The 69,473-nt window shown below is 39.4% G+C and overlaps 11 protein-coding genes and 1 long non-coding RNA gene across 15 annotated transcripts; 8 read left to right on the forward strand and 4 right to left on the reverse strand.

Annotated features, from left to right (window-relative positions):
* On the forward strand, window positions 1,614–4,534 carry LOC109728404 (transcription factor AS1). The gene is made up of 2 exons (XM_020258797.1): window positions 1,614–1,830; window positions 3,070–4,534. Exon 2 carries the CDS (start codon window positions 3,120–3,122, stop codon window positions 4,170–4,172), a length of 1,053 nt encoding a protein of 350 aa, XP_020114386.1. The 5' UTR covers window positions 1,614–1,830; window positions 3,070–3,119; the 3' UTR covers window positions 4,173–4,534.
* On the forward strand, window positions 5,650–8,888 carry LOC109727891 (kinesin-like protein KIN-10C). The gene is made up of 10 exons (XM_020258096.1): window positions 5,650–5,894; window positions 5,970–6,135; window positions 6,214–6,414; window positions 6,898–7,069; window positions 7,161–7,366; window positions 7,645–7,952; window positions 8,039–8,153; window positions 8,236–8,365; window positions 8,506–8,753; window positions 8,838–8,888. Exons 1-10 carry the CDS (start codon window positions 5,731–5,733, stop codon window positions 8,886–8,888), a joined length of 1,761 nt encoding a protein of 586 aa, XP_020113685.1. The 5' UTR covers window positions 5,650–5,730.
* Window positions 10,278–11,581, reverse strand: LOC109727871 (metallothionein-like protein 2A). The gene is made up of 3 exons (XM_020258066.1): window positions 11,456–11,581; window positions 10,797–10,874; window positions 10,278–10,609 (listed from the first exon to the last, which is right to left on the reverse strand). The coding sequence occupies exons 1-3, from the start codon at window positions 11,518–11,520 to the stop codon at window positions 10,519–10,521; spliced, it is 234 nt and encodes a 77-aa protein (XP_020113655.1). The 5' UTR covers window positions 11,521–11,581; the 3' UTR covers window positions 10,278–10,518.
* LOC109728220 lies at window positions 15,140–18,033 on the forward strand. Of its 3 annotated transcripts, XR_002220937.1 has the most exons (4): window positions 15,140–15,444; window positions 15,547–15,665; window positions 15,737–15,815; window positions 16,783–18,033. It is a non-coding gene; the product is annotated as an uncharacterized LOC109728220 (long non-coding RNA). The 3 variants fall into 3 exon arrangements; XR_002220936.1 differs by having other exon boundaries at window positions 15,547–15,815; XR_002220938.1 differs by lacking the exon at window positions 15,547–15,665 and having other exon boundaries at window positions 15,144–15,444.
* Window positions 19,037–19,969, forward strand: LOC109728325 (vegetative cell wall protein gp1-like). Its single transcript, XM_020258711.1, has one exon. It carries the CDS (start codon window positions 19,037–19,039, stop codon window positions 19,967–19,969), a length of 933 nt encoding a protein of 310 aa, XP_020114300.1.
* LOC109728326 (WAS/WASL-interacting protein family member 2-like) lies at window positions 20,217–21,137 on the reverse strand. The gene has a single exon (XM_020258712.1). The coding sequence runs from the start codon at window positions 21,135–21,137 to the stop codon at window positions 20,217–20,219; it is 921 nt and encodes a 306-aa protein (XP_020114301.1).
* LOC109728047 (uncharacterized protein At1g04910) lies at window positions 23,618–28,949 on the forward strand (the record flags this gene model as incomplete). 2 transcript variants are annotated; one of them, XM_020258325.1, is given in 10 exon segments in its annotated part: window positions 23,618–23,843; window positions 24,902–24,971; window positions 25,112–25,179; window positions 25,301–25,389; window positions 26,153–26,350; window positions 26,548–26,752; window positions 27,167–27,334; window positions 27,428–27,595; window positions 27,694–27,884; window positions 28,577–28,949. In XM_020258325.1, coding segments are annotated over 10 exon segments (1,546 nt in total), but the record flags the coding sequence as incomplete, so codon positions are not given.
* On the forward strand, window positions 30,243–31,784 carry LOC109728327 (fasciclin-like arabinogalactan protein 4). The gene has a single exon (XM_020258713.1). The coding sequence runs from the start codon at window positions 30,417–30,419 to the stop codon at window positions 31,782–31,784; it is 1,368 nt and encodes a 455-aa protein (XP_020114302.1). The 5' UTR covers window positions 30,243–30,416.
* LOC109727769 (selenoprotein H) lies at window positions 45,144–48,804 on the reverse strand. The gene is made up of 4 exons (XM_020257946.1): window positions 48,440–48,804; window positions 47,337–47,433; window positions 46,242–46,301; window positions 45,144–45,578 (listed from the first exon to the last, which is right to left on the reverse strand). Exons 1-4 carry the CDS (start codon window positions 48,682–48,684, stop codon window positions 45,498–45,500), a joined length of 483 nt encoding a protein of 160 aa, XP_020113535.1. The 5' UTR covers window positions 48,685–48,804; the 3' UTR covers window positions 45,144–45,497.
* On the forward strand, window positions 49,707–52,244 carry LOC109728456 (60S ribosomal protein L36-3-like). The gene is made up of 4 exons (XM_020258874.1): window positions 49,707–49,845; window positions 50,061–50,177; window positions 51,150–51,349; window positions 51,974–52,244. Exons 2-4 carry the CDS (start codon window positions 50,076–50,078, stop codon window positions 52,002–52,004), a joined length of 333 nt encoding a protein of 110 aa, XP_020114463.1. The 5' UTR covers window positions 49,707–49,845; window positions 50,061–50,075; the 3' UTR covers window positions 52,005–52,244.
* On the reverse strand, window positions 53,592–57,033 carry LOC109727949 (heat shock cognate 70 kDa protein 2-like). The gene is made up of 2 exons (XM_020258182.1): window positions 56,725–57,033; window positions 53,592–55,760 (listed from the first exon to the last, which is right to left on the reverse strand). Exons 1-2 carry the CDS (start codon window positions 56,936–56,938, stop codon window positions 54,028–54,030), a joined length of 1,947 nt encoding a protein of 648 aa, XP_020113771.1. The 5' UTR covers window positions 56,939–57,033; the 3' UTR covers window positions 53,592–54,027.
* Window positions 61,978–64,056, forward strand: LOC109728328 (WUSCHEL-related homeobox 2-like). Its single transcript, XM_020258714.1, has 2 exons — window positions 61,978–62,446; window positions 63,584–64,056. Exons 1-2 carry the CDS (start codon window positions 61,978–61,980, stop codon window positions 64,054–64,056), a joined length of 942 nt encoding a protein of 313 aa, XP_020114303.1.

Consider the following 69,473-nt stretch of genomic DNA (forward strand, 5'->3'; position numbering starts at 1 on the left):
AAAATTACGGGATATTAAATTGATACACAGAGTCCACTACGCTACAAAGCCAGTGGGTTTGAGCTCCCAATTAAGCAAGTGGTCTATGGAGCGCGGTCCACGCAACAATTTTTCGTTTCTCTCTCCAACTCCTCCCACCTCTTTTTCTCTCTCTAATGATGCTCTGGCTCTGCTCCACGAAGATCCCGTCCGTACCGGGGCGGAGATCATCCCCACCGCCTCTCCGCTCGCTGGTACGACGACGACGACGACTACTAAAAAGTAAAAACCCTACCTATAACCCTCCCATCTACGTCGACACAACAAGGTGCTTCTTCCTAACTCGGTAACCCTAATTGAACTTTTCCCCAAATCGGTCTCCGTACCCCATGAAACTTACGTAGTATTAGTATCTACTTTCTTATAGACCCAGGTGGTGCGGTGATCCGACCACTCTGAACCCCTTTAACGCCTCCTTTTTTTTTCTTTTTTTTTTTAAAAAAAAATACTGAGCTCATCGAACTCGCCGTCCAATTGGATCGATTCGAGAGGTGCGGTCACCGCCCCGTCCTGTTGTGGGTGCGGGGGTGATGTAGCCATTTGCAAAGGATTTCGAACCCGTAAACCGGTCGGGTCCCAAACCCGGTGAGATTACCACTCATATTACCAGCCACATTTTCTTTCTTTTTTTTTGGTTACCGTTATCCTCTCTCGCGTCTCCTTCGTTCTCACACGCGGCTCATGTAGTAAAACCGGAGCTTCCCCAAATTGACGTGTCGCCTTGTCATTCGATAAGCACGAGGGACCCAATTTGTATCTCACCGGTAGAGAATACGCCACGTGTCGGGTAAGGGTGCGTGGTGTTCGATACGAGACTACGAACGGTCCGTTCTCTCTCTGTCTCTCTCTCTCTCTCTCTCTCATCTCTGCGCTACCACTGTGCTCTCCCTCCTGCCGCGTACCCGGGACGATAAGACTCAACAACGGGTATTTAAAATTTTTTTTTTATTTCTTTTTATTTTTTACTTTTTTATTTTTATTATTTCGGAGAAGTTCGAAAATGCGACCATACAAATCAAATTTATCCTTTTATAATAATAATAATAATAATAATAATAATAATAATAATTTATTATTTTCTTTTACCTTGGTTGAGAAAAGTCGTCGGGGTGTGCGTGAGTGCGATTGCTCCAAAACGCTGCAAATCTCGTGGCGCCACCACATTCCAGTGTGACGTCATCAATCGAGCGACCTCGCCATCCGCTTTTGTCCCCTCCCTAGTCCCAACCCCAAAGTTTATTATTGTATTTACATTACACATCATCCGTTGTAAATTATTATAATTTTTTTAAAAAAATAATAGAAATATTTATTAATTTATAATAAGGTTAATAAATTTTAAAAATATAATTTTATTAATTAAAAATATTATATTAAATATTCGGGTATTTAGATTTTTTTTTTTTTTCCTCCGGGGACACCACTGGGCAGCAGAGGCTCGGGCCCCACCACCCCCCAACCCTGCAGCCTCCATCCCCCCGTCCTCTCTCCCCCTTCGTCTTTTCCCTTCGCGTGCCCTTCTTTTACGCTGGTGTGATCAGGTCCACTTTCTCTCGTCCCCTTTTAACACACACACACACATATATACATACACACACACCACACATTCTCTCTCTCTCTCTCTCTCTCTCTATAGGCACAGAGCATCTTTTCTCCCCCCTCACTCACTCACTCACTCACTCACTCTCTCTCTCTCTCTTACTTGTTGTTATATTGTCTTCAGTTCTCTCTCTCTTTCACATTTGCTTCAAGTGTGAGACGGAAACGGCTCTCAAGCAACCGAGAGGCGCCGTAAGAGAGCTCTCCATTTCCTTCTTGTTATGGCAATGCCGTTGTAGTATTTACTCACTACGCGTTCCCCCTCTCCATGCATTCTAAACTATAGATAAGGTGGTTGTGTTAAATGTAGTGCTTGATTCATGGGTAGTTCATGGCATCTTGTAGTTTCTGAATTTAGAAACATGTCCTCTGCATGCGTTTCTATTGGAAAAAGCTGAACTAGACCACGTTTTTATTTTTTTATTTTTACTTTTTACCCCTTAAACTATGCATCGAGTTATCTGTTTTATTGCATCGAACCCAGCGGAGAGTTGCTCTGTTACCTACTCTGCACTAGCCAGTGTGATCATGGTCTCCAAGCAGTTGAAACAAGTATTAAATTTCATCAAGTCAAACTTCGTATATTAATGCAGAGTTAATACGTTTCTGTGAACTGGAAATTAAAATTCTCATGTCATTTATTGATGTAATGAATGCTCCTTATATGATACCTTTTTTTTGACTAATAATATTCAAAATCATTTCGTTTGCCATCTTCTTCAGTGCTATGTAATCTCCTCCTATGTAGGTCGATAAAAATCTAAATGCTACTACTGCTGTTACCTTAATCTTACTGAAAATTTGCTCAATAGTTTCCTCCTCGGCATTAGGATTTTTCTTCCGGACCTAAAAAATTGCTTCTTTGTGAAAGAATTTTCTTTCTACACCTACGTGGTCTCTGTAAAAATTGCTCCTTTCCCCCGCCCCCTCTACTTCAGTTTTTTTGGCTCAGCAAGGGAGACTAGCAGTAGAGTACTATTCTTGGTTTCTTTGGAACCAACGGTTGTAATTCTTCAGAAGAGTGTTCCCTATCACCATGCTTTAACAGCTATTTCTTTGGTTGCTGTTGTTGCTGCTGCACACATACGCTTTTCATTATGTCTCAACGTAACATAAAAGTTTCTTTTTTGTGCTCTCTAGATATTGTTTCAACCTAGTAAATGAAGAGGAGTGGTTGCTCCTCGGCTTCCCACCCCCCCCTCTTGTTTTAATTTATCAGCGCACGCAGTAATGAGGGCGAGTCGAGCTCCTCCCTGTCGCCATGCGCTTTAACTACTACTATTCCTATGGTTTCTGTTACTGTTGCGCGCATGCACAGCTATCGTCGCGTCTTGTTCAACAGTTAAAAGTTGCTCCTTTCTTTCTTTTTTCTTTTTTTTTAAGTACAAATTTGTGTGTGTGTGTGTGTGTTTTTTTTTTTTTTTCCCCCAGGGTGAGGCTCGTAATGAAGAGGAGTTTTGGGGCGGCACGGTCGATGGCAGATGAAGGAGCGGCAGCGCTGGCGCGCTGAGGAGGACGCGATCCTGCGGGCGTACGTGCGGCAGTACGGGCCGCGCGAGTGGCACCTGGTGGCCCAGCGCATGAACGCGCCGCACCTCCGCCGCGACGCCAAGTCCTGCCTGGAGCGCTGGAAGAACTACCTCCGGCCGGGCATCAAGAAGGGCTCGCTGACCGAGGAGGAGCAGCGCCTCGTCATCCGCCTGCAGGCCAAGCACGGCAACAAGTGGAAGCGCATCGCCGCCGAGCTCCCCGGCCGCACCGCCAAGCGCCTCGGCAAGTGGTGGGAGGTCTTCAAGGAGAAGCAGCAGCGCCAGGAGCTCCGCGACACCTCCCGCCACCACAATTCCTCCGCCGCCGCCTCCGCCGCCGACGCCTCCGCCGAGCAGGGCAAGTACGACCGCATCCTCGAGAGCTTCGCCGAGAAGCTCGTCAGGGAGCGCGCCATCCCCCCCGCCCCGCTGCTCATGGCGGCGCCGCTGCTCCCCCCCTGGCTCTCCAATTCCAACAACGCCAGGGCCTCTTCGCCCTCCGTCACGCTCACGCTCTCGCCCTCCACCGTGCCGCCGCCCCCGCCCCCGATACCGTGGCTGCAGGCGGACCGGTCTAATTCGCCGCACCCGCCCGCGGCGCTGATGGTCGAGGGCCGCGTGCTCTCCGAGCTCGTTTCGTGCTGCCGGGAGGTGGACGAAGGGTACCAGGCGCTGATGGCGCACAAGAAGGAGGCGGCGTGGAGGCTGAAGAGGGTGGAGCTGCAGCTCGAGTCGGAGAAGGCGAGCAAGAGGAGGGAGAAGATGGAGGAGATCGAGGCGAAGGTGCGCGCGCTGAGGGAGGAGCAGAGGCTGGCGATGGAGAGGATCGACGCCGAGTACCGGGAGCAGATCGCGGGGCTGAGGAGGGACGCCGATGCCAAGGAGCAGAAGCTGGTGGAGCAGTGGGCCGCCAAGCACGTCCGCCTCAGCAAATTCCTGGAGCAGGTCGGCAGCAGTGGCGGCGGCTGCGGCCGCCCGTGGCCGCCGACCGGCCGGGAGGAATAGAGTTTGGAGCACACCAAACCTGCGCCGCAGCAGTGATTCCACATTGAATTTGTGAGAGAGCAATCTCAAATCGTATCAACCTCATCGGAGGCCAAATCAAGAGCAATACTATAATTCCGGCCCACCAAAGACGATAAAAGAAAACTAGTGTTGTCGATGAACTTTTTATTCATATATAGAATCACTGTTGCAGGGGAAAATTTCTGATCAGAGCTGAGGGGTCGGGTGTTTTAAAAATGTAGCTTTCGTGATTTATCACCTGGATGTTGAGTGATCCATGCATGGTTCTCTGTTTCTCGCGATAGAACTCAAAAAATGTTTTTTTGGCTATATATATATGTGCCGTAATTTTAGTTTAATTATTCTGAGGACCTCATTTATTTTACCCCTCCACATTTGTTGATTGGCATGTTTGACAGGGCTTTTTAAATAGCTTAGATTCGGGGTGATAAGAGGTGTTGGCTTTGGTTTGAATATTCAGAAATTTGGTTGTCTCCTTCATTTTATGCTGTACTTATCTTTCAAACAGATCTTAAACTGAGAGGCAGCAGTAAGGGTCTTTGATAAATAAAATCATACATAGATCTTGTTGACTTGTTGTTCTGAAAAGCTCAGCTCAGCTTTTAATGAAAACAGTTTTCAAATTTTCGTTTTAATTCTGTTAAATTATGAAATTTGAACTGCACTTAATTGGAAGAAATTTTGTTAGGGCTTTTTTCGATACAAAAGTTCGAAGCCCTCTTAATCAGAGCTATTTAATCATGCTAAGCAATAAAGCCATTAACGATGCTCATACACAAGGTCACTGCACTGTTTTGTAATCTGCAACTTTGTTGGTGCATCCTGCTGTGTTTCTGATAAGCTGTTCAATCCACTTCCCTAAGTTATGACGGTTAACACCCAACGGTCTCGATCCATCAGAAAATGGGCCTTAGTCGTCCTCTCAATTCGAAATCATTTATCTAATGGCATAATGAGACTCTCATTAACCTCTGTTGTTAATGATAGGACATGTTTGGACGGTTTGATTATGAGAATACGATGCTCGCGAGCGCGAGCCTTACATAGATGCCTACAGTGCGGTGCGTAGGGCAAAGCAAAGTTGCAAGTTCTGATCATCAGATCTCAGTGTTTCATTGCAAAAGCTGTATAGGACGCAAAAGGTCAAGATCAAGTTCGATCCACTGAGATTCATCCAACCAAATAGCTGCTTATAGAAAACAATGCAACTTTACTTTGCCTTTATATAGTTGTCATTACCCGGGTGAACAGTTTGGAAGACGATAAGAATAGTACCAAACAATCAGAGACTCTAATGCAATGTCCAGGGACTTAAAGGGATTAATATGCAAAATGCACATAACGTTTCATTTCACCATTTTGCCCTTGTCTTATATCGTATTCTACGAAACTGCTTTTAAATTCAAATTCGAACCACTCCACCCCGCCTTTGTTCCAACGGTCAACACGTCTCCTGGTTCAATTCATCATCTCTCTCTCTCTCTCTCTCTCTCTCTCTCTCTCTCAAACACACACACACACACACACACACACACAAATGGCGAATTTGTCTTCCTCGCGAGTCAGGGTTGTGTTAAGGGTGCGCCCTTTCCTTACCTCAGAGATCGATTCGGAGGAGACAAAGCAAATCCCCTGCATCACGGTTCTAGATCCCCAATCCAGTGGGGAAGTCACAGTTCACCTCAAGGATCAATGGACTAGGTACGATCTTCATACTCTCGACGCTAATTTCCCGTTCAAGGACTCTGATCCGTCATAAAATTCTCAACTTTACAGCCGAAACGAGTGTTACAAGTTGGATTCTTTCTTCGGGCAAGAGGATCGTGTTGCTCAGATCTTTGATAAAGAGGCTAGCGCCGTTATACCGGGGATTTTTCAAGGATTAAATGCTACGGTGTTTGCTTATGGGGCTACGGGTAGTGGGAAAACCTACACGATGCAGGTGAGTGCCTTGATGGTGTTTGATTTAATTCCTTGCTCCTAATCTGCGGCAACTACTTAATTCGATCTCATGAATTAGGGCACGGAGAATGAACCTGGACTTATTCCATTAACAATGTCGACCATTTTTAACTTGAGGGAGACCACGCAATATTCGGTGGATATTGCGTACTATGAAGTTTATATGGATCGTTGTTACGATCTACTGGAGCCCAAGGCAAAGGAGGTCATAGCTATGGATGATAAAGAGGGAAGGGTTCAACTTAAAGGACTATCTTGGGTAAGGCTTGTAGAATAGTATCATTGTTCTCGCATACTGTTTTCTGAGCTGTAGTTTGATGTATGATACTAATATACTACAACATTCTCCGGCTGTTCAAACTTTTCTCAAAATCAGTTTCTTAACATAGTATCCGAACAGGAGATGCTGGGTTGGAATATTTTCAAGGAACTTGTCTTATTTAATTTCTACCGTCTTGTTTCAAAATCATGTTTTTGGCAAATGTTGAAATCTGGTTAATTTCACTATTATGAGCAGCTATGAAGCTGTCGGCGAAAAATTTTCATTTCCTTACATTCAATTTTATAACATAAAGAAAAGTTTAAAAAATAGCTTCAACACTACGTTTTGGAGGGTCTGCTATGCAAATTATCAGTGCTATTCTGTGCTAAAAATGAAACTAATGTGCCATTCTATCGAAGCTTCACCATTTAGGTTACTCGGTTAGTTCTTAATGTATTACTAATTTATGAATGATCAAAGGCCTCCGTGAACTCGATGGATGAGTTCACTGAAGTCTATTCAGCTGGCGTACAGAGGAGGAAGGTGGCGCACACAGGCCTTAACGATGTCTCGAGTAGAAGCCATGCCGTGCTTTCTGTCGCTGTCACAAGTGGGAATGTCAAAGGGAAACTGAACCTCATAGACTTGGCAGGTTATTTTCTAATAAGAGACTATTTTGGTTATTGATATATGCATTAAGTCAAATTTCTTATAACCTGTTCTCCTTCTGTGATCTTTGGCAGGTAATGAGGATAATAGGAAAACTGGCAATGACGGAATCCGTCTTCAAGAGAGCGCCAAGATTAACCAATCTTTGTTTGCTTTATCCAATGTCATATATGCTCTGAACAACAACGAGCTGCGGATTCCTTACCGCGAAAGCAAACTGACTCGGATATTACAGGATTCTCTAGGAGGAACAAGTCAAGCTCTGATGATCGCTTGTCTGGTAGGATGTTACGGAGTAATACTATGCGTATATACCTCAAAATGGACCCATAAAGTCGTTGACAGACCAGCCTTGTAATGTGGTAGCTAGTGATTTGATTAGCTTTAAGAGTAGATGTCCTATCAAAGTATCAAGTGTCATTTTTTTAATTCAAATACCAAACCAATTACTAGCTGCTAACAATATTTTCAGGCATGTTATGAAGTAGTTGTAGATTTCTTATTTTCATGACTTCATGTTCTATACTTCGCCGAAATTCACCTGATCTTTTGTTGCAGAATCCCGTATCCTACCAGGAAGCAGTCCACACAGTCAGCCTAGCTGCAAGATCTCGCCATATTGTGAACTATGTGGGTTCTGCTAGAAAACCAGAGACTCCCAAATTGAAAGTTGATATGGAGGCGAAGCTTCGAGCCTGGTTAGAATCTAAGGGGAAGACCAAGAGTATTCAGAGGATGAATGGGTTATTTTCCCCTTCTCAGGGCAAAACTCCAAAGTCGATAAATTATCCTAAGCAACATTGCTCTGTTCGGTCTTCTTCTAAAGCAACGGCCAACGATCAGGAAGTTTCTAGGACTAAGAAAAAGTTAGTTTTCTGGCCTGTACTTCATGCTTCCTTTCTCTTTTTCCTCCATAAATATCTCATTTCATAATTTTTTTTTTTGTTTGCAGAATACTATTTGACACAGGGATTTCCTCCGCAACCACTGGTGTGTCACATATGCACCAGGAAAATACAAACCCAAGTGAATTACCTGCTGAAAATATACATATGTCGGGCAAAAAAGTAACTTTTGTTCTTGGCGCATTCCTATATGAAATTTAAACTTGTAGTAAGATTACTACTGACATGAATGTTGTGTAATCAGGAAACTACCCTTTGCAAAGAAGATACTATAAATGAACAGCATGATATCGAGCATGAGAATTCACTGTTATCATTCTCCCATAGTTCTGAAGTTGAAATGAGGGAGACAAACGCTTACACCACTAGTTTTGGTCAGTCGTATATACATCTAACATGCTACTTAAATGATTACATGGATGGGAAATATCTAGATTTGAAAGCAAACGGTAAAATCTAAGCATTTAAGTGTAAGGATCATACTAATTTTTTTCCCCTTTTCTTTTATGTGCAGGAACACCGTGTAACAAGGAAAACTTGAAATTCCCTTCGTCTGATTCTGTGGGATCAATGGGTGCTCAAATCAGAGGATTGCAGAACTCTGATAGAAAGGTTCTTTTCCCAATTTCCACCGAAGCAGATAATGGTTCTTCTCTTATTTGCTTAGAGCCAAAAACCCCCAGGGCAACATGCGGTGTAGATGAAATACAAATCGGTGCCACACCGCTTGACAAATTTAATGCACAAAGTTCTCACTTGAAGGTCCGTGACTATTTTAAATCTTCTCAATTTGGTGCTGTTCTTCAACATAGCGGGTCACTAACGGAGGTCCTCTTAATTTTACAGGAGTCTCTTGTTCAGGAGTATCTTGCATTCCTGAACGTTGCTAGCAGGTAAGCTAACAGTTAATCAGCATTCGTTGACTTATCCGGATATGCTGTCGTTTTCTATGCTAATTAGTTAGGCATTGAAAGTTGAAACTAACACGATATCTAACTCTGTATTGTTTTCCTGCAAATCTAGGGAAGAGCTGATGCAGCTAAAGGTGAGAACAGCTATTTATTGCTAGTAAGCAAGAAGAGGAATTTAGTAATAGAGTACTAAGTTCTCATGCATCTTCTATAGGGCATTGGTCAGAAAAGAGCAGAGTACATACTTGAGCTACGGGAGAATTCACCAAGACCTTTGAAATCTGTAAGATTATCTTTTACGTGGAGTTGCTTGATCCAAATTCTTTAGCTGATTTTGTTCTAAGAATATAACTTTTTGGTGGTGGCAGCTATCTGATTTGGAGAAGATAGGCCTTTCTTCCAAACAGGTAAATCTAACGGCCCCCTTTATCAGTCTTTTCATTTGGGCCAAATTACAAGAACCACCGTAACAGTTTTTGTGGGTTGGCCTTATAATTATCTGAAAACACCCTCATATGCCTGAATATATATGCATGCTCTGAGGCATCTGCCTGTTGTTTGGAATATTTAGAGTCAGACTTTGTGTGTAGTTTTAATTGGATGAATTGGACGAGCAGATTAAGATAGCCAACAGAGTAGTGATGCCAAAATTCAAGTTGTAGCAATTTCCTACGAGAAGGGTGATTGAAAATTCACCACCAGATAAGATAAAAAACATATAACTTCAATTATCAGTGCTCTTCAATTGTTTTATTCTGCTACAGGTGCATGATTTGTTCAGAAGAGCGGCGAGAGGGGTCTTCACATGATGATGAAACCAAGTCTACCTTTATTAATCTGAATGAAATGCAGTGCTCATAGTGTTTACAATAGCCACTGCTCCTTGACTTTACACGAAGCAGTGGTAACTTGGCCAAGTAGCCATGCTCAACCTTACATTAGCTGTCTCTGTAGACTATAGATGTAACTTTAGCAACATTTGAGTTACTATTCAACACCGAAGTCGATCCTTTGTGCCAGGAGACTTGGGTTGTTGAAGATTTACTTTCTAGCTTTTAGTTTCACCTTCTTTTGTCCTGTTGTATATTTATCCAATGGTTTGTCCTGTTGTAGCTTTTAGTTTCACCTTCTTTTGTCCTGTTGTACTAGATAATGTTACTGGAATCTAATTGCTATGAGGATTGAGTTGTTCTAGCTGCTCGTACTCTCTACCTTGCCCATAGTAGTGGGATTTTCTGTGCACTGAATATCTGTTTTTCTTTTTTTTTTCTTTTTAATTCATTTGTCAATTTTAAAGTTAAGAAAGAATACTAAAAACTCAGGAGGTGTGTGATAAACAGATAATCTTTTACATGCCAAAGTTAACAAAGAATACTGAAATAGAAATAGAAACACACTAAGTTGGAGAAGCAAGAGCTTTTATTGAACATAATAGCAACAGCGCAACACACAAACAGCAACAAACCTTCTTTCACCAGCCATGAGAGCATGTATGCATAGGCATGGCTCTCTTTATTCATAGCACAGTGATGTTTCACTATGCATATATGTATATATCACACCCACATATTAATAACCATACTTGGGAGGGAGAAACATGAAGGAGCTTCTCCTCATTAGCAGTTGCAAGGATCACAGGTGCAGTTAGATCCACACTTGCACCCTCCATCTTCAACTTCAGCAACCATCTCAAATCCTTCAAGGTGCCTAAAAATAACCCAATTTAATCTTTATCATTATTATATAATCAACTAATAAAGGAACACATAATCTGACAGAAGCGAACTTCAGACGCCAAAAGCATAAATGTATCTCCTTTGATTGCCTTTTCACTTCATAGTTATTCGTATTGTTTTCATGTTAAAATGAACCTCAATGAATAAGAGAAACAAACCCCTTCATAGATGCAACTCCAATGACCGTGGTTGCCGAGGCGGTGCTCCTCTCAGATAAGTCAGGATACATCTTGCATCTGCACCCACAGATTTTGAACCTCCTTTTAAATATATAGAGTATGAGAAAATTGACAAGAACTAGTACCGTACACATCCCTCTCTAATCTCATGCATGCTGATGCAATAAAAGTTCCTATATTATCTAGACATTTACTCTCCGAAATTTATCTTGTATTGCAATTAAATCAGTGTAAACAAAACTCTCCTGATTACTCCAAACATGATTAAAAAGATCATTGTTTTGCAAAAGTCCATGGATGTTAAATTTGTTCTTTCAACTAAGACATAAGAAACTGATCCTTTTGTTTCTCCGTAGAAATAGTAGAAATTTATATATCCACAATAACGATCGAAAGAAGCGGAAACAAGAACTAGAGATATTGACAAAACGGAAATTGATATACATATATTTAGCGCATATTTTACTGTTGTCAGAAAAAAGAGGTTCAAATAATGACTATTGATATATGTTTCCGATCACAACATAAAAAATTGTTGTGGATATATACATCAATTCCCAAATAGAACACATAATAATGAAAAACATGAAAACAGTTCAAATTATGAAATTAAATAATGTATTTAGAGATTTTAATACCCTCCACATCCACTGCCACAGTTGCACCCAGAGCCACACCCACAATTTCCTCCACAGCAAGACATTTTATTCTCTCTCTTGTTTTTCTCTCCTCACTTGTGTTGTGATGATGGTATGCTTAATGCAACCAACTATTTATAGCAAGGAAGGAGAGAGATTGTGGACTATCCACCGTCCACGTGTCAGCATCCTAGACAAGGAAATCCTTGAGTGTATCACTGTTTAAATTATTATTATCCCCGCGTATCCATTAGCCAGATAACTTCTTTTATTACCTTAATAAAAGGGATAATTGCATATATGCACCTTAAAATTTCAGAAAATCTAATTTATTTTTATTTCTTTTATTTTCAATATACTACTCATTTATTCCACACTTATTCAAAAATACTCCTGCAGTTACAATCCATTAAGTTATTCCGGATTAAACGTGAATTAAATATCTACTAGAATTATAAAAAAATCAAAATATTTCTTTTGCCCTTTACTTAAAGCCAAATAAAAAAAAGTTGGTGATCATAGAAGAACATATTTGAAAAAGTCAAAAATCAAAATACTTTTTTTGCTCCTAACTTAAGGGCAAATCAGAAAAAATGGCGATCATAAAAGAGTATATTTGAAAAAATCAAAAATCAAAATACTTCCTTTTGCCCTTAACTTAAGGGCGAATGAGAAAGATTCATGATGTTAGAAGAATATATTAGAAATGACAAAATAGTAATTTCATATTGATAACGACTATTACTAATAGTTTACTAACAGAATTTAATTTTAGAGGTATATTTAAAGTAACTTAAAACATAAAATGGATATATTTAATATTAGCCTTATAAGAAGGATAAATTAGAAAGTTGAAAATTTTTCATAGTATATAAGCAATTGCCCCTAACTAAAAACTATTGTGATACTATATTATGCTTCTATTCTATTGGATATATACCAATCTTTTTATGTTAAAATTATTTTTGGACCGTTTTTTATTAAATCGGTTTAGTAAACTTTTCATTTCAAAAGACTTTGAACTCAATTTCCATATTCCTTTCATCATGTATCATGCATGCACATTAATAGAGGTGCTGAAGAGAGTAACATTTGAAAAAGATTCTTAATTTGTTTTTTTTTTTAAAAAAAGGTGTTATTTTTTCAAATTTAAGCAAATGTGATCAATGAATAAGCTATTCGATTCCATAATTAAAGGGAGAAACCGTCCAAAAATGTTATCCTCTTGTGTTGGCAACAAGAGAAAAGGCATAGGGATAACATTGGATACAATGACTTCATAGAACAAATATAATAAATTTAAAATAAAAAAAAAGAAATAAAAATCATATCTTTTGTTTGGTCAAAGTGGATTTTGTGCTTGGTTCAAAATGAATATTACAAGAAAAATAAAAAATCATATCTATTGTTTGGTCAAATTGGACTTTAGCCTTATTTGTAATTCNGATTTTGTAAAAGTTCAAAATAAGTAGATTTTTTATGCAAATGGGCTATAAATTAATGGAGCATATTAACTTTTATCTATCTCGTATCCTAATTTTTTTTTTATGTAGGGTTACAAGTCACATCCAATAAGTATCGAACAAGGCAAGTTCCCATTGTTCTCTCCAATAAAAAAAATAATTGAAGGTGTTCTAAAATGGTTCCCGTGTAACTTTAATCATCCATTACATTGGGTTACGCACGAATGTGTCGAAAATAATCTGTCTCATTCAAACCAAAATATTTTAGCAAAATATTTTAGCATTCCAGCTCTTATATATATATCATAAATAAAAAAACATGCAAGTTATGTTTTAACATTTTCTCTTATATATAATTTAATATATAGTTATTAGTTTATTTAATATGCCAAACGTATTTTTGAAGCTAATGCCCAAAAAATTAAAGATAGAAAGGTTTTCGGCTTAGTAGTAAGTTCATGGGCCACACCCGTCAGCCCAATTGTGAAAAGTAAATGAGGTGACCGCGCGTACATTGCACAAGAAGCCCAAATTCAACAAATGATTTAAATTTATGGGCCCCAGTGAGAATCCTTTATCTAGGCCCACTAAAACCAAAAGTGAAAAAGAAATTAAAAGTATAAAATTTGAATTCGGCTAGGATACTAGCGATAGCACCAAGCATTTGGTGCTATCGAATTTTTCACCGTTAGATTAAACCTTTGACTATTTTTACTCGTTAGATTATACTATTAAATCAATAACTTACTCAACCTTAGAGGGCCAAATCATTCTAACCGTATATTTTTTCATCTAAGGGTCTGAAAATCTAATAACACCAATAACCTGGTGCTATTGATAGTATTCCAGTCTAGTTCATAAAATTTTATGTATTTAAACTAACTTAGTAATCCTTGAGGGTGCGATTTTGTGTGACACATTTTTTTTTTTTTTTATTTTACCGTAGGATAGTAATAATCCCAAATGGGCCAAACCCAAAAGCACAGTTGGTGCTAATGGACAGAAGAAAAGAGTGCGTCTCACTGAGGCATGCCTCTAGATTTTCTTTTTTTCTGACTTTGGGACTGTTCAAGTTTGGAGCTGAAATTACTAAATGTTGTAGTTTATAGGTGGTTAAATATCCATTTTGTCGTACTTTCAAATTAATTGGTCGTGTTGAATTGTAACCGGTGAATTGGCCAAAAAAAAAAAAACAAAAAAGTTGTGAGTAATTGGTTTTCTAATGGTGCTTTCCCTTTTACCTATGGTTGGGAAGCCACATTGCTGTTACTAGAAAATATGTTTCTTTTTCAGTTTTTTTTACAGCAGAGTAATTTGAAAGTCATTTGAAGTTATCATTATATTCAATTGTAACTTTGTATATACTTAAAAAAAAAAAAAATTCTTCAGGGTAGAAAGATAGTAAACTATTCATTTTTATTCAATTTTTTTAAAAATAATTTAGTTAGAAATATAAAATAATTAGGCTTCAAATATATATAAGTATAAGGCTATTGCTATAGTTTAAAAAGTTCTTTGATTGTTAAATAAGTATTTTAATTTATCTTTTCACCCACCTTTACATAGATACACACCAAAAAGAGTTTTTCTCTATCAGCCCCTACATTTCACACATGCATTTCACATGAGGAAGTTTACTGTATAATATTTATATTGTATTATCTATTTTCCAGTCAGTTATATCTTAAAAAAAGAAAACATAATAAAAATATTTTTCTAAAATTTATAATACGATAGGTGAATGCAAAGTGCACCTCGTCTCTCTCTCTCAATTATTATAATATGATAGGTGAATGCAAAGTGCGCCTCGTCTCTCTCTCTCTCTCTCAATTATAATACAATAGGTGAATGCAAATGGCGCCTCGTCTCTCTCTCTCTCTCAATTATAATACAATAGGTGAATGCAAATGGCGCCTCGTCTCTCTCTCTCAATTATAATACGATAGGTGAATGCAAAGTGCGCCTCGTTTCTCTCTCTCTCTCTCAATTATAATACAATAGGTGATTGCAAATGGCGCCTCGTCTCTCTCTCTCTCAATTATAATACGATTGGTGAATGCAAAGTGCGCCTCGTCTCTCTCTCTCAATTATAATAAGATAGGTGAATGCAAAGTGCGCCTCGTCTCTCTCTCTTTCTCTCTCTCAATAATAATACAATAGGTGAATGCAAAGTGCGCCTCTTCTCTCTCTCTCAATTATTATATAGGTGAATGCAAAGTGCGCCTCGTCTCTCTCTCAATTATTATATAATATGATAGGTGAATGCAAAGTGCGCCTCGTCTCTCTCTCCCTCTTGCGGATTCCAACTGAACACTACTCTTTTCACTCTCGCTCTCTCTCCCTCATCTCCTCTCAACCGAATCTCCCTCTACTTCCCTCCATGGCGACCTTACTTAGAATCTGGCTATATCGCCCTCCCGATACGCCGCGCTTATCGCCAACACGTTCCCCCCAACACTTCCCAAACCCTACCCTCCTCTGCTCTCTCTCCTTCCCCTCCTCTACCAATCCTTCCCCATCCTCAAGGTACGCTCCCCTCCTTACCTCTTCTTCTTCTTCCTCGATTGCAGCTCCCTCCCAAACCCTAACGCGCATCTCCTCCTCCTCCTCCTACCCCCAAAACCCTAGTTAGCAATCGCGAGGCGAAGATCGAGCCGCGCCGTCGCCACTGCCGCCGCGGCTAGTTCCGACCCCGTGATGGATGCGAAGCCCATGCAGGGCGAGAGGATGCTGATATATCTGTTATTGTAATGTTGTTTTATGTTGTTTTAACTGATTAATTTGTTCTTCTTATGTTGGTTTGATTTGTGTGGCTTAGGTTATGGTTCCGCCACATCTGTTGATCAAGCATTGGATCTCTGTTCTCAGGAACGAGCAAACTTCCTATGTGATTTTCAGTAAGTTGCTCGTTTTAGATCTTTTCGAAGCTTGTATGTTTTGATAAAAATGTGCTCAATAATATCATCCTGAAATTGTAGATTAACTGCACTTTTTTTTTTTGTATACATATCTTTAAGTATGTTAATAGCGCATCAATATTTATTTTTTTTTTTTTTTGAGAAAAGGTAGCATGCTACTGCTTCATTCATTTAAAAAATAAACTGGGCTACAAGCTGAAGCAACAAGGCCTCAAGAGAAATACAAGAGCAAACAAAAGCAAAATTAAAATTAAAACTAAAACAAAAAATTATAGATAAAGATACAACTAAGAGCACAGGATAAAGCTGAAGATATATATAAAAAAGAAAATAATAACAAACTAGCAAAAAAGGTCCCAGATTTTCGTAAGTGAGCGGATCTTCAACGCGAGTACTCCCATCAGACGTTTGGATTTCTGAAAAATTCTTTTATTACGCTCCAGCCAAACAACCCACCAAGTTGTGGCAATTGTCGCTAACTCCTTTCTTCCGAGAGTTAAAGAATTGTTTGACGTTTGATTGTTAATTCAGGATAAAATTCCCTATTTTTATAGAAACCTTGGTCAAGTCAAGTGAACTGTAATATTGTTGTCGTGAATGTAGGGTTAACATTTATTGATCAGGCACTCAGTCATACTGTTATATGAATACTTTGCATCCATAAAGATTCTTTTCCTTATCTGGATTTCTTTCTGATTTTATCTCCAAGACAAGTATACTATTAAATACAGTTTCTTTTTTCTCCCTATGGAGATTCATTTAGAGTTCAAATTTGAATGTATTTAGCAGAAGAGCTATTACCCTGGATATTCAATTGCCATATTTCAAGGAAAGCTCACCACTATATTTTATTATTCTGGGTTTACGCTGCAAATTCAGTTAGCATATTACCTAGTTGAATTACATGATAACGTAATTAACATCTTCTCTGCTAATCCTGTTATAGAGAGTGCCATGGCAGAGCTTGGGAGACTACTCATCTATGAAGCTTCGAAGGACTGGCTAGTGAGTTAAATTTCAGTCAGTAGCCACCAATTCTTTACTAGCTATTTGACATTATTTCCAAGCATATCTCTTTTGTTTTACTTGGTCTAAGACCAATTTTAAAACTAACTGGCACATTTGGAGATGCCATTGTAGCTTTCCATTGCCGAAAAGCTACAATTCCTTTGGAAAACGAACTAATTCATGATAATACTCTTTATTTTCAATTTATCTAGACGTCTACTGGTTCAATTTCATTCACTGTTTTATTCTGGCTTATCACATCTTATCTAAAATTTGACAACTAAATTGTTCAGTGTACTTCCAAGGTGTTACAATAATGGTTACATACATCGAACAACTAAATTGCCAATAAAGCCCCGTATTATTTAATTATAAAATTAAGTTTTTTTACAGTTTGCATTTTGGCAAGAAATCTAGTTAAGATAAAACATATACATTTATGTTATTCTATACTTGTAAAACGAGAAATAAAGTTGGCTTGATTTTGGCATAGTATGACTTGCTCATACAAGAAACATGTTACATAATTTAGTGCCTGATTTTGGCATAGTATGACTTGCTCATACAAGAAACGTGTTCCATACTTCAGTGCTTTCACATTCCTCATGTCATTTTTCATAGATTTATCAATAAATAAACCAAATATCCTATCTAAATTGGCATAACATTTGGAAGATTAAAAGAAAAGAAAAACCATATTCTGCTGCCATCTGATTAATATTGGTTAATTAGTTAGAACAAACCTAGTACTATGTTTCCTTGGTTATCCAAGTTAGAACTTCTACATCTACATCTACTAAGCTAACTTAAGTTTTCTTGTGAGTGCATGCACGCGTGCGTAGGGATGATATACTTCATTCACTTCAACAACACTATAAGGAAACAAAAACATCAATTCATACCAAGAGAAAAAAAAAAGAAAAAAAAGAATATCTGTGATCTTTCATATCATCTTCATATCACCTCCTCAGCTGAGACCAGTTGAAAAAAGCAAAAAAAGGTCTAAGAATAGCTTTCTGTATCAATTCGGAATGACAAATAGTAAGAACACTTTCCTGTAACAATAGACCTTTTAGGAATTTCTAAACCAAGAAAAATTGAAAAAAAAAAGATAATTAAAAAAATTAAAAATAAAATGTAAAAAAAATGAAATTTACTGTGGCTCTCCCTGTAGCAGCAATATGGAAGGTAACGGAAAAACACAGCGGTGAAGAAGGAGGCGGCGGAGGGGGGCGGAGGAGGAGGCAGCAGCGAAGGCGGCGGCGGGGGTGGCAACATAGCGGATCTTTTTAAATCTCTTTTTTCACCCGCTGTTCCATCGTGGCAGCACCGTAGACGGCGATCGCGAGGACCACAGTGGAGAAGGTGGGGCGGGAGAGGCGGAGGAGGCGACGGCGGCGGGGGCGGGGTACGATCGGGGTACGATCGGTGTACCCAAGTGTTGATGAATGAGACTGTGCCATCTCTCCTTGCGCAGCGCCACCGTAGATGGCGATCTCGAGTGGACGGCGATCTCCCTGCGCAAATGTTGATGAATGAGATTGCGCCATCTCTCCTTGCGGAGCGCCACCGTAGATGGCGATCTCCCTGCGCAAGCAGAGATGGCGCAGTCTCATTCATCAACACTTGGGACACCGATCCTACCCCGCCCTTGCCGCTGCCGTCGCCTGCCTCCCCTCCTCCGCCGTCGTCCTCGCGATCACCGTCTACGGTGGACCCACGACGGAGCAGCGGGTCTCTTGAAAAAATAGATTTAAAGAGATCCGCTCTATTGCCGCCCCTGCCGCCTTCGCCGCCGCCTCCTCCTCCGCCCCCCTCCGCTGCCTCCTTCTTCACCTCTGCGTTTTCCCGTTACCTTCCATATTGCTGCTACGGGGAGAGCCACAGTAAATTCCTTTTTTTTAAAATTTTCATTTTTAATTTTTTTAATTATCTTTTTTTTTCAATTTTTCTTGGTTTAGCAACTAGAAGTTTTGATGACCGTCATCTGTTCGGTCTACGGCGAGAAATTTCAAATCATTCCTCCGAGAATTCCTACATCCATTATTACAGGAAACTGCTCTTGCGGTTTTCAATTCCGAATTGATACAGAGAGTCATTCTTAGTTTTTTTTTTTTTTTTTTTTTTTTTTTTTTTTTTTTTACCTTGTCTCAGCTAAGGAGTCTCAGCTGAGGAGGTGATATGAAGGTGATATGAAAGATCACATATATATCGGTCGGTGCCCCCCGTCGTTACGGCCTCCTCCGCGCCCCTCCCCCGATCTTGCGATCGGTGGGTGCCGATTCTTCCGCCCTCCGTCGCTGCGACCTCCTTCGCGCCTTCTCCCCCGATCTCGCGATCCGGTGACGCCGATCTTGCCGCACTCGCCGTCCCCTTCTGTCGCTGCGGCCTTCTCCGCTGCCCCCTCCCCGATCGGTGGCGCCAATCTTGTGCACCGCCACCCCCTCACCGATCTTGTGATTGGTGGCGCCGATCTTGCCGCACCGCCGTCCCCTCCGTCGGTGCGGCCTCCTCCACCCCTCCCTTCCTCCCCGATCTCGCGATTGGTGGCGCCGATCTTGCCGCCCCGCGCCGCCGCCCCTCCGTCACTGCGACTCCTCCCGTTTGTGCGGCCTCTCCGTCGCTGCAGCCCCTCCGATCTCACGATCGGTGGCGCCGACCGCGGAGGAGGCCGCCAACGACGGAGGGGCAACTGGGGCAGCAAGATCGGCGAGGTGGCATGGTCTAATTCTTCAGCATTTGTGGGATACACGCCCCACCGCCCGCCTCCTCCTCGACCTTTCACCCCCCTTCTCAATCTATGGTGGCGTCAGGGACCCGAAAACGAAAGTTACGTCCCGCCCCCTCTCAATCTATGGTGGCGTCAGGGACCCGAAAACCAAGTGCGTCCCGCCCCTCCTCAATCTTATGGTGGCGGTCAGGAACCCGAAAATGAAAGTACGTCCCGTATTTTGAAAAAAAGTTCAAAAAGACGTTGCTCTGTTCCCATGGCCGCCGCCGTCGCCCCTCCGTCGCAGTGGACTCGTCGCCCCTCCCGATTCTGCGATCGGTTGGCGCCGATTCTTGCTGCACCCGTCGCCCTTCTGTCGCTGCGGCCTTCTCCGTCGCCCCTTCCCATCTCGTGATCGGTGGCGCCGATCTTGCCGCACCCGCCGCCCCTCCGTCGCTACGGCTTCCTCCGCCGCTCCCCTCCCCGATCTCGCCATCGATGGACCGATCTTGCCACCCCGCCGCCCCTCCGTCGCTGCGGCTTCCTCCACCGCCCTCCGTCGCTGCTGCCTCCTCTACCGCTCCCCGATCTCGTGATCGGTGGCGCCGATCTTGGCCGCCCCTTTCGTCGCTGCGGCCTCGCGCCGCCGCTCCTTCCCCATCTCAGGATCGGTGGCGCCGATCTTGCCGCCCCGCCGACCCCTCGTTCTCGGCTCCTCCGGCCCCCCTCTTTCGATCGCGCGATCGGTGGCACCTCTTGCGGGTAGGGGCAGCAAGATAGGTGCCGACGCGATCGCGAGTCGGAGAGGGGGCGGAGGAGGCGGAGAGACGGAGGGTCGCAGGGGCGGCAAGATCGACCACGCATCTTGAAGATCGGGGAGTGGGGGGGATCGGCGAGAGATGGCGCAGCCGACGAAAGGGGCGGCAAGATCGGCGCCACCGATCGCGAGATCGGGGGAGCGGTAGAGGAGGCAGCAGCGACGGAGGGGGCGGTGGAGGAAGCCGCAGCGACGGAGGGGGCGGCGGGGGTGGCAAGGTCGGTGCCATCGATCGCGAGATCGGGAAGGGGGAGCGGCGGAGGAAGCCGTAGCGACGGAGGGGGCGGTGGGTGCGGCAAGATCGGCGCCACCGATCACGAGATGGGAGGGGGCGGCGGAGAAGGCCGCAGCTACAGAGGGGGCGACGGGTGCAGCAAGATCGGCGCGACCGATCGCAAGATCGAGCGAGTGGGGCGACGGAATTCGCAGCGACGGAGGGGGCGACGGCGGCGGCCATGGGAACAGAGCACATCTTTTTGAACTTTTTTTCAAAATATGGGACGTACTTTCGTTTTCGGGTCCCTGACGCCACCATAGATTGAGGAGGGGCCACCATAGATTGAGGAGGGGGGCGGGACGTACTTTCGTTTTCGGGTCCCTGACGCCACCATAGATTGAGGAGGGGGGCGGCAGAGGCCGAGGAGGAGGCGGCGGTGGGGGCGTGTATCCCCAAATCTTGAAGAATTAGACCACGCCACCTCGCCGATCTCGATGACGAAGGCGGCGGTGGAGGAGGTGGAGGGGGGTGGCGGAGGCGGGAGGCCATTCTTTCTTCTCACTTCAAATTTTTTTGAAAGCTAAATTCTATCTTGTAAAGTTAACTTGAGTGCGTCCTCTTAAAAGGACAAGAACAATGCAATTAATTAATTAATTAATTAATTAACTGTAAAATAAAAATAAAAATGAAAGTATATACTCCATGTACCAATCCTAATATGTGTTCGGCATATATATTAACTTTAGGGTGCGTTTGGTTCGCGCTATCTTTTAAAGATTACTAATAATCCAATGGAAATAAAAAAATATGACGGTATTTGGTTAAACGCACTAAGTAATCTAGTTGGTAATATTGGATTCACTTGGGAATAAGATTCACCCCAAAGTACTAATCTCATTCCCTTGAGGGAGGGCGGGTATCCTTATATTAATGGATTGGGGTAATCATAATATGTCTAATCTCTTTCTTTCTTCCTACCCGCCGGCTAATTGATATTATTTTTCTTTACACTCTAACCTTATATCTCTCTCTAAACTTATTTTTCTCTCTAAAATTCAACTTTTTTTTTCTCTCTCTAAACTAAGCTTTCTCTCTCTCTCTTTCTAAAATTTCAACTCTCTCACTCCCTCTAATTTCGACTATATTTTTCTTTCTATTTTTTTAATTATGTTTTCTCTCTCCAACTTATACTCTCTTTCCCTTTTTTTAAAAAAGATGTTGAAATTTTTAGCAACATTATCTAAAATTAAATAAATANAAAATTGATCTAGTTCCTGCTTATATCTGAACTTGTACTTATTCCTGGAACAAGTGATTTTTATTTATCTAAGATCAAATTGTCATGTGCTGTTTAGGGCAAAGTATATACTCGTAGGAATGAAAAAAGTGGTGGGTTTTTTTTTTGTCTCGTGTTGCTTACATCCGAATAGAGAACTCGTCTATATATATATATATATAGGGATCAAAAACCGTTTTTATATTATTTTATATATATTATTCCCTTAAGTAAAAGTAATTATTATTTTTTTCTTTTTTTGTCCCATTCGGAGCAGAAAAAAAAAGATTATCTATATTATCAACAAGATGAGATGAAAGGTTAAAAATTAAATTTCCAATCCCCATTATAGCTTACGCGTTTTAAGAAGCATGCATGCAAATATTTAAAAATCCTGCTGCTCCATCCATGTACGTCGCGAAACAGCTAATGAGGAAAAGGACCCATAACTGCATCTATTATAATCTACGTACGTAGTTGACTCTATGAGCAAATTACTTAAGTTCCCTCAATGAGTGCAATTTTGATTCTCACAAGTAAATTAAACAGGAAAATTTGATTTAGCGAGTCCTCTACAACGCGATTTATAACTTCTAATCAAAATGAAACATTTGAAAAATTTTGTGTTACCACATTAATAATTGAATAGTAATGCAAAACTTATTATTATTTCATATATAATATATCCAGTACCACAAGTTTTGACATGCATCCATATATAGATCCACCGAACATAAGCTCGGACGGAAAGATTCAATTATTGATCCGTTCTGATTGGGACACCAAATTTTTTTGAAGATCACTCAATTCATTTTGACTGTGAATAAAATTAAGAAATGAGAGGTCGTGTTCATGCAATCTTTTTTTTTTGGTTAATTTAATCACAACACTTCTACATGTACGTGAATATTTATAATGGAACTATTCAAACATTTGAGTAAGCATTAAGCTCCCTATAAGAAATAATTTTGCTTTCGTCATCGATCATCGCATCTAAGTTTGGATAATGTATCGATGCTTTTGACGAATACCTAAATATAATAATAATAATATATGTTGCATATATACACATTAATTCTTCATAGTCATCTATATATATACATGTTTAATTTTATATAATTATACAAGTTTAACAATGCACTGCATGCAAATATTATCGTTGCTACAAATACTAATAATAAAGCGTACGTACGCAACTCTAACGTTCAACAGGAGTCAGATGAATTATAACAGGTCAATAGCTGAGCTCACTCCGACAATTAATTAATTAATTAATTAATTAATTAATATAAAAATAAAAGCAAAAAAAAAAGAAACCGGGTCCCGTCACCGCCACCGCGATCTCATCACCGTCTCCTTCATCGCTTTCGAAGAATAGAAGGGGAAAAGGGGCGAAGCTCACCTCACCGGTTTCGCCCCTAGGTCTTCGTCCCCATCGGAAACCCTAGCGCTCGATCGCGCGGCGAGAGAGGGCGAAGGGATCGTCCTCGTCCCCGTCCCTGTCCCTGCCCCTGTCCCTGTCCCCGTCGCTTTCAACATCCCGAAACCCTCGGCGACGATATGCAGAACCACGCCTACAACCGCCTTGGAAGCTTCGGTAGCGGCGGCGGAGCCACGCCGTCGCCGCCTTCGTCGCCGCGGAGGTCGCCGCGGATCCACCGGAGGCAGGCGAAGCTCGGCGGCGGCGGCGGGGGGGGAGGACGGTGGTGGGGGGGCCGATGTTCCACACGATGGGGCTGAGCGCGGTGGTGGNGCAGAGGGCGGCGTTGGCGCTCCTCACGATCCTGCTGCGGCGCCAAGCCATATTCCTCTTCGCCCCGCTTCTCTACGTCGCGGCGATGCTCATCTACATGGGCTCCATCTCCCTCGATAGCGTGCCGCGCATCATCTCCCGCCCCGCCCCGGGCTCCGTGTACCGGAGCCCTCACCTCTACGAGCGCCTCCGCCCCGACATGAACGCCGATAACTCCACCGATGCGGTTAGTTTCTCGAATCCTTTTTCTCCTTCCTCCCGTTAGGGTTTCGCTCGGATCCGGCCCTACTTCTGATGCCTCCTTAACTTCTGTTTTGGGCATAATATGCGGTTCCCATTAATTCAGAGTGGCATTATGATTTGTGGATAAAATTTGGTATTTTCATGATAATATATGAGCAGAGTTAACGCGTTGTTATCTTTGCATGCTGCTTTTCACCTCAAACCTAGTTTCCATGGGCCGATTTCGATTGGAATTTCTGTTTCGGCAAGCAAATAGACAATGCAGGGACATTTGATCTATCTAGCTTTCTGCAAGCTCCTAGAAACCGATTTCATTTAGGCTTTTGGGGAAAAGCTAGTGAACTTCATAGAATGATATAATGACATTACTTAGTTTACTAGGGTTCACATTGCAGAAAAGGAGAGAGCTTGATTAATCTTTATGTGATTTGAGCACTAATGTTGATTCCATTGCTAGACTCAAATTACAGTCTTGAAAGTAATTATTGTTGGAGATTTTGCTCTCAGAAGAGAAAACTCTATTCTACAGTTCGCTAACCCAGACACGCAGCTGAATGCAAAAAATGCGCATCTAAAAGTTGGCGGCATAAAATTACTGTGCTGCCGGCTGTAGTTGCGTTGTATTCCGGTAGATCCAATCGGTCAATACTTGAAGGTAGTTGTAAAAAAAAAAAAAGGAAGAAAGAAAGAAGTCCCAGAGTAGTGAATTTGTTTGCAAGACTGCAGAGAAGAGAGGATGTATTTGTACCAAAGATGGCTTCCAAGCAACAAGATATTGTAATGAATCCAGAACCATCATATTAACTATATGGGCTAATGTATTTTAAACTTTTCTTAGTGATTCTATTGGAACATTCATTTAATTGATTTTGTATTTCTTCCATGCTTGATTCCTTATAAGCAATTGGACTAAAACATGTATGTTTTCTAGTCTTAGTTATACCCTGCTTTTAAGTGTCATATCTACCATAAATTGTTACTTGTTTGATCTTTCTTTATTAATTCTTTTTTCTATGACTCATAGCTATTTTATTTTTGTAGCTAGCGACTGTATGGAAGCACTCTTATAAAGGTGGTGGCTGGCGACCATGCACAAACATGAGCACCATTGGTATGGCACATACTGATTTTTTTTTTTTTTTAATAGGAAGATCTTTTTAGAGGACTCTTTCAACCTTTCGTATATTGCAAGGTTTCTTCTTAAGGTACTAATACGGAAAGAGCATGTTCAACATCTCATTTCTTTTATAGGTTTGCCTGAATCAAATGGTTACATCTATGTCGAGGCAAATGGTGGCCTGAATCAGCAGAGAACATCGGTTTGTTATATTCTCTTTCCTATTTCTTGCTCATAATTTCTATAGGTTTGCTACTTTCTACAGTCTGGATTATCTATTTACATGATACTTTACTTCATGTCTTTTCTCTTTACATTTCTAGATATGCAATGCAGTTGCCGTGGCAGGGTATCTGAATGCCACACTTGTTATTCCGAATTTCCACTACCACAGCATTTGGAGGGACCCTAGGTTTGTGACATTTTACATCTCTAATTTTCTTAGTCATTTTTTCTCTGTATGAGGATTTTTCATTTTTAGCTGAAACCATATGTTAGTTTGATAAGCTACAGGATGCAACTAGTAGCAGGAATGAGTTGAATATTTGTTGAAGTAATATCCGGTGCATGATTGATAAATTAGATTGGACCATTGCGTACTTGAGTCACATTGCTATACCTTAACAGAGAGACAGTTTGGATGGATCTTATGAAGATTGCTTTAACCTATAAGAAGCGTGGAATTAACAAATTGTTCGTACCAATTTCAAAATGTTAAAAGGCTTTAAAATGTGCCTTCGGCTTCTACTCCTGGATTGGTCTAGCTGGATATGCACAAAAGCATTTCAGAGTGAAATAATTATATCATTTGGTAAAAATCATAGCGACCAATGAGAAAAGAGGTAGATAAATTTTCAAGATAATCTTTCTGTCTTGCAGGCCACAACATTGGAAAGATGATTTCTTTGGTGCTTTTCATGGCATGCCATGTAAATAGTGCAGACGGTAGTAAATATAGGTTTATATGTGTTTAACTTTGCTTCTCTTGGAGTTTGCTTAGGTGACTCAGGAGATATGCAGGCTAAGTTATCACATTTTTTGTATTTTACTGTTGTGTTTACAAGGAAAAAAAAATTGTATGTTCTTCAGATTGTTACCAATTTAGATTCTTAATAGCTTAACATTAGGCAAGGTTTTTCTCAATAATGACACAAATAACATTCATTTGGATGCAGCAAATTTAGCGATATCTATGATGAGGATCACTTCATCGAGACTCTTAAAAATGATGTTCGAGTGGTTGATACGGTGCCTGAATTCATAATGGAGCGTTTTGGTGACAATATGAGTAATGTATTCAATTTCAAAATAAAAGCTTGGTCTTCTATTCAGTATTACAAGGATGCTGTTCTTCCAAAGCTGGTTGAAGAAAAGTGAGTTGAAAATCCTATTTATATGCCATTTCTAGCTGTTACTTTCCTCATTTTGATTTATGTGGAAATTACTAGGTGAAGATTTTGGTTTTGCTTTATGTTAGTTTTTTGTCGAAGTTACTCTTTAGCTTATGTGTAATAATCATTCAACTCCTCGAACTTGTCTTTTTTTAAAAAAATAAAATAAAATAAAACAGGCTTATAAGGATTTCTCCTTTCGCAAATCGGTTATCATTTGATGCCCCTCCTGCCGTCCAACGCTTAAGATGCTTGGCTAATTTTGAAGCCCTGCGTTTCTCGAATCCTATTGCAACTTTGGCTGAAAAGTTGGTTTCTCGAATGAAAGAACGGAGTGTTGATAACAATGGCAAATATGTTGCAGTACATCTTCGCTTTGAGGAGGTTTGTTTGTGTTTATTTTTGTGATATTTACATTTCATACCTTTGCAAAACCATCTATTGCACTTACAACCCTACAAAACCTTGAATTTTGATACATACACTCTAAAACCTTAATATCTTGCATATGTTCCCTTCTACTTGTGAGAATGCCCCTCTTTAGAAAAAGGAACTTTTTTTAAAAAAAAATAGCCATGAATTGGATGACTCCCAAACTGAAGGGTACTTTTGTAAGATATTGCACTTTCAAAGGGTACATATGAAAATTTAGTACATAAATTGGTGATCTTACAGGGATATATATGTGTAAAACCCTTTTTTCATTTAGTTCTGCATCCTTCTGCAGCTTTCATATTTTCATATTTTGGGTTACATTGAGGAGTTGAGGACTAGATGGTAGATTTTCCTATTTTTCAGGATATGGTTGCATTTTCATGTTGCATATTTGATGGTGGGGAAGTGGAGAAGCAGGACATGAATGCAGCAAGAGAAAGAGGTTGGAGAGGAAAGTTTACTAAACCTGGTCGTGTAATACGACCTGGTGCAATAAGAATGAATGGAAAATGCCCACTTACACCTTTGGAGGTACATACTTTCCAACCTCTCTTCTTCTTCTTCTTCTTTTCTTTTCTTTTTTTTCGTTTTGAAGATGAAAAATACCCTATTTTTCATGCTCAGGTCGGATTAATGCTCCGCGGAATGGGCTTCGGTAATAATACTGTAATTTATTTGGCTTCTGGAAAGATTTACAAAGCAGAGAAGACAATGATTCCGCTTCTTGAAATGTTTCCCCTCTTACAAACAAAAGAGTCATTAGCATCACCTGATGAGCTTGCTCCATTTAAGGTATCATTGATCAATAGCAACAATATCTCACGTTTTTCATATTTCTGATAACAATTCTCCTTCCTAAAATGCTCTAATCCGTCAGTTGTTGCTTTCAGAATTTCTCTTCCAGGATGGCTGCTATTGATTACAGTGTTTGCCTTCATAGTGAAGTTTTTGTGACCACGCAAGGTGGGAACTTCCCCCATTTTCTGATAGGTCACAGGAGATACTTGTATGGTGGGCATTCTAAAACTATCAAGCCTGACAAGAGGAAATTGGCCGTGTTATTTGCCAATCCAAATATTGGGTATGTTGTTCTGGACCTTTATGAACCCAAAACATAGTTTAGTTTTCCTTCGTTTCAATCGAATGCTCGCGAATAGCTATTTGTTAATGGTTCAGAGCTTTATATCTATGCTACATTAATCAGTCTGGAAGTCTAGTTCACCAGTTATGTCCCTCTCATTTTATGTTGACTAATGTTTAAAAGTCCAGGCTGCTCCTGCTAAGTTGCATCAAATCCCTCAATTATCTCTTGTCCCTCTTCTTATAGATTCTGGATATATATATATTATATAAGATAATATTGTAATGTATTTGGCGTTTCTTCTTCATTAATATTGATTCTGATATTATTGTAATCCATTACATGTGACAATCGTGTTATTAATATCACTTATCCAAAAATTTCTTGAAGAAGAAGACACAGGCAATTGAGCCCTAGGACACTATAGACTATAGGTTTCCCACTGTCACAATCACAACGATATTGTGTGTATGTGAGCTCCCTCTTGGAAGTTCAACTTCTCTTTTGCTTGCAGGAGTCGATTTGAACAAAATTGAAAAACATACATGAAAGCTTACATCTTGTAGGTTTCCTTGGTAGTGTTACCTTCTATTCAGATAATTTTCATCTGACATGAACCACTATTATTTCATGTTTTCTCGTTACATTTGCATAACTTAGTTTATCCTCTTTTCTTCCGCCTCTGAAAACAGTTGGAAAGCATTGAAGCGCCAATTGCTAAATATGCGAGCTCACAGCGACGCAAAGGGTATCGAGATCAAAAGACCAAATGATTCTTTATACACGTTTCCGTGCCCGGACTGCATGTGCCGCTCGAACAAAACAGAAGTTTTAAAATCCTTACAAGCTCGATAGCATTGTCAGAGAAGATATCCTTTTAACTCATCAGCAACTTACCAGCAACTGACCTGATTTTTTGTCAACTGATGTACAATTTATTCGTTCGCATACGGTGGAGTGCTGCCCCTGTCCCGCATGCACTGAAAGATCCCATTGATACAATTCGTTTCATCCTGACATACCTGCGCCCCCTTTTGTATAGTTAAGATGATCAGATTAATGGCTTGTCCCGACAGCTTCTGTATCTCAAAGTGCTTTTGACAACTGAATCTTCGCTCTCTGCTCTCTAGTTCTGATCGAGGCTTGTATCCAGCTTGCTTTTTTTTTTNTACGAATGCTTGTAGAGAGAGAGAGAGAGAGAGAGAGAGAGAGAGAGAGTTTATTTTTTCTGTTGGCTCACTCATTTTTTTTTTTTATTTTGTTTGTACAAGTGGGCTATTGCCCCGGCAAATTCTTGTTAGGAAGAGAGCTTTTCTCTTTTTTTTTTTTTTACTCCTCATTTTACTTAGAAAGGTTTCTCTTTCTTTTGTTGTAATCATACTCTCCGTTTTGTATACTTTTCTACCCGCCAATCATTGGTGTTGAATGTAGAAATTAGTTGCGAATTCTCGTCGTGGTCTCTCTATCGAGTGGGAGAAATAACATGGTTCTTTGAAAGGTGTGTCGACTTTCTAATGCTGTTGCAGCACGAAAGCAGTTGTTGCTTCGTCATAACTTTGTCGCCCATTTTCTATCTCAGGCTTCATTTGGAAATCAAATCTAACGTATGTGCGATTCTTCTCGCTTCATTCTGAAATTATTTGGCTTCTGAGATGCTCCTTCGCCTTTTCACCTATGATTTTTTTTTTTTTTTCTAAGAGATAGATACTATGCTATCCGCTTTGTTTATTTTATTTAGAAATAAACTTAGCTCATGCATTCTTGAAACAATAACTGGGTCAAATATTTTATTATTATTTTATATATGTATATATATATAAAAAATAAGCGCCAGTATCCAGATAGTCCGGATCCGCTATCCAGACACGGACGCCTCACGGGAGTCCACCCACCATCCCCGACCGCCCCTTCACCCCACACCTTTTAATACAAACCACCCAACGCTCACGATCGCCGTCCACCGTCAATCCAACGGCCTCCTCTCGTTCCCCGGACGCTTATTATCTATGCAGTAAAACCCCTCGCGCACACATCACCCTACCTTACATTGCACTGCATGTGGGCCCCCCACAAAATCGCAACACGGTAAATATTATATTATATATTATGTAATATGCAAGCAGAGGAGAGGTGGTGGTGGAGGGGGAGGATCGATCAAGCAATAAATAAACACGCATCCCGTCATCAGATCTACCTACATACAAGATACAAACCCCTCCCCCATAAATCTCCCCATTTACACACCCGTCAAAATAATATTGTCTTAAAATAAAACAANTAGGGTTATACTTGAGGGGTCTTTTCGCATTCTTTTTCCAGTTATAATAGAGTATAAATAATTAAAAAAAAAATCCATCACCCTCATCATCATCATCATCACCACCACCGCCACCACCATCATCATCATCCGTCCATCCTTCGCCCCTTTCCCCAATCTCTCTCTCTCTCTCTCTCTCTTTCGATCTCCCCCACTCTTCAGTGTAGCGGAGAGAGCGGAGTGAGAGAGAGAGAGAGTGAGAGAAGCAGCGAAAAATGGCCGCCTCATCTCCTCCCTCTCTCTTCTTCTTCGTCATTATATTATTATCAACAACGCTGCTGCTGCTGCTGCTTCTGCCCTGGCCGGCGGCGGCGGTGAACGTGACGGCGCTGCTGGCGGAGCACCCGGAGCTGTCGGGGTTCAACCGGCTGCTGTCGTCGTCGTCGGTGGCGTCGGAGCTGGCGGGGCGGTCGTCGCTGACGCTGCTGGCGGTGCCGGACCCCTTCCTGGTGCGGTCGGAGGCGGAGCTGGCGGCGCGGTCGTCCGCCGACCTGGCCGACGTGCTCCGTTACCACGTGCTGCTGGAGTTCCTCTCCCCCTCCGACCTCCGCCGCCTCCCCGCCTCCGGCCGGCTCGTCACCACCCTCTTCCAGACCACCGGCCGCGCCCCCTCCGACCTCGGCGCCGTCAACCTCACCTCCCTCAACCCCAACCCCAACTCCAACTCCAACTCCTCCGCCGTCCTCGTCCGCTCCCCGGCGCCCTTCTCCCCCGCCAACTCCAACGCCACCGTCCTGGGCCTCGTCGCCTCCCTCCCCTACGACGTCAGCGTCTTCGCCGTCGACGCCCTCCTCGTCCCCTACGGCTTCGACCTCGCCGCGTCCGAGACCCGCCCCCCCGTCGGCGTCAACATCACGCGGGTGCTCGTCGACGCGCGCGGCTTCAACGTCGCCGCGTCCATGCTCGAGGCGTCCGGGGTCGCCGCCGAGTTCGAGGGCGACGAGGGCGGGGCCGGGATCACGGTCTTCGTGCCCACCGACGACGCCTTCGCCGGGCTCCCCGCCACGTGGCGGCTCCAGTCGCTCCCGGCGCAGGAGAAGGCCGTGGTGCTCCGCTTCCACGTGCTCCACTCCTACTACCCGCTCGGCTCGCTCGAGTCCATCGTCAACCCGGTCCAGCCCACGCTCGCCACCGAGGACACCGGCGCGGGCCGCTTCACCCTCAACATCACCCGCGTCAACGGCTCCGTCGCCATCGACACCGGCATCGTCCAGGCCTCCATCACCAGGACGGTGTTCGACCAGAACCCCGTCGCCGTCTTCGCCGTCTCTAGGGTTTTGCTCCCCAGGGAGATCTTCGGAGGGGGAGGGAACGCGGCGGCCGGGGGGGGAGGGCCGGGGCCGGGGGCGGCGCCGCCGCCGGTGGAGGCGGCTGGGATGGCGCCGGAGCCCGAGGGGGCGGAAACGTTGCCGCCGAGGCTGAGGGGGGAGATGAGGTCGGAAGCTCCGGCGAGCGGCGCGGCCGGCGGCGGCGGAGGAGGAGGAGGAAGACGAAGAGGGTTTGCGTCCTTTTGTATAGCATTGGTGGTGTATCTTCTCCTGGTATGTGATCCGAGTTTATTATCTTCTTCCGCATCTTCGTAGTAGTAGTAGTTTTCCTTTTTCTTTTGGGTTTTCGCTCTCTCGATCTCTTCTTTTTCTCTTCTGGGTTTTGGAATTGTATACAAGAAATCGAGCCTTTTGCTGCAAAGCAGCGATTTTTCCTTCCTCATCATCTTTTTTTTTTTTTTTCAATATTTTCGGGTGATCTTGGGTAGGGGGGAGGGGGAATTTAATTCGGTGGCTGTTGAAATAATCTCAAGCATTGTATTATTATTTTAGTAGAATTCGTTTTTCTTTCTCACATGTTGTATCACTCTTTCTCTCTTCTTTTTCCTCTTAATTTTTCGTCTCATTTTTACTCTTCCTTCTCCTTTGATTGCTCCTTTACTCGATCCCTTTAATTCTTACTGTAAAAAGAAGCTATGAGATTCGATAAAAATTGGTTCTTTTCTTCTCTGAGTTGTGGTAGAGTTTAAAAAGGGGCTTTTTTTTCCTCTTTTTTTTTTTGGGGTCTTCAGCTCAGTAGTAGCCAAAAATGAGGATACAAAAAAAATCCAATATTTTCTCTTCCAATTCACCAAAACACCTCAGAATTAAGACCCCGAGGTGATTAGGATGCAAGAGATCTACGAAGAAAAGCTCAAAGCGTCGCTCTATTAGATCCATTACAACCGTGAGATCGCCGTGTGTTATAGCACGGTAAAGCTTTTCCCTATCGACGCTTGTGGCAATCATAGCACGATACGAAACTCCCCACTCATTCTTATTTTCTATAATAATAAAGCTTTACTTGAAAAAAAAAAACCTTTAAAAAGCGCTTATAGTATGACAAAAAAAATTCTACAGTTGATGAGTCTCCGTGTATATTTTATTTACGGGGGAGAGGAGAATAAGCTCACCGGGGGGATATAGTAAGGGGGTGGTGGGAATGAGCTGGAGCCTGGAGGGAGGGGCGGGGCGGGGCGNTGTCCGTGTCGCTCCGCCACCCGTTAGATTCGGTCCTCTTCCTCGCAAACGTCGCCGTCCACGGGCCGGGCGTTGGGCCCCCGTTTGCCGGACGGGTGGACCCCACGCGCGTCAAGTGGGCGTCTGCGCGCGCGCCCGCGTTTGCCGCCGCGGCGCCACGTCATCGGCGGTCGCAGCGCGTTCGTCCGTGCATGGCGTGTAGGGGATCGATGGTACACGTTACTCGCCGGATTTGTTGCGTTGTCTTTGTTTCGAGGGTCGCAGCGTCTAGAGACGTCCTTGGGGGTTTTGTGGGCCTCTTGGGCCTGGTGGGCTTGGATAAGGCCTAATTAGAATATGGAGTCTAATGGTGAGGTGAGATTAGGTTTTATTTATTTATATATATTATTAAGAGTACTGTAGTTTTTATGCTTATAATTTTTGATGGATGGTTAGGATGAGAGATAGAAGAAAAATTAAAAAGAAATATGGGTGTCTCAATTTCTACTTTCTCTGTATTTCTCTCTTATTTATCTTCTTTCTCATTCTAACCATCCATCAAAATTAATAGATGGTTAGAAAGTTAGGAGCTCAAGAACTGCAGTGCTTCTAATAGCACAGTAGCCCTATTCTATATATGTGTGTGTATTATGGCCCTTCGTCGTCGGTCATTTTTGTGTTTGGAAATTTGGGATTAAGCTGTTTTTAGCTCTTCTAGTACTGTTGCTTTTGAGGTAAATATGTAAATCAGAAGGTTAGGGTAAATTGGATGGATTGTTCCTGCTTTGCAATGTTGCTACTTAGTCCTTAAAGTTTTCACTTAAATGAATTAGTTCCTGAGCTTTCTTATCGGTTGTAATCATATTCCTGGGGCCGTTTTGCTGTACAAAATAACTTAATGTTCGTCGTGCCGCATGTTCCGTGCTTGATCATTTTTCCACCTGGAAGGATTGTTTTGCCTGTAGTACGTGACTCTAGCACATAGTAGTAGTATATCTAAAAGGGTGAGGTGCTAGGATTGTAGTGATCATTTATGAGGAACATATGCATTAGGATTGAAATTAGTCATTTTTATAAAAAAAAAAAAAAGAGAGTCAAGTTCGGAGCACGTGGCATAACAAACATTGGTATCATTGGTATCAGAGATGTGATTACAGAACATAAAACGTTTGAAGAGCTAAATTGTTTTAAGTACAGAAGCAAGGGTCTAAACTGCAATATTGCGCAAGTGTATGGACTATCCATACCAACTATTTTCTCTGTTGTCTTGGGTTGTTTTCATGTGCAGAGGTTTTGAAGGGGTTGCACTGGGTTGGAATGATAGGGCCCAAATTTATACAGAGAGGTAGGTGCTCTCCTTACTGATGGTCTTATGGATTTATAGTTTTCATGCCAAGTCTTCTATTTCTTTCTTTGATTAAGAATTTAGAACCATTAGTCAATTTGCTGGTTAGTTGTGGAAATCTGGCCATTTATTTGAGGCCCTCTCGCCCTCTTAAGCTGTTCTTTAGGTTATGCTATTTTTCCGGGTGTGCATTCTCTGTTGCTCTGTCCGCAGGATTTTCTGCACATGGGGTTATCTTGCCGCTCATTACTGGCGGAACGCATTTAAGCCCGTCCGTATCGGATGGCTCGGATGCATTCCGTCGCTGATGAGCGGCGGGATCGTCCCGTGCGCAGAAAAATCCTGCGCACTGGGCTGTAGAGAAGCCATGCCCTATACGTCGGGGCAACAACTATCCTTAAACAAAGGAAACATTAATGTTGCCTTAAGTATATAGTTGTGCACATCTTTCTAATTAATGGTCGATGTAATAGGTGGTAGGAGAATTGATTGTTTTCTACTTTTCATTTAATATTGGGAAAACTTCAAAAACCCCCTTTGTGGTTTCAATTTTTTTAAAGTACCTATAGTTTAAAGTGTATCAAGTTAGTACCCTGTGGTTTCTCATTTTATCACTTAAGTACCCTGTGGTTTAAGGTGTATCAAGTTAGTATCATGTGGTTTTGCACTTTATCACTTTAGTACCCTGTGGTTTTAATTTTGTATCAAGTTAGTACCCTGTGGTTTTTTAAACCATAGAGAACTAAAGTGATAAAGTGTGAAACCATATGGTACTAAAGTGATAAAGTGCAAAACCACAGAGTACTAACTTGATACACCTTAAATCACAGGATACTAAAGTGATAAAGTGAGAAACCACATAGTACTAACTTGATACACTTTAAATCATATGATACAAAATACAAAAGTGTGAAACCACGGGGGGTTTTTGAAGTTTTCTTTTTAATATTAGGGTGGAAGCTCCCTGTTAGTGTTGTAGGAAGAATGAGTTAAAGCCTGCTTGATTGACTTTTGAAGCTAATAAGTTAGACTTCGCTGAGGAAGACACACATTATTTGTTCTTCGAATTAATCTTCTTCAAGTTAATCTGTTTTTGAGCTTGATTGGCTAGTTTAGTTTACATCTCAAGTCGGTATTAGTCTTAGAAACAAAAACTGTTAAGATACTAAAAACAGGATACACTTCAATGGGGGGAGCCATCGATCCACTTTGACATGTTATTTTTATTTTTATTTTTTTTTTATCAATGGGTTCGCTTGGTGTATTTAAATACTAAATTTTTCTAAGATAATTCTAGAAGAAAGAATTATTATTCATAGAGACAAAACTGATTTATGATAGCGGATCGAGGTGTTTCAATGAGACATCATCGGGAAACTCTTCGCTGAAGTTTCTTATTCTAAAAATATGCTTTTTCTGAGACCCTATACTAGTAAAGTGTATTACTCACAAACTATTAAATTTTTTAAAAAATATTATTAATGAGTCGGTATTATATATATATACCAGCTAGATAACTAGTAAATAATTTGGTATATTTTAACAAAAATTTATAAAAAAAAATTATATACTTACAACGTAGACTCATCAATGACATTTAGAGGATCTCTCGCAGTCGCAGGCACATGTAACATACTCAGCATAGCAAAAAGTTATGGAAAAGAACCTTTATTAAAAATAAAGGAGAAAGAAAGAGTAAATCTTTTGGCAATCCCTGCAACTAGATATGATTGCTTGTTCTCTCACATGTGGATACATCCACCCCGGAGGATAAGCTTTTGTTGCCAACGAACTCTTCTGCTGCTTAAGTTTCTAGTCCTTTGATTGTCGGAAACTCGCACTTATTTTTTCCAACCTTCCCTCCATTCCAGGTTTGTTCAAAGCTTTTACATGATTAGGGTTTTCGGAGTGCCAAACCTTAGGATCAACAGTGCAATTAAAACAGAACAAGTTTATATATATTTCTGAATTGATTAAATAAGCACATGATGTTGCATATAAAATATTATTTCACGCATATTTATGTACAGTATAATACTAGTACACGTAAACAAAATGACCTGTTTTAATATGACTACCTTAATTAATTCAACTTTAATCCAACCCTAGCAACTAGCAAGAGTTTAGCCCAGCCTAATTGTGGTTTACAAAGCCTCATCAGCTGATGATCATTAGCATTACTATATCCTTTCCATCTTTAAAGAATACGAAAAAAAAAAAAGAAGTAGCATATATAACATATTTGATTTTGCTCTCCAACTTAAGTGCTCATAATCTAATCAGTTTGTTGCCGATTATAATATGCAGAATCACTGGCATAGAAAAGATGAGTTTTTTCACACACCTCTGCATGCAAACCACGTGCTTGGAATCCACGTTGCTATTCAAATCCCAAACAAAGGGACTATGAATCAGGTTAGAGGAGTCAGAGACCGAGCTCAAAATTATTTAATTTTGTTTTTTTTTAAATGAAATAAGAACTTTAATTGTTGTTGGGCTTTCCACCTGTTATCTTTTTAGGATCTGCGATTTATTTTCTCTTTACCTAATAACGTTTGAAAAACTTCAATATGAAATATATATATATATATAGAGTCCAGCTATGGTGCTTGTAAAAGCACCAAGCACTTGGTGCTTGTAAGTTTTTTACCGTTAGATTTACTTCTCGGATCATTTTCAACTATTAGATTATACTATTCAACCAACCACCCACTAAACTCTAGGAGGCCCACATCATCCTAACCACATATCTCTTAATCCAATGGCTAAAAATCTACAAGCACCAATAACTTGGTACTTTTAAAAGCATAGGAGCTCAATTATATATATATATATATATATAGAGAGAGAGAGAGAGAGAGAGAGAGAGAGAGAGTTGGACTGGGCTACTATTAGTAGCAAAATCTTATTGTTGCTACCAATTTTTTAGCTTTTGGATCAACTACTTTCATTATTTCTAACCATTGGATTAAATACTATAACCCAGTGGGGACCACGCAACCCTAGGGGGACCACTCAACTCTAAACGACTAATATCATCCTGACCCTACAATTTTTCATCCAATGATTAAAAACTTGATAGCAAAAAGAGCGTTTTACTATTAATAGTATTCCAGCCTAATTCTCTCTCTCTCTCTATATATATATATATATAGAGAGAGAGAGAGAGAGAGAGAGAGTGTTGAGCTAGAATATTTTTAAAAGCACCAATCCCTTGGTGCTTGGTGCTTCTAGGTTTATAGCCCTTGGATCTACTCCTTGATTACTAATATCTCTTGGGTCAAACACTATTCCACCTATCACCACCTACCACCATCACCCCAATCCTACATCTCTCCATTCAATGGCTAAAAACTCAAAAGCACCAACCCCTTGATGCTTTTGAGAGTATTCTAGCTCAACTCTCTTTCTCTCTCTTTATATATATATGAGTTCGGCTGATATACTCTTATGAGTATAGATCCTTTGTACTCACAAGTTTTCAGTCGTTAAATCTAGCCCTTTGATCATTTCCTCTCGTTAAATAATAATATTCATCCAACCACTCACTCAACCCTAGGGGACCACTATCATTCTAACCGGAGATCACTATCATCCCAACCATACATCCATTCATCCAACAGTCGAAAACTTATAAGTATAAAGGAGCCTATACTTATAAGAGTATAGTAGCTCTAGCCTATATATATATATATATATATATATATACATTCGGCCCAAGAGAGCCCACGTGGAGCTAAGTTAAAAATGGGCCCCAGGAGGAGGGGGTGTGATGCACAGGGCACGCCGCGTTGACTGTTTTGTTGTGCGGTGGCCCAAGAAGCCCAATAGGCCAGGCTCTGGGCCTCTTCAGAACCCAACCGCAGCTTTTGGCTCCCGGAAGGAGCGCTTCATGTCAGTGGGCCTAAAATTTTCGCTCCTCGGGATTCGGAATATGCTCTGTAACACCCTCCCCCTGCAAATTTGCGTCACCCTCTATCATTGTTGTCTCATTGAACAAAATTCTAAAATACACCGGTTATATTTATTATATAATATTCCTAACTAATCAATTAATTTTTTAAAATTAATCCGTAACATCATGAATAGAAAAAAAAAAATATTTTGTTATTACTGACATGGTGCAAGTGTGACACAGTAAACTTTCTCATCTCATGCGATACTTATGTTCTTGCATGCATCATGCATCCAAGGTTTCTCCTATATTATTATTACAATTATTATTATTATTATTATTAGTTGTTTAAAATGTTTTCATAACGATTTATGATGATTTAAATTAATGAGCTGAACTGAAGTAATAAGTGGTTTTGAAAAATTTGTGTGAAACGTGCATTTGACGACATTGTTCACGCCTCTTAAATTCTATATATATGCTTATCTATTTTTTGAAAGAACTTGTCGTATTTTATACATAAATGATTTGCATAGACATTCATTATCTTTCACTTTTTTCATTTAAAGTGTAATTTATTTCCCTACATTTGTATTTTGTACAAATGCTTTGCAAGGTAAGTTGGTTGGTATTCTCAACCCAGGATTAGAAAATTCTAGCTCAAAGTCCTATTTTGTAACCTAGTGGCAAGTCTACGAAAACTGAAAAACAAATAAAAAAAAAAAAAATTCTGACTCGATGTCGTAATCATAAAAATGGATCAAAATTATTTTTAAAAAAATCAAAATAAGTGGGTTAAGGAACCATGTAATTAGTACAATGCTTTGAAAACCCAATGTTTATACAGTTCCCCCTTTGGAACAATACGAAAGCAAATCTTAAGGAGGGAAAGAAATAAAAGAACAATACAATGAGTACATTTATTTAACAAAAGTGGTCCCATTAACAGATGACTTTTAGTGTAAAATAGTCCACCAAGAACACTTGACCTATGATTATGTCTTAACAAAATGGCCCAATAAGAGACCCACCAAAGCAACCTTTTTGAATAAAAAAAAAAAGAAGAAGCTCCTATAATTAATCCCAATTGCAAGGGCTAGGGTTTTGGTGGTGCTCTTGTGGGGATGTGGGAGGTGATGGGATTTTAACTGCAGAGGGGATGATTGATTTTTGAGCATGAGGGATGATTGATGATGGCTTTAATGTGATGGGAGCATAATCATGATGGGGATAAGGGAGGAGGCATGGTTTGCAATGATATCATCAAGGTGTGTGTGTTTGTGTGTGATGTACAGAGAAAAAATTTCTCTCTATTTTGCCTTCTAAAGTCACTGCATGTTCTTTGCTTGCTTGCGAGGGATGAGAATTTTTTTTTTTTTTATAACAGATATTTATTTTTTATATAAAATATATATTTAATTAATTTTTTAAAATGTAAGAGATGATCAAGAATTAAAAAGTTCTTATATATATATAGAGTCCGGCTATGCTGCTTGTAAAAGCACAAAGCACTTTGTGCTTTTAAGTTTTTTATCGTTAGATCTACGCCTTTGATCATTTTCAACCGTTAGATTATACTATTCAACCAACCACCTACTCTATTCTAGAAGGCCCACATCATCCTAATCGCACGTTCCTTAATCCAATGGCCAAAAATCTACAAGCACCAATAACTTAGTACTTTTAAAAGCATAGAAACTCAATTATATATATATATATATATATAGAGAGAGAGAGAGAGAGAGAGAGTCCGGCTTGGGGTACTAGGATAGCACCAAGGATTTGATGCTATCGAGTTTTCCACCGTTAGATTTAACCCTCTGATTATTTTTATCCGTTAGATTATACTATTCAACTAACCACTCACTCAACCCTAAAGGGCCCACATCATTCTAACCACCCATTTCTTAATTCAAGGGCTAAAATATTAATAGCACCAATAACTTGGTGCTATTGATAGTATTATAGCCTAGTTCTATATATAAATATATATACATTAATAATATATATAATAATATATATAATATTATATATATAATATAGAAGAGAGAGAGAGTAGGGCCACTATACTCTTATAAGTATAGAGTCCTTCATACTCATAAATTATTTTCGATGTTTGGGCTTCCGAATTGATGATCCATACCGTTAAACATGATTTAGAGTATTTGAAACTTTTAGAAAATAAATTTCATAATTTTTCGAAATCATTATAAAGTCCATCAAGCGGATATAAAATGAACAGTCAAAATCGAATGACGTCCTAAAAATGGATGATGGGATCCTTCAATTTAAGATCGGGGTTATTGATCTTTATCTAGGTAATGAATAGAATTTTCTATCAAAAATTCAAGTTATTCCGATTCTTTTACACTGTTAAACTAGCAAGTATCATATATCAGCCGTTAAAAATTGTCAATTTTGTGAGCTATTGATCATAAGGTAAATTATATCGAAAAATTATAAAATTTGATTTCTAGAAGTTTTAAATGCTATAGATAATATTTAACGGCCTGAATCGTCGATTCGGAAGGTCTATCATCGAAAACAACTTATGAGTACGAATGCGATCGTACTCATAAGACTATAGTAGCCGGACTCATATATATATATATATATATATATATGCAAGATAAATACATTTGATGAAATATTGTAGTTTCTATTTAAAAGCCTCCTGTTAAAAAAAAAAAAAAAAAAAAATGGTGTGAACCCATTACCTTTTGAGGGGCTTTGCACTCTTTTCATCTTATTACTCCTTGTGTAATAAATATGGTTTCCATGATGAGGACTAATGTAGCCTCACTTTAGTGCCACCATGTTATGAAATGTTTTGATTTTTCCTTAAGTTTGAAAGTTAAGATGATTTGTTCAAGATTTAACTACTGATCCTTTCATATTAGGGAAAACCCATTCATTTGGTGAGAAAAAGAAAAAGAAGAAGAAGAAGAAAAAGAAGAAAATGTGAGATTAGATGATGAGCTAAAGTTATCAGTTTTACCTATTATTTATGTGCAAAATCATATGAAATTGCAATAAATAAAAGACAAGTTAATTACTCTTTTAAAGAAGAAATTAAGAATTGAAATTCACGCCTAAAAAAAATACACATCTCCTTAGCTATCTGACTAACGTCAATCAATAGAGATAAAAAAAAGAAAAATTATAAGCCGATAGTAAATTCAAAATGCTCTGTATATAGTTCAACTACATTCTATATAATTTTTTTTTCTTTTTTTTTCTTCACAACTCTTGGTATAATTTTTAGTGTTCATGTTAGTTGCCATATTCTACAAATTCAACCAATACAGTGCTTGCATCATTCCTTTTCACTGTATCCAAACTAAAAAAGGGCTAGTGAAGCATTTTCTATCTTAAAATTAATATTTTTTTTCTCAAAAGAAAAAAAATAAATTTTTTTGTGAGAGAGAGAGAGAGAGAGAGAGAGAGAGAGAGAGAGAGTACAAATAGAAACCTTGCGAGTTTCCGAGCCGCACTATATTACGTCTCTTGGCTCTTTCCTTTTGTTTGAATTAATTGTCACCAACGATACATCTTCTCCTTTTTCCATTAACCTACACCACCTCTTCTCTCCTATCACTATCTCCCTCGCAAATAATGTCCACTGCACATGGCCTCTTCGTCCCCGAGANAGAGAGAGAGAGAGAGAGAGAGTAGGGCTACTATACTCTTATAAGTATAGAGTCCTTCATACTCATAAGTTGTTTTCGATGTTTGGGCTTCCGAATTGATGATCCATACCGTTAAATATGATTTAAAGTATTTGAAACTTCTAGAAAATAAATTTCGTAATTTGTTGAAATCATTATAAAGTCCATCAAGCGGATATAAAATGAACGGTCAAAATCGAACGATGTCCTAAAAATGGATGATGGAATCCTTCAATTTAAGATCAGGGCCATTGATCTTTATCTAGGTAATGAATAGAATTTTTTATCAAAAATTCAAGTTATTCCGATTCTTTTACACCGTTAAACTAGCAAGTATTATATATCAGCCGTTAAAAATTGTCAATTTTGTGAGTTATTGATCATAAGGTAAATTATATCGAAAAATTATAAACTTTGATTTCTAAAAGTTTTAAATGCTCTAGGTAATATTTAACGGTCTGAATCGTCGATTCGGAAGGTCTATTATCGAAAACAACTTATGAGTACGAATACGATCGTACTCATAAGAGTGTAGTAGCCGAACTCATATATATATATATATATATATATATATATATATATATGTGCAAGATAAATACATTTGATGGAATATTGTAGTTTCTATTTAAAAGTCTCCTGTTACAGAAAAAAAAAAAAAAAAAAAAAAAAAAAAATGGTGTGAACCCATTACCTTTTGAAGGGCTTTGCACTCTTTTCATCTTATTACTCCTTGTGTAATAAATATGGTTTCCATGATGAGGACTAATGTAGCCTCACTTTAGTGCCACCATGTTATGAAATGTTTTGATTTTTCCTTAAGTTTGAAAGTTAAGATGATTTGTTCAAGATTTAACTACTGATCCTTTCATATTAGGGAAAACCCATTCATTTGATGAGAAAAAAGAAAAAAGAAGAAGAAGAAGAAGAAGAAGAAGAAGAAGAAAATGTGAGATTAGATAATGAGCTAAAGTTATCAGTTTTACCTATTATTTATGTGCAAAATCATATGAAATTGCAATAAATAAAAGACAAGTTAATTACTCTTTTAAAAAAGAAATTAAGAATTGAAATTCACGCCTAAAAAGAATACACATCTACTTAGCTATCTGGCTAACGTCAATCAATAGAGATAAAAAAAGGAAAAATTATAAGCCCATAGTAAATTTTATAAGGTCAGATAGTAAATTCAAAATGCTCTGCATATAGTTCAACTACATTCTATATAATTTTTTTTTCTTTGTTTTTTTTTTCTTCACAACTCTTGGTATAATTTTTAGTGTTCATGTTAGTTGCCCATATTCTACAAATTCAACCAATACAGTGCTTGCATCATTCCTTTTCACTGTATCCAAACTAAAAAAGGGCTAGTGAAGCATTTTCTATCTTAAAATTAATATTTTTTTTCTCAAAAGAAAAAAATAAATTTTTTTTTTTTTTTGAGAGAGAGAGAGAGAGTACAAATAGAAACCTTGCGAGTTTCCGAGCCGCACTATATTACGTCTCTTGGCTCTTTCCTTTTGTTTGAATTAATTGTCACCAACGATACATCTTCTCCTTTTTCCATTAACCTACACCATCTCTTCTCTCCTATCACTATCTCCCTCGCAAATAATGTCCACTGCACATGGCCTCTTCGTCCCCGAGAGCAACTCCAAAGCACTTTTCCCCACCGCGCCCTCTTCAAAACCCATGTCGGAAATAATCCCACACACGTGCCACATCAACCATGAACATCCCGAAGAAGAACAACAAGAAGAAGAGATCATAATCCCCACTACTACTACTACTGCTGCTGCTGCTGCTGCTGCTGTTGTTTCAGTTTCAGTAACGTTGGATACAGAAGAGAATAATAAAGAAGCAAAACACGTTACAGTTGAATTCTGCGACGATAGCAAAGATGACGGGTATCATACGCCGACATCGCCGAGGCACCAAATTCCGGTGGATATGAAGCATCCGCCGCCGCCGCCAAAGAAGAAGAAGCCGTCGTCGCGGTTACTTTACGCGAAGAGGAAGGAGAGAACAGCTCGAGCTCGTGTTCGGGTCGATGTGGACGGTGAGATCAGTTCTTTCCTTTGTGTTGGATTGCTCGCTGAGACGAGTCGTCGGAGAAAGAAGGCTAAAACATTTTAGCGTGATCACACTATATATAATTTATGTCATTTTGGTAGTGGTACGTGCATTGAGTTCTCATGATGGTTCAGATTTTAAATTGCTTGAAATTAACCCTGCATAAGAGAGTTTTACTTCTTAATTTGTTTCTTTCCTTTGCCTTTCTTTTTTGGTTTGGAGATTTTTGAAGTTTTTCTTCATTTATTGTGTGGTTGTAATATGGATTTGTTGAGTCAGAGAGATTTTCGGATTGCAAATATTAAATTTGTGGGGAAAAAAAAATTCGTGAAATATGCCTCACTGAGATAATATCTAAGTATGAGTATTCAGATAACACTCTGTAAAATCTCGAAACAAAATTGAGTGACATCTCATAATTTTGTTCCAAAACGGGATTAGCAAAAGAGGTCAATTGTTTCCGTTGAGATTGCACGAGTTCCCTTAATTTGTTACCAAGTTTAATTATAATTATTTATTAATTCTAAGGAGAGGCTTATGTTTCTTTCCTTGTTTGGGTTTCTTAGAGCAATTTCTTATTATTATTCTCTCTCTAACTGAGGAGAATTAAAGGACACTTCAGTGTTCTTGATCCGTTCGTGTTTTTGAAAGCTTTGGTGGTAAAGATGAATGAGACTATTAAAATGTCACAAAAATTTAGCTTCACCTTCACGAAAGGATAATTACCATCCTAGCCTTTTGATTCGGATGCATACAAATTACCACTTTAGAACTTTTCCGTACGCAATTCGTCTTACACTTTGGGCAGAGAGTAAACAGTGACTGACACTTAAAACATGGTACGGATTGGGAAAAGAAAAAAAGAAGAAAAAAAAAGAGGAGAGAGGGATTACTAATACATGTGGACGGGAATATTGTTCTTTTGCTTTGCTAGATGTATTCGGACGATAAACATGGTTAATTATGAGCTTCAGTTTTTTTCTTTTTATAAACTTTGTTTGGAGACTATATTTGCACCTATATGGGATCCCCAGTAGGACAATAGGCGCTTTTGCAGCACACTCTACTTTTCTCTGTAACGTTTACACCACTTTTAAGTTTAGTTGTAAATCAATAACAAATAATCAGTCGGCTACATCATATTGATAACAAGAGGGTAATAGCATTTGTGGTAAATTTACACAAAATGCTACGTATCAGACTATGGTGGTCATTGTTAGGAGGAGAAATAATATGTAAAATCCCATCAACAATTTCAATTAGAGGTACGTTGGAGCTGATAATCACATTATTATAACTTCTCAGCACGTCAGAAGCTTCAGAGTTCTGAGGAAAAAAATGCCCCAGCAAGAGGTGTCTGAAGCTTAAAGCACAAGCAGAAATGGGTAGAATAGACACTTAATGAAAAGATCACTCGGTGTAAATCGCAGCAAACAGCTAACAAAAAAAGAGAAAAAAGAAAAAAAAAGAAGAAGATGTAGATCAACCAAGTCGATAGAATTTCAGGTCCCAAAAACACTAAAAAATCCTGGTAACCGTAGCAAACGAAGAACCTAAAACTTCCAAAATACACCGGACAACATTTAATCTGCATCATCCTATTCCTCGTCCAATAAGGCGAAAGAAACTGCAAATATCCCAAATTAAGATTAATTTAACAAGCAGCCTAATCAAGCAAATCTCAAAATGTCTAGAGACAATGTGTTTTCCGCAATATCAGAAGCGGCAAGCTTCACTGGCTCATTGATAGCCCCCAAAAGAAGCTCGCAAATTTGAAAGGACTTTTGACAATGTTCACAAATCTTTTTCCTAATACAGGCTGACATATCCACTCAAGAAATTTTCTTCACGATATCCACAATAACTTCGTCCATATCAAGGTTCTTCATCAGCTTGAATGGTCGTGGCATATCCTGCAAAAGATCAAAAAGGAAAGGTATGTCAACATAAAAATATTTTAAGTTATTTGAACCATTTCAAGGTTTTGTATCTTTCTCAGAAAAAAATCTACTACAAAGACTGGACAGAACAGGTTTAAAATAGAACCCCCGTGCTCAGGGCCTGGTTGGTTGGAACTTCTACAAAAATGTTATTTGGGTAAACCTATCTGAAGAAGCACCAATAGCTTGTCAATTAGAGCTATTAGAAGAAGAACTAATGGCTTGTTGATTAAAATCCCCCAACAGAGTACCACTGAGAAAAGCAAAAGTCCAGTCATATTGGAACTTTTTCTTCAAGGGCACGAGCACATTTCAGCTTCTCATCACAGAAAAAGCTCTCTATTTTTTTTGTCAAAGTCAAGCCGCTGCTTCTCGGCTAATCAAGAAGCCAAGCCAAAGGAAAACTTGGTCCAATATTCCCAATCTAATAACCACATCTACAATGTTGCAACTTGTAATTATAGATGGAGATAAGTGAAAAAACAGAATGTCCAAACTATGTATTATATCATGGCAGTCTTATGAGCAATGCATAATCAACATGTACCTCCGTAGCTACAAGGATGATTCAATAAAATTATAATAGCCATATTATGCAAGAAGTCTTTAAAACTGGTTTTTGTGTAAGGTGTTTACCAGTAGTGAGACAAAAACTTCGCCACCATCCTCACGTATCTCAAAGCATCCTCGCCGTGGCTGTTGATCAGCAAGAAATTTTAGTTAGTTGACAAACAGAAGTAAAGACAAGGGGACAAGTGAGCCACAGAAGGTTCTATAGGAGTAAGCTCTGTAACAAACAATAACAGACAAAAATGAGCAGTACAAAGCATCGTCTTCCAATTAATGGTCGTCTGCTATGTCAACCTTTCATCAATTTCGTGCTAAACTTTTGGTCTCCCTCCCCTCAGGATGCTTTCAATCCGCATTAAAGCACATCTCTCCACAATATACTTGGGCTCTATAGAACGTATGATACATCTTAAACAAATCCGGCCGATAAGCTTGTGTTCAACTTATACAAGTTAACGGAAGTCCTTGCAAGATATAGTAACTCGCATAGCTTGACTTCTAAATCAGCCACTTACGCATTAACCAGGTCCGCTAGATGAACGAGTAAAACATCAAAACCTATTCAAGACAAGCAAAATCAAAAGATAATGCTATGAGTATGCATCTTTATGCTATTCAGAAATTCACAATGCTACACCTACAAAGGGTTAATCGCCATTGTTTCCAACCACACAGCTTTCTACAATTTTGAAAAACAATGACCCAACATTGGAAAGGCAAGATGGGTCATTCTCTTCAGTAACTTCTGCAACAATATCTTTTTAAAGGAAATTGTTTCAATATATCTCGACGGAATATCCAATGTTGGTGGAACATAAAGTGTTATGACACAACCTCCCCTCATTCAGAAAAAATAAGGCACAACCTCCCTATGATCTTTCCTATGTTACCATTGCGCATTTACATCTCTTGGACCTGAAAAGTATTGTTTTAGACCGCAACCCAAGTCCATGATTAGGACCATCTGTAGCAAACAATCATTTAGAGAGCATGACAAATTAGGAGCTCATATTAAGAACTGGCTAATAGTTGCTGGATTTCCCATGCATGGCATGAATCTAGAATTATGGACAAGTCAAGAACAAAGATGATGGATAAACTGTTACTTATGAATCTAGGAATTCATTGTGATTCCACGCCTTAATACTGGAGTGAACATACCTTTTCAGGGTTAATAGTTACAGTCACACCTGGGACAGCACTTTCCAAGCCGTCCTTCACCTTTATCGCCCTTGTCTTGAATGAATTACATTGCTTGCTGAAACACAATAAAAAGAAGTGTAGGTGCAAAATAATAGGCAAATGAACCTTTAGAAGTGAAAAAGAGCTTGCCCGACCACATAATCGAATTACAGAATAAGAGCTACGCTTACTAAATCACACATTTGCCTTTCAGCTTTATTGAAGCATAGCCTGCTGTCTTATAAGCTGTTAAATGAAAATCAAGCCAACCACTATAAAAGTATTTGTCAAGCAATCATAATGGACATAACAACATTCTATAGAATAGCTTGCAGTGAAGTGGTTTCATTCTCTACATAATCCTTCATTGTAAGATAAAATCCAACAATACTTCACGATAAACTCAGGGAACTGCTCTGTACACAGTGAATATAGAGTAAAATGGCAAAGATTTCAAAACTAGACAACAAAAACAGACATGGAAAGTTCGGAATTAGCGATGCCTGCCCCATGATATATAACTGACAACTTATTTCTCTAAAATTTTAAGCTATTAGAAAACAATGAAATAGTATGATTACATTAATACATATTACCAAAGGAAACCAATAATTATAGGGACACAATAGAGAGAAATAGTATATGGTCACGGACTTCTGAGAACCCAATAAGCAAAAAAAAATCACTACACTAGAGGAAATTATGTAACAACTAAGAGGACAGCACCATAGATCACAACAAAGTTAATAGATTGAGCGCTGGATATAAATTGAGACATACAAATCAGGAAACAAAAGATATCACTTATAATCTAAACTAAATCTCAAATAAAACACAAAAAGTTCCAAACTTTGAGCTTGTTAGTAGTTTAGGTGAGTTCAAACCCACTCAGATGAAATCTAGCACACCTATTACAACCCGCACCCATCAAAAAGCTTGTGATTGCAGATTCTCATCCAGCAAAACCTAAAAACCCAAGCATCTAGGGTTGGGGCTAATGCTACACATCAATCATCTACACTTTTTGTTACTACTCCATATTTTAGATGGAGTGAGAGAGAGGTAGAGGGGTAACATATTACCATGCTTCGACGATGATCGTCTTCGACGCGTCGCCATCGCCACTGGAGATAGGGGGCGGAGCGAGGGGCTCTTTATCTACAAAGGCCTTGCTCTTTCCCTTCGAACCCTTCGTCTCCTCCGCCGCCGCCCGCTTCCCGGCGGCGGTGGCGCTCCGAGTCCTCCGCGGCGAGGCGGCGGCGGCGGCGGCGGCGGCGGCGATCGTCGTCGTCGTACCGGAGCCCTTCGCCCTCCTCTTGGGAGCCATCGTCGTGGTCGCTCTTCGTTTTCAAGCGACTCTCGAGCTCCGTGCTGGAGAAGCCAAACGAGTGGAGGAGATGGCGAAGGGTTTCCCGCCAATCGCCATGGCTCCCACGAGTTATGGTCACCGCCCGGTTCGAATTTATTTTTTAAGCATTTTAAAACATATAATATATTTAACAAGTTCATTTATTAGGAAAAACTTCAAATATTATTTCTGTGGTTAAAGCCTTTCTCAATTTATAGTATCATGTGTTTTTTTTTTTTTTTTTATTCCTTGTGTTAATTTTTTCGTTAAATTGACGACAAAATTAAAACTACATGATACTAAAGTGAAAATTCGATAAACCACAGAGTATTAAAATAAATATTCGATAAAGGATAGGTAAGATATCTGAAATTTTTTGTATATGATTTAATAGAAAGTTAACGGGGGCATTAACGGAAAGAGAAAAATGAAACCACCGGTACTAAAATGATATACTTTAAGCAACGAGGTAAAAGTGAGAAGACATGAAACTATAGGGATAGTATTTAAAGTTTATTATTACAAAACATACTTATAAATCTGACTCAAGCAATAGTTTCTAATGAAAAGGAAGCTCCACTTTTGGCCCAAAGTGTCTCTATCAGTTCTTGTTATTTCACAAGATTATTGATGCTTAATTTAATAGCAACACTTTTTTTTGATAAAATATTGATTGTAATTTTCTTGTTCAAACAATGAATGCAAAAAGGCTTAAATTCATTTGGCCTACCTGCTTCAAAATTTTAGTAAGATATTTATTTGAAGTGATTTAGTTAAAAGGTACTTTTTATTTTATAATTTTATTTAATGAAATATAATACAAGATTTTCCTTTTTTATCAATATATACAGTATTTGAACCTAATACAACTGACTTCATTACGGATACGATCCAATAAAACCTTTTACTGGGCTGGTCCGGCCCATAGTATGGCCCAACTTTAGTTTTTACTAAAACGCTTTTTTGGCCCACTATTGGTGAGCCTTGTGTCGATGCGCGCCACGTACACTTTAATTCCCGTGCTTGCTGATCCCACGTACTCTCCCCTTTCCTTTCGCGCGTATTTAGGGTTTGCTCGGCGCTCCGCTAGGGTTCTTCACGGCGTCGGCTGCTAGGGTTTTGTCGCTCTCCCACCGTGAGGTGAGCGATCTCCTTCTCCTACCTCTTTATCTCCCTTCATTTTCCTCTATTCTTACTACATACTGTTTTTTTTTTGGGGGCTAGATCTTTGTTTTCAGTGTTTTCTTCATGTTTATTAGCGATTTTTTACATCTATTTGGGGGATTATCTCGTTAAATTCGTTTGTTTTTGATCCTTGTTAGGATTTTGATTTGAATGTTGCTTGTTAATTACAGGAATCGGCGTTGGAAATGGCGCCGCCGCAGCCGAACTCGGGCCTCTTCGTTGGGCTCAACAAGGGGCACATCGTCACTAAGCGGGAGATTCCCCCTCGCCCTTCTAGCAGGAAAGGGGTATGATCTGATCCCTTTTGCTTGATATGTTTGAAACGGAATTAGATGAGTTTGTATTTAGTTTTTCCTTTTTCCTTCTTAAATGTTTTCTCTTTTTTTTTTTCTTTTTTTTTGGGTTGATCTGATCATTTGATCACTTTTAGTTGTTGATCTTTTATGCAGTGCTTGATTGGATCCTTGTATATGTATATGTTTGTTTGTTACTATTGTTGTTGTTGTTGTATAACTATAAGCTGGCATAAATCTGGATGATATATTAATATATGTCAAGGGAATTAGTAGGTCCATATTGTTACGATAAATGAAGGAAATACTTAGATTTATTTTTTTCCCATGTTGTGTAAATGTGTAAATTGAACTAGTACTTCCTGAACTTCTAGTCAAGTTTTACCTTGTTTCTCAAAATTTTAAGTAGGATATATAACACCAAATTTTTTGTAAGTGTTTCACTTTAGTCATTGCAGTGAGAGATAATTATTGTTCATGTCCGATGTAACCAAATAATGGTGCACCACAAATTCATTGGCTCTCCGTCTTATGCTCTGCATTCTTTTCTTCAATTTCTAAGTGGAGAAAACATTGCAACTCAATGGGTGTTATGGAATGAACTATGAGAGGTGATTGATGGCCGATGGAAGCATGGAGCACGAATGGAAGGATGCACAGGGTGCTGGCATCTTTTCTACCAGTATATTTTCAAAAGTTCGGAGTGTTGAATCTGCAGCTTTCGACCTCAGAGTGAGGCTTAGCTGAAAGTGTTTGCGGCAATTTTTCAAATTTTTTTTATCTTTCAGAAGCGGCTGTAGTCTAAATGTGTAGAAAAATTATTTATGAAGGCCTCTTGTTGGACTTGAAGTGCTTCAATGCTTGGTTTCTTTAGATGTAATGTCCATTTATATTCTTGTGCCTGCTGATCATTATTGCTTAATCACACTGAATATAGATTCCTGCAATATGAAATGTCAATTCCAGAAAACTAGCAAGAGGGTGCTTATGGTGAGGAGCTTGATTAGGGAAGTTGCTGGATTTGCTCCTTACGAGAAGCGAATTACTGAGCTTCTGAAAGTTGGAAAGGACAAGCGTGCGCTGAAGGTGGCAAAGAGAAAGCTTGGTACACACAAGAGAGCAAAGAAGAAGCGTGAAGAGATGGCTAATGTTCTCAGAAAGATGAGGTGAGTTATTTATGCTAATGCAATTTTCTTTTGATAGAAGCTAAAACACTAGTTCATAAAGGAATATTAGGGTAGGATTGTCGTTGCATTCATTAGCAGCTTGCTCATGCGAGTGTTGGGGTCAGTGAGAACAATCCAGATATATGTTGCCTATGGCATGTTTTTGGTTTTCTTTCCTCTCTTCTGTCAACGGAGGCTGTTTCTTGCCATTTGTCCTTATTTATTTCCAGGATTCCTAGTAGATGTATCTCTACAAGGTGATCAACTGTCCTATCAGTAATTAAGCTGTATAATATCCTTTAGAGAAGTAGCTGAGATCTGTATGAAAATTTTGAGTCTTGAAAGTCATAGTAGGTTGGCTCAAAGTCTAGATACGAGAAAGAGGTGAGATGTCAAAGTGTTACTTTTACGAGTCCTAGTGTGGAATATGCTATGTCTGCTGATGCATCCATTAAACTGAAAAATGTCACAGAGTAGAGGATTACTCTGATCAAATTGAAGCCTTAGGCGGAAAAAAGAAGTACAACATACCACTCTTGATGTTAGAACAGATAGGCAGTTAACAAGAGTTGCTTCTTGTTGCATGTTTGGATCATACCTAATAAGTTCTCATGTTGTTTGCAGATCTGCTGGAGTGTCCGAGAAGAAGAAATAAAACCCTAGCAAGATCATGATAGTTTTTAGGCAATGGTGTAATTTCGGCCTATGAGATGTAGAACTTGGTGAAGACCTTAGTTTTGGTCACAAGTGTATTTTATTTTCGAATATGCTGTAAGAATGTTAAGCTCTACGCTTTGGTTTTTGTTTTCATGTTCAGCATTTCTGTTTCTATTGGAAGATTGTGGTTTGGCTTTATTATTATCCTTTCAGAGCTTCAGAGCTTTGTTCCCTTTGAGCTCAATATTGTGATCCTGGCCTGCTCTAGGTAATTAATACCTTCATTTTGGGGAAAGCATGCCTACTATAATCGAGGCTAAATATCCAAGTTCCCATTTCTCCCATCTGTTTATTCTTGTGGGTATTCGTTTTTTTAAAATTTTGGCTATAATTGTTAATAGAATTATTATTTTTCATTATGTATGTAGGTCAATATCTAACTGTGTTGACACTAGGACAATCTGGGCCTCCCCTATGCCCAATAATTGAGTGGGCCCGGTTGTTCTTGCCGCTTCCTGTCAAAACTCCAACGGGGAATAGTGTTAGGCCCTTTCTTCCTGGGCTTAGGCCCATTACTTGCATCAGGCTTTTGCATAGATTCGGCCCATATCTCGGCGTCCTGAGTTGATTGGGCCTACAAGTTAATTTGGCCTACAGGTTAATTGCATACGTTCGGCCCACATTACGTGCGCCCACATAGATTCGGCCTGATATAATTGGGCCGGAGTTACAAGTGAATCTTGCCATTGTGGTGCTGTTCCTGAAAGTTTCTATTTTTGGACTAATCTAAAAATGGAAATCGCCTTGTATTTAACTGAAAAAGGAAATAATTGATATCTTAGCAGTCGCGAAGCGTACTCTAGGCGCCCAAATCCTTTTAGCTTCAAAATTACTCACTTTCCTTCTATTTCTAAAATTGTATCGTTTTTATTAATTTGCTTATTTTTATCTATGATTACGTAAATCACTGAAACTTTCTCAAACAATTTTATAATTCTCTGTACCTCATACTTAGAAATTTCATGATAAATAGACTTCTGAAATAGTAACTTCATATAAGCCCTTCGAAGAGGCATGGTGACAATGCATTTCACTAATTTTACAATAAATCTCCTTTTACCCCCAAAATGTTTTTTTCTTTTTGAGAGATAGATAGCGCGCTACTCGTTTCGTTTATTCTATTTAAAAATAAAACTTACCTGAAAATATGAATCAACTAGGATTCGAATTTGGAATTTCGAATACCAACCACCAAATCCTTTGCCACTTACTTTAGGGACGGTCAGTTTTTACTCCCAAAATGTTACAATGGCTTTGAGAGCTACAACATTTACACTAGCCGCCTACATAACACATCATGGTGAGCAAATCTGCACATCTCACAAGCTATATAGCATTCGACAATATGAAGAATAAGACAATCTCTGCATAAGTGATGATCAATTGCAGAGAGACCATGAGGTGCTCAACAAGCACACTGACCCAAAACTGTGTGAAAATGGTCTTCTACCGTGTTTCATTCATTCCAATCGTCACTCTTATGCATCCTTAAAAGTTTCATGTACCACAATCCAAGCATTCTATATAAAAAAACAAACAAGCAAAATAACATACAAGCATTTTCATGATGCGCACTAGATAACAGCACCAAGCATCCACAAATTTGGCAAGATAACATCAATAAAAGTACGATAAGCAAGCTTAACCCCAGTTTCAATCAGAGGTTGTTCGTCCTCTCGAGGAATTCTGCGGGCATCCTCCTCCGCACTGACTGAGACTACCAGATTAAGAAGTACCACTTTTAAGGTCCTAAAACAACAGCAAAACGCTAGCATAGCAGAAAACGTACAATTTTAAGAGTTTTAGCATCTTAATACTTGGCCCTTAACAAAGAACCAAAACACTAACAAAAGTATCTTCCAAAATTTCTAAGTAGATGGATCGACGACTAACCAATACCAGGTGTGATCATACCTGGAGACAAAAATACGATCCTAGTGATAAGAGGAAAGGAGATTTGTTTAGTCGACTTCCTCAATCTTGGGACCAGCTCCACTTCCCCCAGCAGAGGGCCCATCCTCATCCATCCCGCCTCCCATGTCTGCGCCCGCACCCTGGTACATCTTCGCAATGATGGGGTTACAGATCCCCTCCAGCTCCTTCATCTTATCCTCAAACTCGTCAGCCTCTGCAAGCTGGTTCCCATCCAGCCACTGGATCGCCTGATCTATGGCGTCCTCAATCTTCTTTTTGTCAGCCGGACTCAGCTTCGACGAGATCTTCTCATCCTTCACGGTGTTCCTCATGTTATACGCGTAGTTCTCCAAAGCGTTCTTGGCCTCCACCTTCTTCTTGTGCTCCTCGTCCTCCGACTTGTACTTCTCGGCATCCTGAACCATCTTCTCGATCTCATCCTTGCTCAATCTGCCCTTATCGTTGGTGATGGTGATCTTATTCTTCTGCCCAGTAGTCTTATCCTCAGCAGAGACATTCAAGATACCGTTGGCATCAATATCGAAACAGACGGTGATCTGAGGCACACCCCTAGGAGCAGGAGGAATACCAGAGAGCTCGAATTTACCAAGGAGATTGTTGTCCTTTGTCCTCGTCCTCTCACCCTCATAAACCTGAATCAAAACACCGGGCTGGTTATCAGAATAGGTCGAGAACACCTGCTCTTTCTTGGTCGGGATAGTGGTGTTCCTCGGGATAAGAACAGTCATGACTCCTCCAGCAGTTTCCAGACCGAGTGAAAGAGGAGTAACATCCAAGAGGAGAAGGTCTTGTACTTTTTCATTGCCTTCACCGCTCAAAATTGCGGCCTGGACCGCAGCCCCATAAGCAACAGCTTCGTCGGGGTTGATGCTCTTGCACAACTCCTTTCCATTAAAGAAGTCCTGCAGCAGCTGCTGAACCCTGGGAATTCGGGTCGACCCACCGACCAGGACAACATCATGTACGCTGCTCTTGTCCATCTTGGCATCTCTTAAGCACTTCTCAACAGGCTCCATGCACTTTCTGAACAGGTCCATGTTGAGCTCCTCAAATCTGGCTCTTGTAATAGTCGAGTAGAAATCGACGCCCTCATAAAGGGAGTCAATTTCGATTGTTGTTTGGGCGGTGGAAGAGAGGGTCCTCTTTGCCCTCTCGCATGCAGTCCGAAGCCTGCGAAGAGCCCTAGGGTTTCCACTAATATCCTTCTTGTGCTTCCTCTTGAACTCCTGAACAAAATGATTCACCATCCTGTTGTCAAAGTCCTCACCCCCCAAGTGAGTATCCCCAGCTGTTGCCTTCACCTCAAAAATGCCCTCCTCGATAGTAAGGAGAGAGACATCGAAGGTCCCACCGCCAAGATCAAAGATGAGGACATTCTTCTCACCAACACTGGTGGCCTTCTTATCTAGACCGTAGGCAATTGCGGCAGCAGTTGGCTCATTGATGATACGCATGACATTGAGGCCAGCGATGACGCCAGCGTCCTTGGTGGCCTGGCGCTGAGAGTCGTTGAAGTAGGCCGGGACAGTGACGACAGCATTCTTGATAGCAAAGCCAAGGTAGGCCTCCGCAATCTCACGCATCTTCATCAGGACCATGGAGGAGATCTCCTCAGCAGCAAATTGCTTATCCTCACCCTTGTGCTGGACAACAATCATGGGCTTGTCACCGGGACCAGCAATAACCTTGAAGGGCCACAGCTTGATGTCACTCTGGACCGAGGCGTCAGAGAACCGCCGGCCAATCAGGCGCTTTGCATCTGAAACACAAAAAATAATTGTAGATTGTAAGAGGAACAGAATATACACGGTGAAGATGATGATCGCTAAAACCAGACTAGTAACAGTTCGACACCCTGATGCCATGTCTTCATATCTAAGTAAAATTTTATATAATCCCACCCCTGAAAATAACATCATTTGCTGCCAAAGGTCAGATGTAAGGCCACATTGGCTCCATTGTTGAACACCGTCAGAATAACGTAGTAAACAAGAATAAGACAAAGCTACGTCCGACCAAAAGGACACCAAAGCTTAAATTTGCTATGCTAATACCAAAACAGCTTAAGTACAAAATCTATGGTAGAGATTGCCAGCATCAAATAAGAATTGTTAGCTACAAAGGCTGTTAATCCATTTATGTATATTATCATAGACCAACCAAACTGATTGGATCTATGAATCTACCTCAGGAGAAAACACTGAAGACAAACTAAACCAAAGAAAGAAAAATAACCAACAATTTCTACTAGAACAATTAGGACTTTGCGGCAGGAATGGCACATTGTGCATGGCATAAAAATTACTAGTCATGTTGTCCAAATGAGCATCTACCCCCATCAACATAAAGAACACATAACCTAACTCTTAGTTACAATTAGAAATAACAAGCATTTTCGTAGATCCATTTATTAATGTTTAATCGAAGCAAGAGATCCCGATCCACATTTTAAACAATTAAATATATTTTGTGACAGATCTAAAAGATGCAATGAAGGTGGAAACAAACAAACGAAATCAAAGAGCCAAGCAGTTTAAGATAGCTTCTAGTTGTTCTTTGTTTTTTCGTTCACTCGACACTATCGTTAAAATGTATTTACACAAATCTAACAGAGAAACAACAAATAGCATCTTCTTCTGCAAATCTATCATTCTAAAACCTGATAGATCACGAAAACACTCTATATAAATTAGATCAATGCGGGGAAAGAGCCGAGGACTCACCGAAGACGGTGTTGGTGGGGTTCATGGCGACTTGGTTCTTCGCGGCGTCGCCGATGAGCCTCTCGGTGTCGGTGAAGCCGACATAGGAGGGGGTGGTGCGGTTCCCCTGATCGTTGGCGATGATCTCCACGCGATCGTGTTGCCACACCCCCACGCATGAGTACGTCGTCCCGAGGTCGATCCCGATCGCAGGCCCCTCGCCCTTACCCGCCATTGCTAGTGTTTAGATTGACAACGCGGAGGCGGAGAGAGGAAGAGAGGGAGCGGCGTGACGAAGCGGCCGCTAGGGTTCGAGAGGAAGAGAGGGGAGGGAGGGAGCGCGGGTTATATAGGGAGATCAAAGGGTTTCTAGAAGCTTCTGTTAAGTGAGCAGGGCCATCCGATTAAATTGGACGGCCCGATAGATCGGAAGTTCCGAGCCAATTGGACTACAGCATTTTCCTGGCTGAATTTTATTAGGCCGAGAGTACCACATCATTCAAACACCAACCAATAATGAGCTGTTTACGAGAGCGGTTCAATTATGTTGCTTGATATATCCTGATGATCGGTAAACCGGGTCCACACTGCCTCCCCCACGGCAAGTTGGTGAGGAAGGATACGTCCGTGGGCCCCACGTGCAGCAAGCGCGTGCCTTGCGAAATTTGCGATGGCGAGAGCGACACAAACTGTTCACAAATTGACTAGTCCGATTTCCCGAGTTTACCACCGTTGATTGTGCTTCACGATTCGCATTTCTTTCCAACGGTGGATAAACGTCCTTAGCTGATGACTCGGGAACATTAAGGCGGAGCAAAATCCAAGCCCAACTTACAAGTTTGGCCCAATGAAAATATGGACCCAGTTTGCGAATCTAAATACTACCCAACCCGATTCACCAGGCCCAGCCCAATCAACCCATTAAAGAGTTGGGCTACATTTAGGTTAAACTTAGGCAAATTCAAATGCTGTGTAACTGGGAAGTGAGCCTCTCGAAGTGGAAATGGGCTGATCTTCGGCCCAATTAATTTGCTCAGAGCTAATTATTAGGCAATTGGGCCGTTGCAATGAAAAGTTTGTAAACTATGATTAGGATTGGCCATAATTTCAAGTTCAAAGAGGATAAGAAATAAGAAAGATACGAACCAAGTTTAATGCTGTATGGAAGGACTCGGTTCCGGTTAGATTAGAGTTTTTTAATATGGCATGAGAGTTTGGTTCACATTTTTTTTAATTTTCGATTCGCTAATCACAGCGCAAGTGGATATAAAGATTATAAAAGTAAATCATGCTCAATGTTTTTATGTCTAATAATAGTTTAAAATTTTGAATTGAGTGAGCTCCATTAAATGCTTGTGGACCCTCCGTAATAATTAGAACGAAATTCTCCACCAAATTTCTTATTTTTATTTTTATTTTTATTTTTATTATTTCTAGCTGTTGCCGCCGGGGCTGGCTGTCACGGCCACCCAATCCTCATGGATTTGGGCGCGGGCGGCGAGAAGCAGTTTTGGAGACTTTTCACGAGGCCCTGCAGCCCCCCTCTTCATAACTCTCTCTCTCTCTCTCTCTCTCTCTCTCTCTCTCTCTCTCTCTCTCTTTCCCACAAGAGCACAAACACACACCTACTTCCTCCCACAACATAATAATACGCAACTCTCAATCGATTCATCACCAAATGCATACAAATAGATCGCATTTAGATTCTTGTATCGCCCCTTCTCCACTTCCCAAAGCTCCCTATATATTTCTACCCTACCTATATACAGCCTACACCTAAGACTCCTCTCTCTCTCTCTCTCTCTCTCTCTCTCTNGAGCGGCGTGACGAAGCGGCCGCTAGGGTTCGAGAGGAAGAGAGGGGAGGGAGGGATCGCGGTTTATATAGGAAGATCAAAGGGTTTCTAGAAGCTTCTGTTAATTGAGCAGGGCCGTCCGATTAAATTGGACGGCCCGATAGATCGGAAGTTCCGAGCCAATTGGACTACAGCATTTTCGTGGCGGAATTCTATTAGGCCGAGAGTACCACATCATTCAAACACCAACCAATAAGGAGCTGTTTTACGAGAGCGGTTCAATTATATTGCTTGATATATCCTGATGATCGGTAAACCGGGTCCACACTGCCTCCCCCACGGCAAGTTGGTGAGGAAGGATACGTCCGTGGGCCCCACGTGCAGCAAGCGCGTGCCTTGCGAAATTTGCGATGGCGAGAGCGACACAAACTGTTCACAAATTGACTAGTCCGATTTCCCGAGTTTACCACCGTTGATTGTGCTTCACGATTCGCATTTCTTTCCAACGGTGGATAAACGTCCTTAGCTGATGACTGGGGAACATTAAGGCGGAGCAAAATCCAAGCCCAACTTACAGGATTGGCCCAATGAAAATATGGACCCAGTTTGCGGATCTAAAAACTAGACGATTTAACCCAACCCGATTCACCAGGCCCAGCCCAATCAACACATTAAAGAGTTGGGCTACATTTAGGTTTAAATTAGGCAAATTCAAATGCTGTGTAACTGGGAAGTGAGCCTCTCGAAGTGGAAATGGGCTGATATTCGGCCCAATTAATTTTCTCAGAACTAATTATTAGGCAATTGGGCCGTTGCAATGAAAAGTTTGTAAACTATGATTAGGATTGGCCATAATTTCAAGTTCAAAGAGGATAAGAAATAAGAAAGATACGAACCAAGTCTAATGCTGTATGGAAGGACTAGGTTCCGGTTAGATTAGAGTTTTTTAATATGGTATCAGAGTTTGGTTCACATTTTTTTTAATTTTCGATTCGCTAATCACAGCGCAGGTGGATATAAAAATTATAAAAGTAAATCAAGCTCAATGTTTTTATGTCTAATAATAGTTTAAAATTTTGAATTCAGTGAGCTCCATTAAATGCTTGTGGACCCTCAGTAATAATTAGAACGAAATTCTCCACCAAATTTCTTCTTTTTATTTTTATTTTTATTTTTATTATTTCTAGCTGTTGCCGCCGGGGCTGGCTGTCACGGCCACCCAATCCTCATGGATTTGGGCGCGGGCGGCGAGAAGCAGTTTTGGAGACTTTTCACGAGGCCCTGCAGCCCCCCTCTTCATAACTCTCTCTCTCTCTCTCTCTCTCTCTTCCCACAAGAGCACAAACACACACCTACTCCTCCCACAACATAATAATACGCAACTCTCAATCGATTCATCACCAAATGCATACAAATAGATCGCATTTAGATTCTTGTATCGCCCCTTCTCCACTTCCCAAAGCTCCCTATATATTTCTACCCTACCTATATACAGCCTACACCTAAGACTCCTCTCTCTCTCTCTCTCTCTCTCTCTCTCTTTAGATCTCTCTCTCCCCCTCTCTCTCTCTCTCTCTCTCTTTCTCTTCAAAGTTGCTGATTACGATACACACAGATGTGCACAGTTTCAACACTGCTTTATTTATGTAACCTCCTTTTTCCTTCTTTGCACTTGATGAGAGCCCTCCAAATTCCCACAGAATCTCGACGCAGATGAGGGGAGTAGATTTGGTGCCGTTTATGTATGCATTTTAGTCCCTCTATGCAATGAGCGTTGGACCAGAGAACACACGACCTAATTTCCATAAATAGCCATGCATAGATATAAATGCATGGCTACTGCATGCTACATTAGGCGTAGCCAGATGTGTATAAAAGTAGGCGTTTGTTATATTTAAGGTAAAGGAAATGTGAAATCTCGTAGAAGTGGAATAGCGCAAGCAAAGAATTTATGTCATTCCCGATATATATATATATATATATTAAAAAAAAGGAATCAGCGCATGCACCTGGTTCATTATTGAACCCTCTCATCAAAATTAAAGTTTAATTCATTAGAAATATGAATGGTATTCAAAAAGCTTAAACACTAAAAATTTCACAAACCTTCTCCGTTTCTTTTGAATGAACCGTTAATTTTGCAAATTTATTTATTTTATTATTAGGGAATAGATTTTCACGCCTTATGATTTTTCACACTGAGAATGATATACACTTATAAAATATTTTACTGCAATTTGCAAGCCATGCAATTTGATTGGTTTTGTTTTGGTTCGTCTTGTAGATTGCCTCTATCTTTTCTCCATTAATTTACCCCTCCTCTCAACTAATCATAACTACATGTAGACTGTGCTGCTCTCGGGGTTCATGCAACAATTTTTTTTATGAAAAAACTTCAAATACCACCCTTAAATATGGTTTTGTATTTTTTTACTTTAGTACCCTATAGTTTAAAGTGTATCACTTTCGCACACTGTAATTTTCTTTTTTTCTTTTTATTTTTTCCTCCATTAATTTATTTTGTTAAATCAGTGACAAGGTTAAAACTAAAGGGTACTAAAGTAAATATTCTTTAAACTATAGGTAGGTATCTAAAGTTTTTTGTATATAATTTAACGAAAAGTTAATAGCAGGACTGACGAAAAAAAAAAAGAAACCACGAGATACTAAATTGATACACTTTAAACCATAAAATATTAAAATAAGAAAATGCGAAATCATAGAAATAGTATTCAAAGTTTATCTTTTTTTTAAAGGAAAACTTCAAATATCACCTATATGGTTTTACACTTTCTTACTTTAGTATCATGTGGTTTAAAGTATATTAATTTAGTGCCATATGGTTTTATTTTTATCTTTTTATTATTAATTTCACTAATTTTGTTTGTTAAATCAGTGACGAAGTTAAAACTAAAGACTACTAAAGTGAATATTCGATAAATCTAGATAAGGTATCTGAAGTTTTTTTGTATATAATTTAACGAAATATTAACAGAGAAACTGACAAAAAAATAAAAATAAAATTATATGATACTAATTTAATATATTTTAAATTATAAGATACTAAAAATAAGACGGTACGAAAGTACAGAAATGATATTTGAAATTTATCTTTTTTTTAAATATAGGCGGGTTCAAATGTTCTCCTGAAAATTAAAAAAGAAAAAAACGACCGGAACACGCATCGGTCGTCGACGACCGTGTGGCGCCCAATCAGAGCGCCGCAGCGCCTGCCCCCCACCCTTTCCCCTCTCAGCCGCTCCCCCCCATGTTTTCAGAGCTTTCCCAGCTCCAAAATCTATACGCATGTCAAACCCCCGGCCCCTTCACAGTTCATACTCTCTCTCTCTCTCTCTCTCTCTCTCTCTCTCATGCATGCGTATAACAACCACCACCACCCAATGCCCACTTCTCAAACCACCCTATATATGTAAGCCCACCTCCTCTGTCTCTCTCTCTGAGAAGGCAAAGTTCGAACAATGGAAGAAGAAGCAAAGATCTCTTCCTCTTCACCTCCTCCTCCTGCTTCTACTACTACTACTACTACTGCTACTCCGAGTAGTTTTGCTAATACCAGTTCGCATGCAAATGCAAATGCAAATGCATCTTCGGGGAGTTCGCGGTGGAACCCGACGAAGGAGCAAATAAGCATACTGGAGGGGTTATACAAGCAGGGGATACGCACGCCGAGCGCGGAGCAGATACAGCAGATAACGGGGAAGCTGAGGGAGTACGGGGCGATAGAGGGGAAGAACGTGTTCTACTGGTTCCAGAACCACAAGGCGCGCCAGAGGCAGAAGCAGAAGCAGGAGACCTTCGCCTACTTCTCTCGCCTCCTCCACCACGCAACGCCGCCGCCGCCACCGCCGCCGCTGCTGCAGCCGCAACCGCTTTCTCCGCCGCCGCAGTCGCCTTCCTCTCTTTCTCATGCACCACCATGCACCAACAGTACTTAACACTCCCCCTTTTTTTTTTTCTCTTTTCTTTTTAAATTATTCTCTTTCTTTATAAATTATTTTATAAGAGTTCGTCTCACATAAAAGACACACACTATTTATATATATATATATATATAAAAGGACATGCATATTTCTATATTCTTTTAATTTAAAGCATTCCTATGTAATGTAGGTTGGTGGAATACACCTACGTGATGTTTCATAAGAATAGTGGGAACAAAAGTCGCCAAAACAAAGATGGGAAAAAAAAAAAAAGAAGCTTTCTTAGGATGGTCTTTTTTCCTTTTATTATTTTTTTTTTTTCTGTTTTAACCTGGTGGCTGGTGGAGAGAATTAACTTTTATGGAGTTTGTCAAGCTCAAAGATTTTGGAAAAATTGAAATTTAGTTTATATGATTTTCTGCTGAGTTTCACCAGATTCTCTTGTTTGCTTGGTTTTCTCTGATCATATTTATATATTGTTGGTAGCAAATTAAATTTTGAACCTGCGCTTCTTACTCTTTTTTTTTTGGGTTGACATGCAAATGTTTTCAATCATGCATTTAATTTCTTTTACATTTTTTTTTTTGAAATAGCCGAGGTGTTTATTTGATGATCATGTTTTTCTTTCTCACATAATAGCCCTTCTTGCTTCTGTTCCATTGTCATGTTTTCGCTACTTTTCCCCTCTCTCTCTCTCTCTCATCATCTGCATGTCCTTTTCCTTTCTCAGCAACACACTCCCTCTCTTCCCTCGAAAATACACACGCGCACACAAACACGTACTCTCTCTCTCTCTCTCTCTCTCTCTCTCTCACACACACACACACACACACACACGCACACAATGAAAAGAAACTCCTCTAGTTACAGAGGAGAACAACCCTCTTACATCATTCATATTGTTGAAAAGTTGCTTTTGAGCTTTTGCACGAGATAGGAAACGTTGCACCAAACAATTTCCACGTTCCATGCATGTGCTAGAAATAATATATTAAAAGCAATTTTGGTTATTAAACTTGAGTTTAACTTTTTAGAGCGGTTTTCTTTTTTGAGTTCGAATGCTACTTAATTTAATTTATTTTTTCTCATTTAATTAAAGTTCTATCCTTTGAGTTTATATTTACAACCCCTTTTGTTTCTGCAGTTATGTGCGGCCCATACAACGTAGCTACGCCCCATGTGCATGGCGTTGGAGGTGTTGGCATCTACCAACCCCACCACTCCACCATGTTCATGTCCCCCGAAGCTTTAAAGAGGTGGCCAAAACCACAAGGGTTCCAGAGAACGCTCATGACCCCCGTTGACCAATACTATCACAACTACTCTACTAGTTCAAGCCATGGCCATACTATTGGAGGTGATAATGCTAATGATAATGGTCATAACAATGGTGATGATGATAACATGGAGAATGAGACGCTGCAGCTGTTTCCGGTGCACCCGACCGGCGTGTTGGAGGAGAGGTCGAGGAGTTCGCGCACGTCGACGGCGTCGACAGAGGCCGCCGAAAGCTTGGAGGAGGAGGAAGAAGAAGAAGAAGAAGAAGAGACGTTGAGGAGTGATAATGAAAACCAACTCACAAAACCGTTCTTCGACTTCTTTGGTGGTGCTAATTAAAGGGCAATGCTAGCTCGGAAAATTTTGGCATGTTATAGATGCATGCACATAAAATCCCCTCCTAGAATATTGACCTTCTCTGCTTTAAAAATTGTGCTGTTTTTGACATTGTTTTTTTGGTGTAATCGTTTAAATGCTCAATGCGATGATGATATATGAGACAAAAAGGATTACATGGGCACTAGACATTAATAAATCCGGCCCGACCCGTATGGCCTATTATTTTGCTTGTTCGGCCCTATAGGTCCAATTTGGGCTGGGCTGGATCTAAAATTTTAATGCTCAATTAGACCTGAGTCGGATCCGGATTTGAATCTCTTTGCTTGAGCAGACCTGATTCGAAATTTCGCTATTTTGATCCCATCCAGTCATTTGGGTTGGCCTAAAATTAAAGGCATATGTGAGGGGTCTGGATAATTAATATAGGGGCAATTTCATCACTAGCCCTCTTAAACATGGAAATATCACAAATACGCCTATAAAATTAAAAATATCATATATATACCCCTTCAAATCTAGAAAATTATCACAATTACCTTTTCTTCTAACTGACGTTAGGGTGAAGTTATAAAATGACTAATTTACTCCTTAAAAAGTTGGTTGGGTTGTTTTTTTGATAACAAATAATAAAGAAGTGATTTCATGAATACCTTTCTAACTTTTAAAAATAATATTTCTAACAATAATTATTGGTGGATAAAATATGTGGAAACCCCTCACCTATAGGTCATTTTGAAATAGACCCCCTTAACTTCAATTTTTTAACATTTAGGGCCCTTGAACTTTTAGTTTTTTTTTCGTTTTTGCGTTTTACTTAGTTAAAAATTTTTTAATTGAGATTCCTCATACATGAATTTGATAAAATTTTTAACTTAGTTGGATAAAAAAACACTCAATTGCAAAAGTAAAGAATCACTAAGGTTGAGAGGATGTATATATATAGAGAGAGAGTCAGGTTACTATACTCTTATGAGTGTGATCGACTTCGTACTTATAAGTCGTTTTCAATAATAAAGCTTCCGAATTGACGATGCATATCGTTAAATATTATCTAGAATATTTAAAAACTTCAAAAATCAAATTTTATAACTTTTTTATATCATTACGATCAAAAGATCTAAAAATTGACAATTTTTAATGGTTGGTATGGAATACTTGCTATTTTAATGGTGTAAAAAAATTAGAATCGATTAAATTTTTGATAGAAAATTTTATTCACTATCTAGATAAAGATCAATATAGAGATTTTGACAGTTCATTTTATGCCCACTTGATGGACGTTATTATGATTTCGAAAAATTACAAAATTTATTTTTTAAAAATTTTCAATGCTCTAGATCATATTTAACGGAGTGGATCATCGATTCGGAAGCTCTATTATCGAAAACAACTTATGAGTACATAGGGCTCTATACTTATAAAAGTATTGTAGCCCTACTTATATATATATATATAATTCAAAGTTAAGGCCATACTGAAGTGGACTAATAGTTGAGAGAGTCTTCATACAATGTTACTTTTTTTGTTGACAATAAATATTTAATTAGAAAATTGTTGCTTGAGCTGGTCATATGAAAAATACTCTAATATCAAGAATTTTGATATCAAAATGTTTTTAATATGGCTTATATGAGTTATTTAAATAAAATTCAAAAAAATTCCTTGAAATAATTAATGTTGAATACCACAATGGACAATTGCATTACAACTATTATATAATTTAAAAGCAAAAAATCATAACAAGATTTAATTATTAGACTTAATAGACTGTAGATCTTTAATTGTAAAATTTTAAAGAGAATGTTGAATTATTATGTGATTGAAAGGTTAAGAATTAATCATATAATTAATCTTAAATTATTACACTTAGTTAAATTAGTAATAAGGGTAAAATTGATATTTATAGAATTTTAGATGACTTTTTAACTGTTAGTCTTAAGGGTATTTGTGAATATTTTTGCTTTTTAGAGGGGTATTGTTGATATTTTCTAATTTAGATGGGCATTTATGAAGTTACTGTCTGCTAGAGGGGTATTGATGAAATTATCCCATTACTATACTATATCAGTACCCTAAAAAAAAATATTTAGAAAAAATATATATATACTCTGCACATTTAATTTCGGATCGGGTCCGAATTTGGGTAATTAAGTTATTAATACATCTATCGGATCTATTTGAGCGGGTCTGGGTAATGACTACCTATATACTATCCGTTCAAGATCGGATACGGGTTGGATCTAGATCTGGTACGGATATCTATATACATATTTTTTTTATAGATTTTATTTAATAGTCTATGGACAAACTATAAACCTCCCTTTATAAAAAAACTCGCGTTTTAATAAGTTGTACCCAGTCCAATAAAATTCATTAAAAAAAATCCCAATAAAAAAGAATCAGAAAATTTATTAAATAGAATATTCATTAAAAAAAAACCTACGCTGTCGGCTATGATTGGAGAAGAGATTTGCTCACTCGTGCCCACTCCGGTAGAGGATTGTCGCTGATGATGATAATGATGGTGGTGGTGGAAATATTGTTTTATTAAAACAAGGCGGAGATGAAACAAAAAAAATAAGGAGTAAAAAATAAAAAGTAAAAAGATTAGAAAAAAAAAAGAAATAAAAGAGCAGTAAAGATTTCACTAGAATGAAAATACATAGAGACCCCTCTTCTATAAGTTCTATTAAAATTGATCATTCAACTTTAAAAGTTTATTTTTTTTTTTTACTATCAGATATTTTTTCGGGCCCGGATTTGGATTCAAATTTGAAAATATTCCGGACTCTATACCTATTTAAAAGTTGGATTAAGGATTGGGTCCAAGTAAAGTACGGATATAAATATCCAAACTCATACCCACAACTTTAATGTGCAATTTTATTTAACCCGTGCTATTTATTTTTTATCGGGTCCGATTCGAATCCAAGTAGGATCTAAGTAGGGTCCGGATCGGATGTTGGATATCAAATATTTTGGACAGCTTTACCTAAAATAGATATAAAATTTCAGGTCATGCCGGTATGGGATAGAAGCTGGCCTGACCCGTTAGTTGTCTTCATGGTCTTGGGGATAACATTTGCAATTAATGGAAGCTCTGATACCATTTAATTTGTTTAGGGAATAAGAGTCAAATTTTTGTATGAAATGACTAGCTATTTAATTCATATGTTCAACTAGATTGTTAGTATTTTCAACTATATTTTTTCGAGTATGACGAAAACAAGACTTTGTTGTGGTTCGTGCGGGATCAAATTGTCTAGCTGAAATAAAATTACGTACTGAACCTCATCCTAAGACTGCGCATGGTTAATTACTTTGATTTCTAATGCATCTTGTGACCGCTGATGCGAGTCACTAAACCCTTCTTTTTCTGCAACATTGCTTTCTCATTCTATCCTATCAAATCTAATTTCAGATACAAGAAAAGGAAGGGTTGTTCGTAGCCTAATATTTTTCCACATGATTCGATGTATTGTGCCCATGATCAAACTGTCGACAAAAACAAGTGGTGTAGGCCAATGAGTTAATCAGTGAGGAGACTTATTTATCTACTCCCGAGAGAGAGAGAGAGAAATTATTGCCTTGGCCTTTTTCTATCATACCACTCCAATCAAAATGTAACACCAATCTCTTCAAATGTGCTAAGGAAAACTATATAAAAAAAAGAAAAAATTAAAAGATTCTCCATTGAATAATTGAATGTCTCTAGCACTTTTGTTGGCTTTTGCTCCGGACAATAATTAATTTCGCATGTAGAGAGGTGATAGGTATGTAGAAGAGAGAATAAGATATATCACTTTTTAATTATGTGTCCTTTTCTCTTTTGGGATCACAATGGGCTTCTCTCAAACGCGAAATTGCAAAGTGAAAACCACTTGCTGGAGGGGACTGTAGCATCCAATGAATGAGTTGGATTGTAGGCCACATTTAAAAGGAGAAGCGCTTATTGGAGAAGATGGAGCTTTTGATTGAGTGTGATGGAAACCTAACAATCCCTATTCTTCCATTGAAATTTTGTAATTTTGTAATTCGACAGCCGCATAACAAATACTCAGAATATGCAATAAATTATATATATAGTTGATAAGTCAATTTTCTGATATATATAATTGCTAATTAATTAGTGAATAGTGCTTTAGATCACTTTAAAGATTTTGGGATTTTACTTTTGAATTTAAAAGGGGGAGAAACAGGAGAAGGTTTTGGGGTTATTTTGAAAATACAAAAATTGCTACATTGTAATATCCAATATATTAAACACACTGAAAATAGTATTAAGGCTTTTCGAATACTAAGGGCCAGTTTGGCTGCGAGGACAAATTATTTAGTAATAATTTATATGAATTTTGTTTTATTTTTATATTTTTGGCTATCTTTGGTTAGAAGTTTGATGAGCTTGTTTTAATCTATTATTAATTTCAAGATAATTATACATTCTTTTATGAAGGAACTAATTATTGTATCAGCCAAAGGTGGCTATTATTGTCTCTACTTAGTGGAGATCGAGAGTTTCAACTCAAGTGGAACTCTTTCAGCACGAAAGATTCTCGCCATTACCTCATCCCAAAGTCTAAGGATGTGCTCATGAAAGAGTAGAGCACTATAAATCGTGGAATTGATAGATAAGATAGAAAAAGAAAATTTGATTTACTATATAATGTGAAAATTTAATCCATTAAGGAGATGTTTGGTTGTATGCATTTTTAATTACTTTGCAGTCGAAAATGCACGCATCTATTAAACTTTTGTTTAGTTTGGTCTAGTTAGGCCCAACTGCTGCAGTTGCATTTGCACGAGAAGGCCCAACTGCTGCAGTTGGCCCGGAGTCGGCTCACCCATTAAAAGAATAAACAAAATGTTATTTTTTCATATGCTTCTTCTTTTTCTTTTTTTTTTTTAAAAAAAACACCTATTCATGAAATCTGATAGAGTTTAATAATGTCTATTAGGGTCAATAAATTTTTTTCATACGTTTCTATTTTTTCAACCGGTTAGTTTAATAATATTTTAAATTTTGTTTTGACCAAATTTATAATATATTTGGCATTTAAACTTTATTAAATTCATACATAATTTTATAATATATAAATTATATATATATAAAAACCTTAATTAATAATTAAAACATGATTACGTTATGCTCAGAAGAGGTAATCTCACATTTTTATCTAAAAATTGACAGAATTTATAAATACAAATCTCAGCTGCAAACTAGCAAACGGAAGAAATGTAACTGCAGTAGTTGCAACAATATAAAACCAAATAGATTAGGTGTTGTTATGACAGTAACATTTACAACTATATGTATTTTCCAACTACACTGTTTTTGTAACTATATCCAACCAAACGGCCCCTAAATGTTCAAACTCATAATCTCACAGTTTTTATCATCCAAGAATTATTATATATTA

Source organism: Ananas comosus, linkage group 23 (assembly GCF_001540865.1).
Source record: "Ananas comosus cultivar F153 linkage group 23, ASM154086v1, whole genome shotgun sequence".
Taxonomy (NCBI): domain Eukaryota; kingdom Viridiplantae; phylum Streptophyta; class Magnoliopsida; order Poales; family Bromeliaceae; genus Ananas; species Ananas comosus.

Coding starts and splice junctions, on each gene's coding strand:
- LOC109728404 (XM_020258797.1), top strand. CDS start 3,120: ATGAAGGAGCGGCAGCGCTGGCGCGCTGAGGAGGACGCGATCCTGCGG.
- LOC109727891 (XM_020258096.1), top strand. CDS start 5,731: ATGGCGAATTTGTCTTCCTCGCGAGTCAGGGTTGTGTTAAGGGTGCGC. Junction 5,895..5,969: donor CTCAAGGATCAATGGACTAG/GTACGATCTTCA, acceptor TCAACTTTACAG/CCGAAACGAGTGTTACAAGT. Junction 8,154..8,235: donor TACATATGTCGGGCAAAAAA/GTAACTTTTGTT, acceptor TTGTGTAATCAG/GAAACTACCCTTTGCAAAGA.
- LOC109727871 (XM_020258066.1), bottom strand. CDS start 11,520: ATGTCTTGCTGTGGAGGAAATTGTGGGTGTGGCTCTGGGTGCAACTGT. Junction 10,875..11,455: donor TGTGGCAGTGGATGTGGAGG/GTATTAAAATCT, acceptor CTGTGGGTGCAG/ATGCAAGATGTATCCTGACT. Junction 10,610..10,796: donor GGAGTTGCATCTATGAAGGG/GTTTGTTTCTCT, acceptor GGTTATTTTTAG/GCACCTTGAAGGATTTGAGA.
- LOC109728325 (XM_020258711.1), top strand. CDS start 19,037: ATGAAAGATCACATATATATCGGTCGGTGCCCCCCGTCGTTACGGCCT.
- LOC109728326 (XM_020258712.1), bottom strand. CDS start 21,137: ATGGCCTCCCGCCTCCGCCACCCCCCTCCACCTCCTCCACCGCCGCCT.
- LOC109728327 (XM_020258713.1), top strand. CDS start 30,417: ATGGCCGCCTCATCTCCTCCCTCTCTCTTCTTCTTCGTCATTATATTA.
- LOC109727769 (XM_020257946.1), bottom strand. CDS start 48,684: ATGGCTCCCAAGAGGAGGGCGAAGGGCTCCGGTACGACGACGACGATC. Junction 47,434..48,439: donor ACGATCATCGTCGAAGCATG/GTAATATGTTAC, acceptor ATTGTGTTTCAG/CAAGCAATGTAATTCATTCA. Junction 45,579..46,241: donor AAGTTTTTGTCTCACTACTG/GTAAACACCTTA, acceptor GATCTTTTGCAG/GATATGCCACGACCATTCAA.
- LOC109728456 (XM_020258874.1), top strand. CDS start 50,076: ATGGCGCCGCCGCAGCCGAACTCGGGCCTCTTCGTTGGGCTCAACAAG. Junction 50,178..51,149: donor GCCCTTCTAGCAGGAAAGGG/GTATGATCTGAT, acceptor TGTCAATTCCAG/AAAACTAGCAAGAGGGTGCT. Junction 51,350..51,973: donor AATGTTCTCAGAAAGATGAG/GTGAGTTATTTA, acceptor TGTTGTTTGCAG/ATCTGCTGGAGTGTCCGAGA.
- LOC109727949 (XM_020258182.1), bottom strand. CDS start 56,938: ATGGCGGGTAAGGGCGAGGGGCCTGCGATCGGGATCGACCTCGGGACG. Junction 55,761..56,724: donor CCCCACCAACACCGTCTTCG/GTGAGTCCTCGG, acceptor TTTGTGTTTCAG/ATGCAAAGCGCCTGATTGGC.
- LOC109728328 (XM_020258714.1), top strand. CDS start 61,978: ATGGAAGAAGAAGCAAAGATCTCTTCCTCTTCACCTCCTCCTCCTGCT. Junction 62,447..63,583: donor TGCACCACCATGCACCAACA/GTACTTAACACT, acceptor TTGTTTCTGCAG/TTATGTGCGGCCCATACAAC.